Source organism: Quercus lobata, chromosome 5 (assembly GCF_001633185.2).
Source record: "Quercus lobata isolate SW786 chromosome 5, ValleyOak3.0 Primary Assembly, whole genome shotgun sequence".
Taxonomy (NCBI): Eukaryota; Viridiplantae; Streptophyta; class Magnoliopsida; order Fagales; family Fagaceae; genus Quercus; species Quercus lobata.
This window is the reverse complement of record NC_044908.1, coordinates 46,869,515-46,941,603: the sequence shown is the minus strand read 5'-3', so window position 1 is coordinate 46,941,603 and position 72,089 is coordinate 46,869,515. Positions and strand designations below refer to the sequence as shown.

The following is a 72,089-nucleotide window of genomic DNA, read 5'->3' as shown; positions in this document are numbered from 1 at the left end:
CTTCCCAAGGATATGGAAGCTTATAGGCGCTTTTCGTAGAATGACCTCTTCCTGTCCCTCCAGAGTGATGTCTATGTCTTGGCTATCAATCGAAGATAGCAATTCAAAACCAAAAAGAGCCAGAATAGTGGCCCTGCTAGTCCTGGGCTTTTCGGCTGATAATAAGATCGGAACTATCCAACCCCATGACGATGCTTTGGTGGTCACACTCAGGATAGGGGGTACGATGTGAAAAGAGTGTTGGTAGATTAGGAAAGTGCTATCGAGATAATGTATCCCGACCTATGCAAGGGGCTGAATTTGAAACCCGAGGACCTAACAGCATATGATTCCCCACTAGTAAGTTTCGAGGAGAAGACAGTTACTTCAAAATGTCAGATTAGACTGCCAATATAGACCGGTTCGGATGTGGTGGAAGTGGACTTCATTGTGATGGATGCTTATTCACCTTATACGGCTATTGTGGCCAGGCCTTGGCTTCATGCTTTAGTAGCCATTTCTTCTACCCTCCACCAAAAGGTGAAGTACTCGTCCAACGACCAAGTTAAAGAGATTGTAGGGAATCAATCCATGGCTAGGCAGTGTATGGTGGTTGCCATCTTGCATAAGCCCAACGCAGAGTCCTCGGCCTCTGTTGAAAGGAACTTATAGCAATCAAGAACTCTAGTACTGCCTAACAATGAATCAACCCAGGAAGTGAAATGCGAAGATCTAGAAAATGTTGTTGTTGGCAATGATCCAAAGAAGTTCTTTCAGATCGGCTCCCAGCTGCCTCCTCAAGAGAGAGAGGAGCTAATTGAATTCCTGAGAAAAAACGTGGATGTATTCGCGTAGAATGCTTATAAAGCTCTGAGGGTGGACCTAAGTTTCATTTGCCACCATTTGAATGTCAGTCTATCTGTTACACCCAAAAAACAACCTCATCGGCACTCATCTAGAGAACATTTTGATGTTGTCAAAGATGAGGTGACGAAACTTAACCAGGCAAGGGCTATCAATAGGTTTTCTATCTTGAATGGCTGGCCAATACTGTGGTAATAAGGAAAAAGAACGAAAAATTGCGAGTATATGTGGATTTCACGGATTTAAACAGGGCTTGTCCAAAAGATCCATTTCCTATGCCTCGGATAGACTAGCTGGTAGATGCTACAGTAGGCCATCCTCAGATGAGCTTTTTAGATGCCTTTCAAGGATACCATCAAATACTGCTAGCATTAGATGACCAGGAAAAGACAGTTTTTGTTACTCCCATTGGAAACTACCATTAAAAGGTAATGTCTTTCGGCTTAAAAAATGCAGGATCCACCTATCAAAGGATAATGACTAAGATGTTTGAACCTCAATTGGGCAAGAATATTGAAGTTTATATAGATGACATGGTAGTGAAGAGCAAGGTGGTGTCCGAGCATGTGGGAGATCTTGAAAATATTTTTGAAATACTGAGAAAACACAAGTTGCGCCTTAACGCCTCCAAATTTTCTTTTGGTATGGGATCAGGAAACTTCCTGTGCTATATGGTGACCCACTAGGGAATTGAAGTTAATCCCGACCAGGTTAAGGCAATAAACAATTTGCAACCACCTCAGAACCCTAAAGAAGTTCAGAAGCTAACCGGAATGACTGCTGCTCTAAACCAAATTATTTCTCGGTCCACAGATAGATGTAGACCTTTCTTCCTATTGATGAATAAATGGAAGGAATTTGAGTGGACTGAGGAGTGTGCTTTGGCATTTCAGCAACTTAAAGAATACCTATCTCGGCCACCTATCATGTCCAGTTTTGGGACAGATGAAGTCTTGTTTTCTTATATTGCGGTGACCCCTCACGCTGTGAATTTGGTATTGATACGGGTTGACAAATGGAGTACAACGACTAGTCTATTATATGAGCAAATCACTACATGAGACCGAAATTCGCTATCTACTGCTAGAGAAGGCCATCCTGGCAATGGTGCATGGTATACGAAAGCTTCTCCATTACTTCCAAGCACATACAGTCGTCATCCTAACTCAACTTCGACTCAAGGCCATACTTTGAAGTGTTGATTACACGGGGAGGATTGCAAAGTGGGGCACAGTTCTAGGGGCTTTTAACATCAAATACATGCCTCGTACCTCTGTCAAGGGTCAGGTACTAGCAGACCTCGTGGCTAAGCTCACTGAACCCCCATTAGAAGAAACATCAACGACACAGAACATGGATGAAAAATCAGTTGGCACAATCTCCCTGCAAGAACCTTTATTCTGGAAGGTATACGCTGATGATGCGTCAAATCAAAGGGGTTCTGGAGTGGGGCTAGTTCTGATCTCACCCGAGAAGCTCACCATAGAAAAGTCACTAAGATTGGGCTTCTCGGCCACGAATAATGAAGCTGAGTACGAAGCCTTGTTGGAGGGAATGTCCATGGTTCAAAGAATGGGAGGAAATGCAGTAAAGATGTTCTCGGACTCAAGGTTGGTCGTCGGCCAGGTGAAGGGCGAACTAGAAGCAAGAGATGAGAGGATGAAAGGGTATTTAAGTCAAGTTAGACATCTGCAATTAGGATTTGAATCCTTCACTCTTTTGCACGTCCCTAGGAGTGGAAACGCACACGTCGATTCCTTAGCCACATTGGTGACCTCCTCGGCACAGAGTCTACCTCGGGTTATCCTTATAGAAGACTTGTGCAAACCCATGGAAGTAAAGGGACAAGCAGTTTATGTTCACCAAATCAGGGTAGGGTCCAGTTGGATGGATTCCATAGTACTATATCTGAGAGAAGACATCTTGCCGGAAGACAAATTAGAGGCTGGAATTCTTTGAAGCACTTGAAGATTTTTAAAGAAAAGAGGAAAATGGGTTCCCTCAAGGCTTTATATAGAGGGAGAAGATAAGTGGGAATACTCCTGCTCAAAATACTAGGAAAAATATCAGCCATTGGATTGGCGTTTTACCGTTGGATGCAGGGGACATAAAGCTGCCTAGAGTAATTAATAACGCCTCGTGGGCTACAAAGCGTCAGTGACAATTATGAGGCATGTAAGACCGCATTCTCGCACGTGTGAATCAAAAAATCAATTGATCTTATCTCTTAAAAATCAAAACTCCACTTTTTCTCCTCGGATGGGAGGGATTAACCGGAATTTTGAAGGGCTATTGTAGGGGCGAGGGCCCCAGTTAGATGGATTTCATAGTACTATATCTGAGAGAAGACATCTTGTTGGAAGACAAATCAGAGGCTGGAATTCTCTGAAGCACTTGAAGGATTTTGAAGAAAAGAGGAAAATGGGTTCCCTCAAGACTTTATATAGAGGGAGAAGATAAGTGGGAATACTCCCGCTCAAAATACTAGGAAAAATGTCAGCCATTGGATTGGCATTTCACTGTTGGATGCTGGTGACATAAAGTTGCCTGGAGTAATTAATAATGCCTCGTGGGCTATGAAGCGTCAGTGACAATTATGAGGCATGTAACACCGCATTCTCGCATGTGTGAATCAAAAAATCAATTGATCTTATCTCTTAAAAATTAAAACCCCACTTTTTTTTCTCGGATGGGAGGGAAAAACCGGAATTTTGAGGGGCTATTGTAGGGGCGAGGGCCCAAGATATTATATTGGGCCTTGGGCTTTGTCCAAGGATATTGATAGGTTCGAGGAGAAGCAAATAGTTGTTAGATGTTCCTAGTTAAAGTCTTAAAAGTGGGAAACAAATGAAAGGTCGTCCGAAGAGGAACTCCTCCTCAGATATGATGAATATAGTTCACAATATGTATTCCATCAATTAGCTTAACCCTCCAAGAAACTCTAATGATGAGGACATGCCTCATAAACATACGAGAAGGAAGGAAACCTAAAAATATCTAAGGAAAAGCTATCACCACCGTATTAAATGCATTGCAGTTACTTTTCTGGCCGCATTTATGTGGAGAAGACATCTGAACAGTGCTACCTTGGCTACCACAACTCACAGAAAACCAGAGAGGATGTCTGATAGGACAGGTACTTAAGTAAGGGCTCGAATGATCAACATGTGTAGGATAAAGATGGTCCAAAGGAGGATATATAATGTGAAAGACTCTTCATGAAGAGGGGATCGGAAAAAAAGAGAAAAGAAAATACTGTAGCAATCTAAATTATCTTTGTATCCAATAGTGATTAATTTATAGAAGGAAGACCTCCTCGAACTGAAAATATATTAAGATCAAGTCTCTTGTTTGTGCTTTACAGTCGTTCAAATTAAATCTATCCATTGTTGAATTCATTAGAGCCTAGTTCTTCAACCTACTCTCTACAAATTTATTGTATTTGGCTCATTAGGCCAACATCTCATATGTTTTGGGCTTGGATTGTAAATCGTGACCCTACAGAACTGTTTTCACCTCATTTAATAGATATCTTTAAGGTTTATCATTAAATTGGAAGTTAACTTCACCATGACATTTATTATAACCTTTTATTTTTATTTATTTCTTATTTTTTAAATTCAATAGTTACAATTTACGATTCTCAAAACAAAAAATAGTTACAATTTACAACAAAGAAGAGAGAATTTAAACCTTAATTTTCTCATAAAGAAGAGTGCCCAAGACAAAATAAAAAAATTTACTTATAAAAGACAAGTTTAAAACGAAGTTAAAAAGCTAGCCTATGCAACATGGTCAAAACAAAAGGAAAGATGTTTGCTGCATGGCTACAACATGGCAATCTATCAATACATTCATTAAAAAAAAAACATTAAATTAATCTTGGAAAAACTACATTATTGGTTCCTAAAATTTTCCTACCAAGCACTGTTAGTCCTCTAAGTTTGAAGTGGGTGCTATTGGTCCCTCAAATTTAAAAAATGAGTGCAATTGGTCATTTTGTTAATACAGTTAGTCCTAATGCCTATGTGACTAACAGAACTATGACATGGCAAATTTTAAGTGATGTGGCCCCAAATTTAACAATAAAAAAAATCAAGGCACAAAATCTGACTCATTAAAAAACTCATCCACCCAACTCATTTTAGGTGACCCATTCAAAAATGGGTCTTCCCAATTTGACATCACATTGCAATGATTTAGAGACAAAGCGAGAGAGAAAAAAAAAAAAAAAAAAAGCATTAACGGTGACGTCATCATCTGCCGCTGGCACTACTGTCTTTTTTTCCCTTTCGACCCATTCCTCTCACATGCACTACCATTGGTGCCTCTCACATCCACAACCATTGGTGTGATGGACAACTCAAGAGTGCATTTCAGTCACTGAGATAATAACTAACTATTTGGTCATGATTTCAAAAAGTTCTTCTAAATGGTGCAGTTGTATGGCCATATAGATTATTTAAGCATTGTAAATGAGACATTATGTGCTACGATTTGTATGGCTATTTGCTTTGGATCTTACGTTCCGTTTGTTTCGATGTAAAATATTTACAGAAAAATATTTTCTTATTTTATGGTCTATGTTTTGCAGTAAAATATTTAGTTAAAAGTAAAATATTTTTAGTTAACCAAATCAACCTATAAGCAAATTTGTGTAAAATATTTTACATTTGAAATTTTGGTAAAACATTTTTCATTTGCTCACTGACTCTCATCTCAATAACTCTCACGCTATCTCTTCCTCTCAATTTTCTTTTACAAGTCACAACCCAAACCTGTTCCTTCTCTTAACCACCAACCCATCTCTCCCAAAACCCAACGACGCCACCCACTGAACAGTAACATCCACAGATCGGTGCCACCCACAGGCCGACTCCACACCTCCTCCTTCCTCTCGTCTGTCTCACAAAATCCATTTGGATCTTACTGTTGAGTGGTAAATTGGGTTTTTGGTGGCTGCTCTGATCTTGCTGGTGGTTGTTCTGATCTTGTTGGTGGCTGTTTCGATCTTCCCGCCATTAGATTTGCTGGGTTGTTGGATTTTCAGATTAGATTCTTTGTTCGTGGGTTTTCTTTTCAGGTTTTTGATTTGGTTTTCTGGGTGTTTTTGCCTTTTTGATATGGACTTTTGGGTGGTTAGTGGTTGTTTTTTGATAGTTGGTAGTGGTTTTTTGAATCTTTGGTGGCTAGTGGTGGTTTTGATGGTTATTTTTTGAATGGTTGGTGGTGATTCCGGTGGCTCTTGGATGTTTGGGTAAGTGGATGATGGTGGCCGATGGGATGGGATTATAGTGGGTGTGTTTTTGCAATGGTTGGTGGTAGTTAATCTATATTTGCAATGTTTAGAGCATTCTCATCGGGTGTTTGGCATTTGGCACACCAAACACCAAAAACAGAGCATCATGAGGTGTGTTAAATGTGTCAAAATTTTGAGCCATGCTACAGTACACTCTCAAATATGAGAGCATACAGACAGAAATGCTATAAAGGTTTAATATTTTTTTATTCTCTTTTCTCTCTCCTTTCTCATCACTTTATTCTTTTCTCCTCTCTCATTTCTTCTCTCTCCGTCACTCTTTATCCCTTCCCTCCCAGTCCTTCCTGCTCAAGATCTCTCTCATCTTTGCTCAAGATCTCTTGTTGCCTCACCTAGCCGCCAACCTCCACAGCCCTCGCCGCCGACCTTCAAATCTCTTAATCGGGTCGTGAGTGTGAGATTTGGGATGGGTTTTGATGTGTGGGTTTTGGGTCATTGATTGATCAGTTGGGTTGGGATTTTGGGCTGGTGGTGGTGTCGTGGTTGTGGCGGTGGTTGGTTGAGTTTGGGGCCAGCGATGTTTGTGGCTATAGTGGGCTGATGGTGTTTGTTAAAGATTTTGAGTTTTTTCTTCTTTTTCTTTTTCTCTTTTGTTGAGGTTTTTGGATTTGGAATTTGTTAGAGATCCAGTGATTGTGATTGTAGTTTGTGGTGGTTGATTTGCCGTTGGTGGTGATTTGCCGTTGCCGTTACTGTTGGTGGTTAGTTTATGGCAGTTTTGAGTTAATATATTATTTAATGTGTTGGATATATTATTTTAATGTATAGAATTGAAGAATAAAAGATGTGATAAATGGTGAATTGTAAAATTGTGTTAAAATAATAAAGTAAGCTTTTGGTGTATTAATATGACATTTTTTATAAGAGAGCTGATGAGAATGCTCTTAGTTCACAACATCTACCAAACACTTGCAAATGTTTTACAGTAAAATATTTTACATTTGAAAATATTTTAGGTCGAAACAAACAGAGTGTTAAACACATTCGCAAAACATTTGATGTGATTCTAAACATTATAAAGCAAGTATGTGACTTTGGAGCATGATATTTAGCCACTAATAGGATTTTGAAAGTCTAATATCTGTGTCTCACCAATTGCGCATTTGAGAGGAAGCGATTGCAAGGGTAGAGGACGATGGTGCCAATAATTGAAGACAGCACTACTAGGATTTCAAATTTCTCTCTTCAAATCATGAGGCTTCAAATTGGGATTATTTGTTTCTTAATGGGTGGGTCCACTTGAAATGGGTTAGTAATGGGTGAATGGGTTTTTTTAATGAGTTGGATTTTGTGTTTTGATTTTTAATATTAAATTTTATGCCATGTCATTTAAAATTTGTCATGTCATAGTTCCGTTAGACACGTAGACATCAAGACTAATGGTTAGTAACAAAAGAACTAATTGTGCTCATTTTTTAAACTTGAAAGACTAATAGCAATCACTTTAAACTTGAGAGACTAATAGTGCTCGGTAAGCAGATTTGAGGGGCCAATAGTGTAGTTTCACCATTAATTTTCCCACCTACCCCAATTTATAGCCACACTTTTCGTTAGTCAGCACATTTTCAAAAATATTTAGCAAACTAACATCTCAAGTGCAAGGAGCTCGATTTTGTTATGCTAAATTGAGTGTGAAGAACTCGACTTTCATGGAACTCAAGTCTTTAAGACTTGATTTCCCTGAGAGCAACAGTGAAACACCATCAAACCAAAGACCCAAACAAGAAAAACAAAGACCTAGACAAGAAAAACAATGAAACATCATCAAACCCAAAGAAGAAAATGAAGGAATTAAAGGAAAACCTTTGCCTGGAGTCGTCGCTGCTACTTCGCCTCCTGGAACCTTCGCCGTCACTGTCTGAGTTTAGTCTGAGTCAAATAGTTTGGGTTAGGGAGATTTGGGTTCATGGGGTTTACCTTCTTCGCGGTTTCTGTTTGGGTTTGATCTCTCCGATTTGTTCCTTCTTCGTGATTTGTTCCTTCTTCGTGGTTTGTTGTTTCTTCGTGTTTCTTGTTTGGGTTCCTTCTTCGTTTAATCTAGGTTTCTTCCTTCTGGTTTTGTTTTTCTTCTTCGTGTAGTTTGGGTTTCTCCATTGTGGCTTCGTTTGATCTCTATATGGAACTCAAGGCTAAAATGCTCGATTTCCACACATAGAACTCGAGTTCGTTATACTCGATTTAGCACAACAAAATCGAGTTCCTTGCACTCGAGATGTTAGTTTGCTAAATAGTTTTGAAAACGTGCTAACTAACAAAATTGTTTTGAGTTTTAGTGTTATTTTGAAAAAAATCCCACAAATTAGTTTCTCTCTATCTCAAGACAAAAAAAAGGAAAGAAAAAAAAAGGATCTCTCTCTCTCTCTCTCTCACGTAAATTTATGGAGATCTGCCGCTTACAGCTAGCATGGTCACCATAACCACAAGCCACCGTGACAGAGGGTCATCATCATCATCTTTTTTTTTTTGGCACAAGTTTTGTCCATCATTTTTCAAAAAACAAACAAACAAACGACCAGGACACTTGAGCAGCCGTGTCAAATGCGTACTGTGTCAGACATGGGCACAGCAGCCCAACTGCTGTGTCCGTGCTTTCCAGATCCCCACATGCTTCTGTTGATAACTCCCAATAATATAGGTGCTATGCGTTTGTAGGGTTTTATGTGATTTGAATCAAATATTATGTCAACAACGTTTTGCAGATCAAACACTGATGAAGCTTCATTTCCAATGCTGACATAAGTTTCATTTCCAGAAACATAGGGCCAACAGTTGACTGCAACATACACCAATTCATGTAAACAATTACAGCATACAACACAAATAATACACTGAGAAGATGAGAAGTGTAAGATTTGAACCCACTCATCAATGCCACGATCGACTCATCTGTGGTTTGCATTCTCCACTTTAAAAGGCCTAAATATTTTCATTGGAAAATAATTCTTTGTTCATGTTAGGATGCCTGGATTCCCACCAGTTTCAATCTGTACAATAAAGCAATAAAAAACATAAATGCAATGAAGAAAAAGTGTAATGTCGACCACTGCTTGTTCACATAATGCTCCAGAAACAGATTGTTAAAACAAACAATAGCAAACACAACATTCCAAATTAAAATCCGAAAAGAATATGCAACTATAGAAGTTTCTCATGATAAGGACCAAATAGTGTCTAAGATACAAACCAAAAGTATACTTAAATTCCTATTACTGGTGATTGTTTTTACTTTTAGTCATCTGAGGAAGTTTCATGCTTAAGTAATGTCACTATAAACAATAAGGAACAATTTGGCTCAAAACAAGTTTGGAGCTATTTCATTCCAACCCATCATGTGGCGATTGAAGAGACCATCCATTTGTTAATAAATCATGTGACTTGTTTAAAACATAAACGTAAATAGTCTTCTAAATCGCCATGTAATGGTTTGGTAAAGATAGCTCCAAACATGTTTGGGGGCAACTTTGTTCAAACAATAATATTATAGTAACAAAATTACTTATCAAAAAAAAAAAGTAGTAACGGAATACTAAGAAAATGAACACAAGCATGCACACACACACACACACACGGAGTACCTGAACTTGAAAATGCCCATCTTCTTGGTTAAGAATTTGAAGTGCCAGTGTTCCCTGTACATCAAAGTTACTGACTCCACCATCTCGTTTCAACATCACATTGAGTTTTTCCTCAACAGTAAAGTGATGGGATCGGTCAGTGGCGGAGCAGCTGATCTGGACTGACCAGCTTTCATCAGCTGCACATCCTCGAGAATGAATTTGCCTTCTGCCTTCAAAGATTCCAAGAACTGGTTTGTTTTTTGAGATTTACCAAGCTGCATGCCAAGTCCTTTTGGAGGAGCAGTTGCTGGTGAAGATGGATGGCCTAAGGATTGGGGAAGACATTGTCAGAAGTGTTCTAATTAAACTCATAAATATGCACTCAAACTAAAAAACTAAGAATAAAAAAGATTCCAGAAAAGTTAGACCTAAGATCACAAAGAGCAGCAAATGAAAACCTTAAAATAACAGTAAAAAAAAAAAAAGTATTTGGATTATAATCCTTGCTTCTAGAGGTTAATGCATAACTAACATTTTATGAACAAAGTATGAACTAATTGTTTACAACATATACTGATAGATGACTCACACAAACTTAAGCCTATACCACAGATTAACATCCCCAATTGATAAAAAATGGGGCATTTTTGTAAAATTCATGCAGACGAATAAGCACAAACCTTTAGACTTGGTGGAAAAGGATTCAATGTCAATGCTCAATCCAAACCCAGAACTACTTCCAAAACCACCACCAGCAGATATGCTCATATCACTAAAGCTACTCTCAATCCTTCCACAGCCCATTGACCGTAAAGACATAAACCCTCCCTTTCACCTCTTCCCTTTTCAATCTGCAGAATACGTACAAGAATCTTATAAGGGACAGATCAAATCAATACAGGAAAATAATAGAAGTAAGATAATTAGGACAATAACCTACCTTGCTTTCATCTATCTCACAGGCTTTGTGCTTCATAAAATCCTTGGTTTCATTAATCTTGCTCTGCAATACCAGCTTGGCAACTTCTCTTCATGACTTTCCATCTCACAGTACTGCTTAAACTGTGCAACTATTACATTTTCCTTGTGCCCAAGAGAGATGACTTCATCAAAATAAAAAATCAGCTCAAAAGCTGTCTTGCGTATACCCCCTTCATCTACAGAATAGGAATATTCAGGTACCTAAATATTTTTAAGGAATAAACTCAATTCCTCTGTTTGACATTTTTTACATCAATCTATTTTATTAGCATCTCTAATATAAATTTCTTAAAAAGCAATCAGCATGCTACAGAAACTTCACTCCTGAAATTGTAAAAATTGGAAGTGATGAAAGTACATCGGGCTCAAGGAAAAGATAATGCAGATAGAAAATAAGTCTAGAAAAATGGTCTAAATTCATTAAAGGCCCACTTAGGATCTTCAATGGTCTAGTGTAATTGATAGTCTCAGAATTGATATCGTTATTTTCTCTCAAATAGTTTTCCCCTGATACAGATTTGTTTATGATTTATAATATTGTAAATTCATGACGGGTAATCTCGAAAGTTCAGGTTTCTATGGGTGGCCTATCAATGCAACCATGGGATAAGAGTCAAATTATATTGATGAAACTAACTAATATTTCCTAAAATGAAGGGAAAAAAAGGTATACTTCACATACTTGTGAAGGAATGAGATAAGGTATAAACATGCCAGGCATAAGAAAGGATCAAGAGAAGCAAATCCCTACATCCATACAAGTAATCTTACCATTATAAAAACAAGTGAAACTTTTTTTGGATAAGTAATAAATCAAGACACTTATTTTAGGAAGTTGAAAGATAATAATAAACTGTCAAGAAAAGGATACAAGCTTAGAGAGCATCCTCAACAAAGTCTCCAAATCTTCTAGGATGTTGCTCTGTTTGTTTGTTACAAGCAGCAACTACAAAGCCTCAATGGGCTGGTACACAGCACACATTTTCCGTCTAAACATATGTATGTTGTTTTCCTGTGCCTACCAACTTGGGAGAAGCCACAAGAAGGCCCTCAATTCTAATACGAGACATATCCACAAACTGCCTAGAAACCAGCACTGCCAAAAAACAAAATTATATAAGAATAAATATTAAAAAAATAAAAGTAGAAAGATAAAAGCTCAACAGGCTAATCAGGATCAGTCACTTTCTACCATTCTATTTGTCCAAAGTTCAACTCTTGGTTACCTCCTTAACTGACCATGTCATTTTTTACTACTACTAATTTTTCTTGAGATGCATCAAAGAAATATTCTAAATCAATGTGAATGATTGGGGAGATGTAATTCAAATCTTCAAAAAAAATGTTAAAACGAAATTAAAAAAACCAAAATATAATTTATACAGCAAATTTGTAGACAACTGTAATCTAACACATTTTAGGCAATCTATTAAACAAAAAACAACATCAAGATGTAATATATACATATATATTACAAACTAATCACTAACCTGTGTAAATCACTGGATTGTTAAATTTAAAATCACATATATTTATAGTAATAGAGATAAAAAAAAAAAAAAAAAAAAAAAGTGTGACTGAATTAAATATAAATGAATCTAAATGCTTAGCAAGGTTAAATAATAATGGTGGCTCCTTAGGATCAAGCATGCTATCTACTATAGTCAGACCCAAAACAGTATTATGCCATCATAAAAAATAAATGATTTTCAAAATTTAACCTAAACATCATTTTAGAATCCCATCTATTCTTTTTAAATATACATCTCTAAATTCTAATAAACATGGAATATGAGTTTAAAGGAAATCAAATTTCAATAAGAACCAAATTAGCCTAGCAAGAATAAACAAAAAGAAAAAAGAGAGTAGAACGTAAAAATAAAGACAGTAATTTTTTTTTTTTAAAGAAATTCAAAGCAATGGGAAAACATTATGCAAAATCTACATTCAGTTTTGCACCAACAAATCTATACAACTTCTTATTACATATAAATTAACCTCATTTTTTTTATTATAAATTAACCTCATTGCACGAATATATTCTTCACCCAAGCATCCTCCTTCTACAGTCCCATCTCTTTTCTTTAAACTTGCATATGAACAATTTTAAGTGAAGCTGCAAATAATTTTGAGTAAATAAAAATCACATTTGCCCAAAATCTAAGCACCCTTTTTCCTTTTTGGAGAAGAAAAAACTAAGCACCCAAACTCACCCTACATTTGATGGTTAAGGTAGTCCTTTTGGAGTGTATGTGTGGGTTCTGCCTTTTGTAGTTGCATGCTCCTACTATGCAAAACCAAAAACAAAAGATCCTAGAATTTCTTATGTTTCAACATCTTATAGCATTGCAAATTATCATACACCATCCAGCATGAGATGTTAATTCAATGAAGCAATGTGAAAAACAATTGGAATTGGAAGACATTATCTGGCAAACTGACTAAATCCATCTTGTTCATACAATCATTGCATGCAAGTGTACAAAATAGAATTACAATTCAACCGAGCATCAAAAATTGCATGCAAAAAACAAAATAAAAGATTCAAAAGCGGAAATCAAGGCTTTTTGTCATAAAAGAAAAATCACAAATTCTCTTTTTAAATAGCTTTCAAGGCAAACTGACTAAAGCCATCTTGTTCATACAGTCATTGCATGCAAGTGTACAAAATAAAAAATAAGTATTGTTTTCTTTGCTCTAAATAGAATTACAATTCAACCGAGCATCAAAAATTGCACGCAAAAAACAAAATAAAAATTCAAAAGCGGAACTCAAGGCTTTTTGTCATAAAAGAAAAATCACAAATTCTCTTTTTAAATAGCTTTCATTCCCTACATCTTTACACTTATTGAAAGAATAAAAAGAAAGAAGGTTCTAATTTATTTAGATTTAGCTGCATGTTAGGAGGATATCCTTTGTAGTAATATCATGCTTTACAATTTTATCAACATCATTCACATATTTTATATATATATATAGATATATAAATATATATCTGATATCACTTACAAACCAATAGCTTCTAGGTGTGACTTCCTCCAAGAAAAGGGGGTGATATACAGGGAGCAAACTTTAAAACCCAAATGGCATTGATTTGAAATACAAAAATGTTCCCAAAGTCAAAGCTAGTCCACAAAAATTTGTAAGACCCAATCAAACACATTAGATTACTATAAACTTTTGGAAGACATTTAGCATTGAAAAAAAAATTATGGTAAGTAGGACTTTAACTTGCCTAGCCTGGTGTGCTTTAGTTTAAAGTTCTCATTGGCAAACTTCACACCAAATATTGAAACTCCACCTCTGCCATCACCAATAGTAAAATCACCTACTTGGATCATAAAGTTGGGAATAATTCTATTGTATGTGCTCCCTTTGTACTGAAGAGGCTTCCCATTCTTCCCAATTCCTTTCTCTAGTGTTATGAGAGGGCTAATCAAATTTGTAACAAAAAACATAAAAGGCTCTTGGCCATGGTAATAAACTCAAATCATAAAATGGCATAGCGAAGGGAGAAATAATCCAAAATTGAGAAGTAGATTTCATCTAATTAAAGATATAAGATGGGAACAAAAGTTACTTGGCTACCCATGCAAAGAGCTTAAGAATTTCTTTCAAGGAAAAAATGTAGAAGTTAGTAACTTCTAGTTTACTTGGAAATCATACCTATAGTTTTAGGAATTGTATTACCATAGAGTTCTTTAAACTGAGTTTTTAAAATCTTTTAATAGTCTTTAATTTGAGTTCTTATGCAACTAAAGTCTTTCTCTCTCTACTGTATCTACACCTAGAGTGCTTATGTCAGTGATTTTATAGGGAGGGTAAATCGTAAACACCTAAGCCATCACCTACACCTAGTGTCCAAACCATATTTGATCCCAAATGCACAAACCTTTTGCTCACGTTCTTTAAAATCCCTAAAGTCTCTCTCTCTTTTTTTTTTTTTTTTTTTTTTTTTTTTTGAGAAACCTAAATCCACTCATTAAACAGTAAAAGTTCCAACTTACTTATTTTCTAATTTGTTATGCTTCTATAGGATACCTTTTTTTTGCTTCAGATTTATTTCTACTGTGGTGACCACTATTTGGTCACTTAAGGTAAAGAGCCCTAAGCACATACTCGTGTGGACTACATATTCCACTTCAAAAGTTCTTATATAATCATTTTACATAAAAAAGTCTACCAAATAACTTAATCAAAACCAAATCTAACCCAACTACCAAAATCAAAACCAATCCAACCAAAATACCCAAAATTAAATCATATATGATAACCCCAAAAGAACAAAAACCTTTACTGGTAGTGGCAACTTTTTTGGCTGTGGGTTCTCATTTAAAACTCTTATTTTTTTTCCTAAGAAACTCTTCCTTATCCATATATATCTAATTGTGATTTCTAGATAAGCAATAAGTAGTTGGAAACTACATAGTTGGCATGCTTTTCATAAGAAAAATTCAAAGGAAGAAAGCATAATTAACAATAGTAAAGGCGCAAGTTAGAATGGCACAAACCATAACATTTAGCAGCTCTATAAAATTCTTTATGATTTCTCAGGTTTCTTTCTTGACTGTTCAAACTACAAATCCATAGTAAAATATTTACCGTTTAAGCAGCCAATAAAAAAATGTAGCAAATGCAAACAATAGCTCAATTGAGCCCCCAATATTTAAGAAAATAAAGATCCAAAGTTTCAAATCAGCAAAATATGATGTGTGAAAGGGTGGAAGTCTTACCCATAAAATATAATGTGATCACTCCATTTAGTGCCACTGAGCTCCTATTCTCTCACAGTACATTCATCAAAAAACTGATATGCATTTCGACTAACATTGTTCTTTTCAAAGAAAGGAATAATAACCTCCAAAGACTTTAAATGCTTTTTCCCCAAAGCATCTCTAATAATGCCAACACAAAGTGTGTAGAAAATTATGAAAGCATTAAATGATTATAAACCAACTGAAGAAGAATGATCCATATAAGCTAAGAACTAAAATAATATAGAGGGAAAAAAAATGTCCATATTTAGTGGGGATATTGCAAGCAAAAGAACAGAGACAAGGGCAAACACAAAACTCAAACGATATGATCCACACAGGCTAAGAACTACAATAATTCTTTACATCAAAGTGGTAAAGTTCGAGCACGAGAAAATCAATTCCTAGCTATAAATAATTATATATATAAACATGTTCAGAACTCTATTTTAAAAAAGAACTCAGCCACAAGAAATTACAAAAGGCTACACATATAATTCCTATGCCAGTTTTTGTTGTTGAAAAAGTAACTCGATCTAAAATATAACTGGTCAAATATGATTATGCAGGATCAGCCACAAGAAATTACAAAAGGCTACACATATAATTCCTATGCCAGTTTTTGTTGTTGAAAAAGTAACTCGATCTAAAATATAACTGGTCAAATATGATTATGCAGGATGAGCATGGTATTAGATATTATCTTAAAATAAGTAAGATTGCTGAATTAAGTAATTTCTACTCGGCTCAAGACATACCGGCAATATTTCAAGATCAAAGAAGGTGTTCCCGATCATCTCCTTGAAGGGTTATAAGATGCAAAGATAAAGTGTGTATATAGTGAGGCTAAACAATCTACGATACAAAAATAAATATGAACATAGTGAGGCTACACCATCTATGCTGCCTTAAAACAAAGATTTACCAAGCAACTAACAAAAATTGAATGCTTGAAACAAGTGAAACTAAAACTCTTTTCGATTCTCAACGCATCTGTTTGGCAGCATTGAACTAAAATAGAATAACAGACTCAAAATTCAATAGAATTCACCCCCTCACATCATAATCAATAATTGTTTAACAGCTATAGTTTTACATGCAACTAAAAGCAATTTTTTATTATTTTTTAACTCTATTTCATTAATTATTTATTTAGATTTCTGACAACTATTTCTTTTGTAAAATAACTCCAAAATTAATCATAAATTAATCTCAAAAACCAAATCTTGTTGGACTTTGAACATATAGCACAAATTAATCAACCACTAATTAACAAAAGAATAAATTAAGAACCAGAAAAATTAAGGGGAAAATTCATAAAAACTTACCTTTCAAAATTTTTGGTATTCGTTCTAATGCAATGCCTCAATAACTATGATCTATGAACGCTATAGGCTACATATCGCAACTGCAGGAAAAACTTACTTTTTATTTTTAGGTAAAAAGCACTCAAATAACTTGACAAAAACAAAGAAAGAGAACATAGGAAACAAAAATATAGGGAAGAGGGAATGAAATAAATACCAATTATAAAAATAAAAACAACCTAAAAAAAATGAAACGCATTGATTGTAAATAGATACCCAAAATGAATGCAACCCAAATAGGGAAAAACAAAACCAATTCTAATTGAAATACTTTCAAGAATCTATTTCCTCCCTCTCTTAGTCTCTTCTCTTTCTTCACAAATTTGTATCATCAAGTATAACAAAAATTATACCAATTCATCCAAGATTTACAATATAAAACCGAACACTCTTAATACCAATATATTTGTAAAACTCTTATGTAAATACATACATGCTTGAAATCTTACATTTTGCCAAAGAACTATAGAATAGGTTAATTCAAAGCAACCCAAAAAGATGATTCAAGAAAAAACACTTACCATTTCATCTCACCTAGCAATTAAGTTCCCAACAGATAGACCCATGAGTACAGAATATTGGCCAACAACTTTGATGACCCTGAAACTAAAATTCTGCATTTAGATTGAACAATGAGAAAAACAGTATGAGACCCAAGATTCATAAAAATAAAAAATAAACCAAATTTTATCAAATAGTAGAGAGAGAAACCATCCCTTTAGAACCAAACACAATCTTGAACAATAAAAATAAAAATAATGAGACCTAAGATCTTTTTTATTTTATTTTTTATTATTATTATTATTATTTTCATTCAGTTTCTCACCAAACAAAAAACCTGCATTAGATAATTGCAAAAAACAATTAATTTTAGGGCTTACAGTGGACCTTTGGACTTGCTTGGCACTTTGCCGTATAGCGAAATATTGCTTCTGAGTATTTCTGCAAATGGGACAAAATTATAACTACTCACGGAAGTAGAACATTGCTTTTTTGTAGTTTAGATAATCAATTGATTGCTAAGAAGCGGGCTAACTTTTAAAGAAACCCAGCCTCAGAAGATACTCCCACACAGATTATAAGAAGAAGAACATTTTATTAACAATAACAAAAACAAAGCTCTAAAATAATATTTTATTAACTTCTTCCAAAACAGTTACTGAGATAGAGCTGCAGCATTTTTACAGTAACCAAACATTTCCTTTATATTCCAACATTTTTGCAGTAACCAAATAGAACAACAGTAAAAATAATTAAACCCATCCCAAAGCCTATGAATATAATTGCCAAAGTTGCAAGTGAGTCCATACATTCTTTTATTTCCATCAACTGCTTAACCCAATAAGCACATTGGTACGAATAAAAGAAATGAATGAAGTTAGTGTCTACATTTTATTTTGTTGGAATGTGTCTATTTTATCAACCAAACATCAGTTATAGCTATTAAGGTGACTCATGACTAATTTTACTGTAACTACTCAAAAATCATAACAACCCAAGAAGATTCAATAGAAAGTAGGAACACATCAGACTCTGCATTTAGAAACGAACAAAATGGTCTTCACATCTATGGGTGTCCACGGGTCGGGTCAAGTCAGTTTGGACTCAAGCCACATTATGTCAGTTGTCGGGTGGTGAAGGATGGGACCCATCACTATACAATATGCTAAGACATCAGAAAATATGACTTCGCACTATACAGTAGTGGAAGAAACTGAAAAATCTTATGAAAACGTCTTCAGAAAATCTTTTTGATTGAAGCAATCTAATAAGTTCGGAAGTACCTGCTGAAAGCTCTTGAAAAGAAACTTTTTTGGAGGGACAGTAATATTACTGAAATGAAAGGCTCTGCACTTAGAAAGGAACAGAATGGTCTTCATATCTAGGGGTGTCCACTAGTCGGGTCAAGTCAGTTTGGACTACACATTATGTTGGTTGTCAGGTGGTGAAGGATGAGACCCATCACTGACTAAGCAGAAACAACAGCTTGAACGTGCAAGTGTCCATGGGTGGTAGTCAGATTCAGTTGAAACCAGCTAAAAAAGGTGATGGAGAGCAGAAATGTCCGAGATTGCAAGATCTCCGTCGTATCTGATAGGAGATCTGTGAGATCTGCAACCAGATATCAGAGATCATCTCCGCCAATCTGGGAAAATATTTTACCAGAATCGCATCTCATTGGATTCCCAAGTGGGAAAGCTGACACTTGACCCGATTGAGGCAGATTTTGGACTGTTGAACCTGTCGCCACCATCAAAAAAATATAGATATTCAATTTCTTAGAAAGTTCTTTTCAACTAACAACATAAAACAACTGGCTTGAAAAGTTGAAGGCCATCTTCCCTCTCCAGTAAAACTGAATATAGTTAAGATTTAAAACTCAAAAGAAAAAACAGGAAAAGAGGAAGAAACACCTGATGTGGAAGTGAAAGTGGAGTGAAAGGCACCAAGCTCTACAGAACACCAATTCTTGAGGGACACTACAGGTCAGCAAGCCCCACAAATTAAAATGTACATCACTGAACATTGACTTATTCTATAAACTTTGGATTGCTATGGTGATTGGTATAAAAATTAGGTGCCAGAATTTAAGAATACGAAGGATTGTTGTGAGGTGTCTTGTGCTTTGGACCTGGCTCTATCAAGTAATGCAAAAAGGTTTCTTCCAGAAGCCAGAGGCCTAGAGTCACCATGGGCCATGATGCTTGTATCAGATAGAGAGAGAAGGGCGAGGTCTTCTCCCTCACATGTGGACATAGGAAATCATGGTGAACCATGTTAGATTTCTGTCCCTTTCTATTTTGGGCTTGTTATTTATTTCCTAGTTGTGATCAAATAACAAATATCAACTAAGATAAGCATACATCTTTAAAGAAGCTCCAAACATCCCAGGGCAAGCAACATCAACGTGTTCCAGTCCTCAAACCCGGACATTGGTATCCCCAATCTCCCAAAAGGAAATGATTTCTTTTCTCAAGTTTCAAATCACAAGTTACATACCTAAAAGACCCAATTATCTAGCAATTTCAAATTCTTCAGCGTCTTTGCCACAAAGTTTTACAGTTTATGAAAATTTTCTAAAATTTTTCAATTGCATTCTATCAATATCTAATTAAAACAGCTATAAAACATAAAGTTGGATGCAAACATAGAGTCTCAATAAACATTTACAAACATCAGTAAAAAATAGTAATTTGTAGCATTTTTACCAATGGGATTTAAATATCATACACACAAAATTACCTGACACGCAGAACCAGACAATAGTGGAGGAGCCAAACAGAGTCTGAAACACGTAATTCAAGCTTGTCATTAAGGTGAAGATTCACAGACTTGAAATTTCGGTGAACAGAGGGTGGTTGACAGATCTCATGCAAATACATATACCAAGAAAAGAGAAAAAAAAATCAGTTTCTAATTCACTAAACATGGATGACAAAAGACTTCCTCACAAAAGTGCGAAATCTACAAGTTGTGATTTCCTAGGTTAGCAATAAAAGAGATAACAAAGAAATCTGTTTCTATGCTCCTAGCCTAACATCAGCATTCTATATAAGCAACTAACAAAATCCATGTCTCAAGTTAGGTAAAACAATACACCATTGCAGACTAGTTTAATATCCAAAAAGAAATGGAAAAATTCAAAAATAAAGAAAGAAAGAAGTATCAAGTTCTGTATTAATTAAAAAGAGACCGCGAGAGAAGTACTAACATATAACTAGTTCCAGGATTTGGCATACACGATAGAACCAAATCCATGTTAAAAGACAATCCATCTCTATATATATACATGAAAGTCAGAACAAAAAAATCCACAGCACCAAAAATTTGGAACACAGCAATTTTGCAGGTATAGGTCCAAAGAATAGATTGTTCTCCACATTCCTACATAGCAAGCAAGAATTTTTGAGTTGCTGTAGGCAGCACATAGTTCCTCCTTGCAACTTCTGAATCAAGATCAAATTTTGGAACACAAATATTGCTAAGAAACAATATTATCAAATATTTAAAAACAAAAATGAAAAATCAAAGTGGATGAAAGAATGGTACAGATCCTGCAGGCTGCAAGAGAAGATCCTGTACAACATATTGGTTTGGGGATATATCCAGACAGATCCTACAAAACCATGTTTTCATATCTTCAATAAAAACTACGAAGCAAACAAATTAATGAGCATCAAAACAAGCCCCTTCCCAACCCCCCCCCCCCTCCCTAAATATAATAATAATAATAATAGGAAAAATGATATGTCCACAATATTTTCACAACAAATCCTAAATAGCAGGTTGTTACTGATTGTTATTATTGGGGCAAAAAAGTAATCTTAGTGTTAGGTTCAAATTTGAACCAATAACAACTAATCATCTGTGATTTGTTATGAAAATGTTGTGGATATAGCACCTCTCTAATAATAGATCACCACCAACAAAAAGAGGTAAGTTGATTTTTTGCTAGAGACATGGTAAAACAGGGAGGCATGGTAAAACGGGATAGTAGGACGACTCTGAGCTACATCTAGAATTTCAGAATCCTATAATGCAGTTGATTTTTTGCTGGAGACATGGTAAAACAGGGAGGCCACTATCAGTATGATAGCTATATGCCTACAGGACAAGATTGTATATCTCTACATTCACGAATCATCTTTCCTAATATAATAGGAAATTGATTAAACCTTTGTTTACTGTATATTATGGCATACAACAGTGAGAATCTTTAAAAGGTTCACCCCTTAAATATCAATACATTGAGAAAGAGTCTAAATCTAGTAATATGAGACTCACAAGTGATGTATATCCAGGTAAAATTTGGGTGTGAGAGAGCACAAACTTTCCTACTAAAATAGGACGAGTTATCTCCTCATAAAGATCATGCTTTTCTGTATGGGCAAGCACCCCAAATTAAGAAACCTCTATGACAGCCTTCCCACTAGAGATGGCTTTACCTGCAAGAAAGACAAAGGGTAAGGTCACCTCGCTACAAATGTATCAGAAAATTAATATCCATAAATGAGGTATCAGAAAATTTGGTCACACATATATCCAATGAAACATGTGAGTTAAGGAAAGAAATCAAACTTAACAAAATAATCACCTTATGAATGAACGGAAAGAAAGCCACAATCCACAAATATGCTTCACCTGCAAGATTTCCCATTTAAAAATTGAAAATATTATGGTGTAAAAATTACAAATATATATGTATATATACACACACACATAAGCCTAAAATAAATCATAAGAGAAAACATTAATCATCCTCACAAAGTCAGAGAATCATGAATTTAGAATTAATCTGAGAGAATGACAAAAGCTTCTTTGTAGAAAGAAGAAAGATGAGAGCAAAATTAGTTTTGATTTTGAAATGGAAAGAGAGAGCATACCCATCATGTGTAAGTCAAAATCCCCTTTTACGACGTGTTTCTCCCTCCCTCTCTAAGTCTCTACTCAACATAGAAATGTCATACAGAGCTGGTATAAATCGACTTTTCTCCAACCATTCTCGTCCCCTCCCTCTTTGTTTCTCTCACTCAAATGCATCCAATCCAAGATTGAAAAATCATTGAAAAGTATTAAAGAATGAACAATAGTGGGGAAAAAGCATAGGAACTATATATCACAAAGTTGCACAACAAAATTAAACAGGCACAAACAATTAACATAAGTAATACTATAGCTTTTTTATGACATAGCTCTCATTTTGCAATTAAGGGTGAACAGATAGATTTTTACAAAACCATGATATTTGTACATTATTGCCCATCTACAAAAAATAACAAAACACTTATTTTCGAGAGAAGCACACAATGAAGAAAGGGGTTTTTTGTTTGATTGCACTGTTAGTGGAAGCTAGCTAACCACTACAAAGGAAATCAATAAATTTATTGATACAGAGCAAAGCAAATAAATGCACCCTCCTTTTGTAGGACTAAATACCTTTAAAAATAATAATAAAATAAAGGTATGAATGAAGCTGGCCATCAAAATTTTTCAATCACGTAGTGAAGCTAAAGTAACTAAAGTCCAAAATAACAACCAAATACACAAACAGACCTTATATGAATAATATATTTATGTTTGAGAAAGATTAGATCAAATTAATTGCAATTTCAAAATTTGTAAATTTCAGTAAAATTTCCATTATTCATGCCATTTTTTGCTTACAAAATGTGAAACAACAAAATCTATATCTTCAAAAAATAGGAAACCAAGGAAAAGAAGTCAAAGAACAAAGTATTAGAAAGAACTAAAGCAACAAAAAAAATATATATCTTCAAAAAATTCTGATGATTCTAGGAGAGAAAAACAAACATGGTGAAATCCTAAATTTGAAACATCAGAAACAGGCAGAGAAATCAGTAACGAAATAAAAAAAAATAAAAAATAAAAACCTAAATTATGAGATTCCAATCTACAAGCATCAACTTTGGAACCAAATCCTAATTCCTAAAAGATTGGCTCTGCAGAGTACAAGGGATAGAAAAAGTGTTTTAACAGTTGTCAGCAATCCCTCCAAAATAGCAGGTACTTTCGCCATACTGTTATGGCATTTTCTAACTGATATAAAAAACTACGAGGCCCATTATAATTTTACTGATACCAGGAGAAATGTTAAATCATGGTTTTTAAACTCAAGCTATAATGTAAAAGAAATTTCACTTGTAAAAAGAGTTAAAATAGCATACAGACATAAGCCACCAACCAAAATACACTTATTCTTATAATCATTCTCGTATACAATCACACCTTTTCTATTAAGCAATAGTCATAATTTTGCCATTATTAAAAGAGGCAAAGGGAAAAGAGAAAAAAATAATGACAGTTCAATGAGGAGTCAAAAAGAAAGAATGATGGAGCACAGATGAGAAGCCACATGTGGCTCAGTTTGCACTTCATAATGTTATCTGAAGCAGAATCAACATCATGAGTACATCAAAAGATATTTAGAAATTAAAATGTGATTTACCACTTCAAGAGATAAGGACTGACACTCTTATCTCAAATGGCATCACCTCTCCTCAAGTATGGTTATGAATTCAAAACCTACTATGTGCTTTTGTTGAGGGGATGAGGGGCAACAGAGACTAATGCTTGTGTTGTGATGACATATCAAACAATATTTATAAACACTAGTAGTCTTCCATGATATACAAAAATAATTTTCAATGACATGTTATTAGTACATCTTTGCTAATACATGATATGACAGGACGCTACATAAAACATAATCCAAGCATTGGATTAAATTAAACTTGACTTCATAGTTCATTCTTGCCCAAATGATAAGCATGAAAGAGTTTTCTTAGATATAAGCAATGACCACACGTGATGGCTACTATACTTCAGCAATTTCAAATTATATTAGCCCATACTATATTGTGATATCGAGCACGGACACCTACAAATACAGTCAAAAAACTTGATTGTTGGAACTAAGCTCAAGATAAATCCCTTTAATTTTTAAATGCTAGATTGATGAAAATGAGATGTTCTAACAAAAATTTCAACCGCAAACCAATTTTTTATGCAAGTCTACGCAATAATCATGTCTCTCCATAGACCATATTTTCTTTTAAGCATGCCTATTAGGATCACAGTTAACAAACAGAATTTACCTCCAAATCAACCCTACTAGAGCTAGGAAAAAAAAAAAAGGAAGTTCCAGCACAACAAAGGCCGGTAAATCAAAACAAAGTTATATCATCATAACCCAACAAAGTTTACAACGAACAATGCTAGTATTCCATTTCTATAAGTCCTACAATGTTCTTAGAGATTTTTTTTTTATTTTTAAATTGGTAAGTTCCACTCACACGACCTTTCCCTTCACACCCCATCATACTAATTAATTATGAAAACGATCCACCAGAAGTATTTAGTTTATTAAAATATACTCGACCAACAATTTCTGCCCATGTTGTATGTAACGTGAGAGAGACAAAGAAAGAGGGATTACTTGATAAGTTGCGTAATTAACACCTTGTGAGAAAAGAACCTTGATGAGCAATCTGTACGAGACCAAAAATAGCCACCATAAGATGCTATGAAAATTTCGCACATAAAAATTTCGCACAAATCATCACCTGAACATTTGGACTTGGCATGAACACAGGAGGCAGCACCAAAATGAGCCCGAAGTAAAGAATACAAAATTCAAAGACTACGCAGAGGGATGATGTACACACAAAAAGAGAGACATTCTACAAAGCCAATTGAAACTAGTGCAGCAAACAGAATTTTGAAGATTTTATGCATTACCAAGTAGTAGTCAAATTAAGTATTACTACAGTCATGTGCTCTATTTTTGTATAATTTTTAGAATTATCACACCAAAAAAAAAAAAAGAGAGAGAAAGTATGCTAAGGATATTGCAAACAAGATTTTTTTTTTAAAACATGATATTTGTATATTATTGCCCATCTACAAACAATAACAGAACACTTATTTTCGAGATAAGTCCACATATGCCGCAAAAAGATTCAAGGGATTTTTAAATTTCATCATTTATCATAGTCATATATTCAAAGGAAAGGCACCTATAATAGAAGGCAACATAGTGATATTGTGTATCACAAGACAACATTATAATATATTTCAAAGTATTCTTAAGTATTTTCGAAAGAGGCATAAATAGCACAATGCACCCACAAATCATGTCAAGAATAATTGATACTAATTATAAGGTCAAGTAAATTAGATGGCCACAAAATAACTGAAAGCCTATGTTTATTTATCGATATAGAAGAAAGCACAGAACTGCAACCTCCTTTTGTAGGAGTAAATACCTGGAAAAAAGGAAAAAAAAAAAAAAAAAAAAAAAAGAAAAGGTATTAATGAAGCTGGCCTTCAAAATTTTTCAATCACGTAGTGAAGCTAAAATAACATGTGCAAAAATCCAATAACAGTTGTATCAATCTACAAATTACTAAATCACCTTAACATGCAAGACCATATTCAATGCCATTCAAATTGATGAAATTAAGCCACAGTACCTCATTTATTAACCAAATCCACGTGCATAAGCTTCAATTGGAAACAAATCCATGATGGGAAACATTCACATTAATTCCCTTGCCTATTCAAATCATTACCCATTTGATTCTAAAAGAAACTTAAGGAGGAAATAGTCAAAGCACCAAAATATGCAATATCTCACATGCAACAAATTCTATTCCATTGTACATCAACGAATTCAAATTCAAGTAACATGCTGGAGAAAAGTTAATCAAAATCTGTATGCAATATCTCACATGCAACAAATTCTATTCTATTGTACATCAACGAATTCAAATTCAAGTAACATGCTGGAGAAAAGTTAATCAAAATCTGTGACTGATCCTAAACAAATTAAAAAGAAATTCTAAGCCACTTATTTGAAATGAAATTAACATTTTTGTATTTATTAAATAAAAAGAAAAGGAACCAAATAAGGAGATATATACATACAAAAAGCAAAATAAGCTACACGGAAAAAGAAATAAAAACTATAACATCAGTAAAATAAAACAAGTAAATGACAAAAAACTAAAATAAAAATGGAATCTAGGTTCTGCCCAGAAATGCGTACGCACCATTATGCCGATGTACGTATCTAGGGTTTTAACCCGATTCCTAGATTTGTGTCATGCATAGAAACAACAAAGAAGCACAGATAAACATGTTATCACACATGAAAAAAAATATCACAGGTTATATAATATAAAAAGAACAACAAATAAAAAGAACACAAGACAATAATAAAATAAATAAAGAGAAGTACATTTTCCATGGGTTGATTTTGCCCTTGTATTGTATTGTGTATATGTTTCTTCTCTACAGGATATATTTTTTCCCTACTTTGGACAGGTTCAGCAAATTACTTTATTTCATGAATTGGGCTTCATAGCTCATTTTTGATCTTTATACAGATTAATCTTTTTAATCTCCACAGTCAACCATTATTTACACAAAATGGGCCGATACATAGACAAGTACTCAAAGGCCATGACATTTACAAGTTAAACAAGATATTCAGCTTTTTAGTTTTCATTTTAAACAAAAAAGTTCAAATGTTGGTCTCAAAAGTACTAAAATTATATTTACTAAATGCATATTTCTTATGACTTAGAGTTACATTAGTCATATAATTATCAAGTAAATTATATGAGCAATTGTATAATTATGAAGTCAGCTTCACACCTTCACTTCTTTAGCCAAGCAGAGATTAAAGGTAGAGTTTCTTAAAGACTACTTTGTTTCTAACCTTTGGAAGAGGCATTTTCTTGTTCTCGAGTGGTGTTATATGTGCAAAAGGTGTAGGGAATCTATTGATCATCTCCTCCTTAATTGTCCTTTTGCTTTTGAGATGTGGAGTATGGTATTTTGCTTGTTTGGTATTAGTTGGGTGATGCCGCAAAGGGTAGTGGATTTGTTAGATTGTTGGTCTTGCAACTTTAGGTGTCATCGTAATATAGTTATTTGGAGGATGGTGCCACACTGTTTGATGTGGTGTATCTGGCGGGAACGGAATGCTAGAAGTTTTGAGGGTCGTGAACGGTCCATTCTTGAGTTTAAGTCTTTTTTCTTTTTTACTCTTCTCGAATGCTGTCTAGTCTTACCATCTTTTTCTTGTTTCTCTCTTCCTGTTTTGTTTGATCATTGTAATTTGGTTTCTTGATGTTTTTGCCTGTCTAGTACATTTCCTATGTACGGGGCTGTGTTCTTCTTTAATATATATTTTCCATTACTTATCAAAAAAAAAAACTTCATAAGTTGGCCTTGTACTTAGATTTTTATTAGAGAAGCCCAATGAAGCAAGTTCAGAGAATGGAAAAACTTACCTGCATTGTTTTTTGGCAGAACTATAATTGTTTTGCTGCAAGTAAGCCCAAGCCAAGTTCCCAAGTATTCTGCATTGATAAGAATATCAAATTAATGTAATCGCCTTGGAATATATAACAAGTATGAAAGTAGAAAAAGAAAAGATGCAACATCCACTTTGAAATTTCCTGTTCAACAGTTATTTGAACCTTCTTCCCTTGAGATCTAGCTGTCTTTGCTCTCCTTCCACTGAAAGCTATACCTTCTTCAATATGCTTCAGCTTGAGCTGACGCATTTCAATCTCTTCTTCCACCCTTCTAGATAAGAAATGCTTACACGCATATACATGCATGTAATATCCATAAATATTCGGTAGAAAACAATACACAACTTAACAACTTCATAGCAACTAGTTGATAGATACTAAGATATGTAACCAAAATACTTCAAAATAAACAGGAGTTTAGAAGCAAATACATTATTATGCATTGCATGCTTTTTAGTCCCATAAAACTTCTAGCATCTTGCTCTGCGTATACAAAACTAATTTGATGCATACTAAATTAAATTCTTACCATTATCCCAAATATCAAAGGCAATGAAAAGCTTACAAATCAAATAAAATTCTTCCAAATGCTACATGGAACATAATGATATGCACACACCAATATAGGCTGGCCTTGCCCTCTGTCACTTCTAACATTTTACTAGATATAAAAGCTTGCACATATTACTAGTAGTAAAACATTTTTCAGGACTATATATTTCAGCAAGGTCTTATTAGGGGTAAACTAAATGAAATAAGACCTTTATATCAAAGAGTGTTAGAATGAGACCAAATACCCACCACCTTTTAGGGAGTTGCAAAGCAAAATAACTCTTCTTTTGAGGCATAAACCACCTGCCCAACCAGCTTTTATGACATAAAAACCTTATAAGGTATTAAGACCATCAACCCAATTTGCATTCAAAAAGAGAATATTATTTCACCATAGTGACAATCTAGACACTTACAAAGTTTAAGGGCTTCTCAACGAGCAAAATCAGGGTCTAAAAATCTGATACTAGTTCATGTTATCAAATAATTGCAGTAATAAGTTCATAAATGAAAACAACAGAATCAGTTCCAAAAACTTTTCTCTTTTGTGGAGGAACAAAAGTAAATCATGAAAGGCTCAGACTTAGAATTTATACAAACCATGGTTTCTAGGAATAACAAAACACTGAGGTCCATTATATTGCTTCAGTTCAAACACCCCACATGGTACCTCAGGCTTGTTTATAGCCACGTGCTCTGGCTTATAACACAGAGGGGGTTGGAGAGTGTACTCAAGAGGATAGAAGAAGTGCCTTTCATATGTGAATAGAGATTTAGATTAATGGGAATTTAAATCCCTTCAATTTGGAAATTATAAGTATTTCTCAAATTCTTCATCCAATCACAACCTTAAAGGTCAATTCAGCCCCCAAAAATAGACATTAAGGTATCCAATTCTGAAATAAAAAATAAAAATAAAATAAAGTTCAACAATCACAATCATTTGGAATTTTCATTTTTGGTATTCTTTTTTTATTAATAATGACTACAAGATTCAAATTTTCAATTACTCATTACTTATCTTAATAAATCATCAAGATCAAAAAGGTTACTTCAATAGTAAGCATTATATAAATGGGCGTCAACTTTTTTTTAATTAGCATAACTAGGTGTCAACTTATAATTTCCAGTAAGCTTAATTACATGCAATCACATCATGTAATAAATCTTAGTTAAGAATTTTCAACATATGAATCATATGTTTCCCATCTCTACAGCAACAAGATCTCATTTCTTTTTTAGTTATACATGAAAGATAATATTAATCAATAAACTTCACGCCACAAATTTCAGAGGAGAAACATAGAAAATAGATGAAAAATCTTTAAAACATTAGGAACATGAAAATTAATTCAAGTCCATATACATTTGAAAGGATATTCCACACGAATTAGAATAAAAAACCAACCCACAGCTAGCTAAGACTACCTAGAAAGGCATTCAAAAATATACAAAATTTAAAAGTCTAGTTAATAAAAATCAGTAACATTCAAGAACCAAGAAATTCCAAAAAGCAAGAGACCAAAGAAAATCCAAAAAGAAGTTTTTCACTACAAACAAGAACCAAATCAACAGGAACTTGCAATTCAATTCAAACAAATCAGAATCCAAGAAAAATATAAAAAAATAAATTAAAAAAAAAAACCAAGAAAGATATTGCATTTATCTATTATCACTTCCAGTATGTCCTAACTAATTTCATAATTAGATTTTCAGTTCTCATTCACGATCAAAATGTAGGACTAAATTTTCAACTTATTTAAATGCACAGCCTTCCTACAATAATACTTGTCCGTTTTCTTTTTCCAATTATTGCATGCAATAGCTATTATTGTTGATGCTATCAAGGTATACAATGGTGAGCTAATGAACTTTTTGTTAAATGCAGAATCATGAAACTCCTGAAAGAGACTAAATCTCTTTAACAATTCCTTGATGAAGCATGCAATTTGGGATTTCTAAGTGTGTTATAAATCTCATGCAAGTATAGTCTCACCTGTTGAAATGTTTAATTGGAGATTTTCTTTCTCTTTTGCTTTAGGAGTCGCCTTCATGTACTGTGTTTGATTTTACTACTGTAATTTGTGTTTATGTGCTTGTACTAATAATAATGCAATTTCTGAAAGCCACTATGTGAAGGGAATATACGGTTTCAAATAAAAGTAGACATCCCAACATTCTGTATTGCCCAACCCACATAAGGAGGCCTACACCTTGGAGCTGTCCTCACAGATTGCAAGGGGTCAAAGTGATATGCATCCAAGAATCCCAACACATACTTGGTAGCCCGATTGAAGATGATTTCAGGAGTTTTCTTGAGCTCTTTCCGCCTATAAATAGATATTACAGCTCCTCAACAACCCTAAATTTATACAAAATTCATGTAAGGAAAACTGATCTGAGCAATGTATTATTCTAATTTATACCATCTTACAACAAAATAATGACTTACAATTTGCTCATGTTTGTCACGCCATGCAAGGTCGGAAATTTTGAACCTTCTCCAAATAAATCACTAATTCTTTTGAATAGAGTTGCATCATCAATTTCTATTAGGCTCTTCAGAAATAAATTCTATAAATTTAAAATCACATGAATGTATCTTAGAGGTTAAGAAACTCAAGAACTGTTAACTTAGAAGGCAGAACTCACAACTCAATTAAATAACTCAAGGCAGAACTGCTAGGAGGAATGGGCCCCTAACGATCACTAGCTTGGATCTCTCTGTTAACACCACAACTCAAAAGGATTGAGATCAGACCTGAATCCTTCACTTAAAAAAGAGATTTGGAAAACAATTCTATTGCACATGGCCCAAAATGTATCTTAGAGATTTGGATCTCTCTGTTTCCAAGTTTGAAAAAAGTCAAGCATCTTGCTAGTGAAGTTGTTACTATTAATTCTACTGCAAATGGCCCAAAATGGAAAGAAAATTGAACAATATACAAACCCCAAATATTACCTTTCAATGAAAATACTAAAATTACTGTTAGAACACCTATGGCAACAATACCACCAACTTACAATACTTTTAATTTGGTTAGATTAGTGAGAGTGCCAGGCAACTCTCCTGTGAGATTGTTACATGATCACATTCTAGAAGCCTAGATCTACATATCAAAAAAAGTTCTCAAACTTGATCAAACTTTAAGTGCGAAACATTACTTCCAGACTTACAAAATGTTGTTTTGTAATAATGAAGCATCTGATTGTCAAAGAAAGATGCCAGAAAATTATTATTGGTTCATTTCATTGGATGAGAATGTTACCTGAGGGTTCAGCAAGTTGAAAACTATCAAATTGAGATCTGCAGTGCCAACAAACCATCAGGGGATGCCACACTGTAAAAGAATAACAGCGGTCAGGGAGCTGTTGAGTATGCACAGGATTTGACTGCCTTGTATCCCAGTACCTAATAATTGGAAGGAAACCGACAGAACAATTAGCATTCAAGGGCAAAAAAGCATAAAGTTGCAAACATAATAGATCAAGAGCATGCAAAACGATATATAGTGCAAAAGAAACCATATATTGGATAATTATGTCACAACTAGTGAGTACCAAAATATGCTCAAGTATATAGAATGATAAAAAATTCACAATTAGCAACAAAATCAGTAAAAACCACACCTATGAAAGCACAAAAAAAAACCCATTAGTCTAAATCATCAGCCTCGGCTTCCGTGCCAGCGGTGGCATGGAAAACCCCCTCACCGGGAAAAATCTTCTTCTTGTTCAAATCTGGCAGTCACTTTCCCAAGAAAATCTTCAAACCCAATTAGAATAAAAAACCAAGAAAGGCATTCAAAATTATACAAAATTGAAAAGTCTAGTTAATAAAAATCAATAACATTCAACCTCACCAAATGTATGCTCATAATTTATCACCTACAACATTCGATAGAACCAAGAAGGAGGATATCTGAAACAAGAGTGAAAAACCCACTGAAATTTTAGACAATTAGGTTTTGGAAAAATTCCGAGCCTTGAGTCAAAGCTTACATCAAACTTGTAAAAGGCTCAGTATCAGTATTTTAAAGAGAGAGAGAGAGAGAGAGAGATCAATCAAGCCATACAGAAAATTAGAGTGAGAAAATACTTGCCGTCTGAGTAGAGAGAGAACACTGAAGCCACAAACCAGCCCACTGCCTTTCAATTTCCTTCTCTCAACCTTCACGAAAACCATCATCATTAACTCCCTTTCTAACTGGAGAAAGAAAAATTGCCTCACCTAGTGAAGCTAAAATAACGTGTGCAAAAATCGGATAAACTTAAATTGAACAAACCTATAAAATTAAATCCAAGCAAGAAAAAGAAATAAAATCTGTACCTTGGACGGCAGGGTGCATACAGATTTGGAGGAAAAAATGTGAAGTTGTGCATATTTGTGTTTGCGAAAATCATAACTGAGAGATAACTAAAGTCCAAAATAACTTCCAAATACACAAACAGACCTTATATGAATAATTTATTTATGTTTGAGAAAGATTGGATCAAATTAATTGCGATTTCAAAATTTGTAAATTTCAGTAAAATTTCCCTTTTTCATGACATTTTCTGCTTACAAAAATGTGAAACAACAAAATCTAAACCCATGCACAAGATATTCATAATTGACATAAAAAAAAAAAAATCAATTAAAAAACTTGAAACTAACCAAATATATAATGCTCTACATTGAATACTAATCATGAGGCATGGTATGAAAGTTCTTCAAAACAATGGCCAATCAAGACCAAAACAAATCGTTGTGTAATCAAAGATGAATTGGAGCTCACTCTTTCTTCAGCCACTATCCAATAAAATAAAATAAAAAAAGAACATGTGATCGAGCTATTAGAATTAAGAAGCTTTCCATGCATTAAAAATTTATGCCTCAATTGAGACCAAACCCCAAAGCCGTAATTGATGTTACAGTCTTAATTGAGCTCATTACTGTCTTTCATATCATGTTCATTGACTAATTCTCTGTGCTTTAAATAAAATCCAACAAGAGAATTCATATACGTACATACGTACATATGTATGTATAAAGGGAAAAAATAAAAAACAAAAAGGAAACGAACTCACAGTGAAGAAAGATGTAGAACTTCCTTCTCTCTTGCTAAATCCCTAAAAATTAGTCTTTACCTATTTTATAAGTAGCATACACAAGGAACTTATTTAAGTCATTTCATGATCTCCATATGAAAAATTTCCACCAAAAAGGGGAGAAAATCAAACCAATGCAGTGGTCTGCTTTCCAATAAAAGTAAGATTATGCATCAAAAGTTCATATTTTTCCAATAAAAAAAGTTCCTTTCAATTACCCCTACCAATTCACACCTATGCCACTATATATCATTATTGAACTCCCTCACTTTGCACTGTACTTGATCACATGGAGTACACATTGAAAGGCAAACGCTTATAAGCATATTTGTGATTACAGCTTTTTGTTTCATATTAACAAGCACTTAGATTTGAAAGTTGCAGCACAAAAACAATAGTATTCCATACCTCAAAAAAAAGACCAATGAATACTCAGTAAAGATACAGTTGCAAATATACTAATTAAACAAAAAATTTTGTTCCTTTACAAAAAGTTGTCAACACTTCTTTTCCAATTATACAAAAATCTACTTCTTGAAGTGGAAAACTAAAAACATCCAGTCCCATTTTTTTTTTATGGGACACTGTACTGTTAGTGCCTAAAAACTAAAAACCCACCAAAATTATATTAAAAAAAGTGCTCCGAAAAATTCAACCTATAATATGAATATGGAGGAAAAAACATCAGTTCCAAAGAATCTTGAACTCCATATCCTCCAATGATACAAGCATGTGCAGAAAAAAGTAATCGCATTTGAAAATTAAAGCACAAAGGTTGCTGTTAAGGAAGTTGAAAACCATAATATTTGACAGAAATCAAAACCATGATGGCTCAGAGCAAATAAACATATCAAATGGGTTGTGAATCTTGTGTTTAAGGTTAAAAATTGAGCATTCTAAATTTTTATTTCATATTATTGATCTTGGTTACCATGCTAATTTGACTATTAGATAAAGGAGGGAGAGAGAGAGAGAGAGAGCTTATCACTAAATTAAACTCTGCCACTTGCCCTACCAAGCATCCAAAAGAATATTCATCTGCTGCCAACATGTCATGATTGAGATTTTTAAAATGCATCCAGAATTGCAAAAGTTTCAAAACAATGAACAAACAAAATAATTCTCTAAAAGTAAATCCAATACTTCACTAGCATTTAGAACAATGATGTTTAAAGCATACAACTTGTTTCTTACATGGCTACTAAATGACAAAATTGATGATCTCATATTCTGAACATATGTGAAAAGTACAAGTAGATGGCAGTGGAAAAAAAAATCAGGACAAACAAGCTAGGTAGTGCAGGATTTAGTTAAAACCGAACAATTAGAGCCACAAAATACACACATTCCAAGCACCAATAAGTATTTACATAGTAAATTTAAAATTTTTAGACCCATAATTTTTTTTTTTTTTATAAGTGACAATCAAAAAAGTTAAGAGCCATAATTACCAACCTTATTGAAGAGAACCGAATCAATCTAGAAAAGCCAACTTCATTGCAACACATGCTTTAAGAGGGCAGCCAAGGACCAAAATCTATAACCATATTCAGGTCACACACCGTTAAATAAAATCCCTACGCCAATAGGAGGCATTGCCAACAAAAAAAAAAAAAGGTTCAAGAATTACAATAAAGGTCTCAAAACCTCACTCAGTGAGACAGAAACTCTTGGAAAATGAAACCTGGAAAAAGCAGTCAAAAGCCCAAAAATTAGAAGGAATTAAAACAGGAAAAATATTATCCACAAGATTGTAGGAGAGAAAGAAATCAAGAGGCAAAGAAAGGTTACTGCCCAATCAGACTCCACCAGTTAACCTGCCAAGCACCCAGAACAAAAACAAAAACAAAAAATTGCCTGACTGAAACAATAAGTGGGCTTTCCAAGATTAAAATTCAAACTGGATATGGAGCTGAAAAAATAGGATGACCAAGCTTGAGTGAAACAAATAAACATCAGTAGAAACAAGACAAGAAGGCAAATGTACAGGAGGAAAGTGCAAACCCACAGCAGTGCCAGCTTTGAATCTACTACATGTAGCAGACTGAAAATACACAGGCACCCAGCTACTCAGTTCAAGAAATTCAACTGACAAGTATATTTTTAAATAAATAATAGAAAAAGAAACCAACACAACTTAGAAGAATATACGAATGAGAATGACAAATCAAACAAACCTTACACAAAAGGATGCAAACACATCATCCCTGGAATTAAATAGATCATACTTAAAAAGAATCATTTAACAATAAATACATTAATAAAATATGAAAAAATAAACAATCCCAAACAACCATTGTCAAAGCGTAAATTAGAAACAAGTAGTTAAGGTAGAAGCAAAATCAAAACTGAGTTTGCATAGAAAGCCAAATTCTTCTCAGCTGCCCAGTATTTGGAAACAAGAAAATTAATTAGCAGCAATCCAAGTTAACAAATAATGACACAAATCCAAAACAAAAGTTAAATCCATGCAATTCTCAAAAAGCCCAACTCATGCCAGAAGAAGAGAAAGCAAAACCTTTATTGATTTCCCTCTACAACCATATTCTGTTATATTACTACTCCACACTTATAAATCGTCATTGTCAGATTAGCCTATGAAATCAATATTAAGGTCGCCAAAACAAAATGGCCAAAAATTATACAAGACAACAACACAAAAGCATAAGAATTAAAGCAACAAAAAAATATATATATCTTCAAAAAATTCTGATGATTCTAGGAGAGAAAAACAAACATGGTGAAACCCTAAATTTAAAACATTAATCAGAAACAGGCAGAGAAATCAGTAACGAATTGAAAAATGAAACCCTATATTATGAGATTCCAATTTACATGCACCTACTTTGGCAGGAAATCCTAATTCCAAAAAGACAGGCTCTGCAGAGAACAAGGGATAGAAAAAGTGTTTTTAACACTTGTCAGCAATCTCTCCAAAATAGCAGGTACCTTCGCCATACTGTTATGGCATTTTCTAACTGATATAAAAAATTACCAGGCCTATTATACTTTTACCACTTCAAGAGATAAGGACCAACACTCTATCTCTAATGGTATCACCTCTCCTCAAGTATGGTTATGGATTCAAACCCTACTGTGTGCTTTTGTTGAGGGGACAAGGGGCAACAGAGACTAATGCTTGTGTTGTGATGACATATCAAACAATATTTAAAAGACTAGTAGTCTTCCATGATATACAAAAATAATTTTCAATGACACATTATTAGTACATCTTTGCTAATACATGATATGACAGGACACTACATAAAGCATAATCCAAGCACTGGATTAAAATAAACTTGACTTCATAGTTAATAGCTTGAAAAAATAAAAATCGCAATTAAACTACCCAAACCCAAGCATGGCTTTTAGTATTGTCCAATATGTAGATTTTAGCCTGCAATAGAGTCATTCATTACATGGAGTCATTCAGACCTAAAAACATAAATGATTACTGACTCATTCTTGCCCAAATGATAAGCATGAAAGAGTTTTCTTAGATATAAGCAATGACCACATGTAATGGTTGCTATACTTTAGCAATATCAAATTATATTGGCCCATACCATATTGTGATATCTAGCATGGACACCTACCAATACAGTCAAAAAACTTGATTGTTGGAACTAAGCTCAAGGATAAATCCCTTTAATTTTTAAATGCTAGATTGATGAAAATGAGATGTTCTTACAAAAATTTCAACTGCAAACCAATTTTGTTTGCAAGTCTACACAATAATCATGTCTTTCCATAGACCATATTTTCTTTTAAGCATGCCAAGTGGGATCAAAGTTAACTAACAGAACTAACCACCAAATCAACCCTTTTCAGTTCTAGGTGTAGAGAGACATCTTAAATGAAAGGGAAAGAACAAAGATAACTAGGAAACAGCAAGAAATACAAATGCATGTAATAAATTATGAACAAGTGCTGGAAATATGAGTGATGTACAAAACATGCTTTACCAACCCAAAATAAAGGAAAAAAAAAATTCAAAAGGAAAAACCATTAATCAATATACTAGAGATCAAATGTCAATATGTTACTTCTCAGGAAAGGGTGGAGGCAGTTATGCCAAGCACAACAGGTAGAATACGAGTGAGATCACCCCAAAAATAGAAAAATAGAGAGTACAGCGAACAAAATTGGAAACATCTTAAAAGTCTGAGAAAGATATCAAAGAATCAAAATCAAAAGGGAATCAAAACCCATCTGAACGAAACTTCAAGAAAATTCAACTTGATTTCATTTGTTCTATGGACTTCTCTAAACCTTTAAAAGCCCCCTTGTTTCTCTCCAACCAAATGCACAACATGAGACATTGAGAGGAGGCTCTCCATGCCAGCCCATCACCAAATGCATAGTGCTGCTTGCATGTAAACTATCTTGTTCCAAAATTATGATAGTATTACTTTATCCTCTCCTTGAAGTAGGGTATGTATCAGCTCCCAGTTTTTGTGGAGAAGAAGATTTAGACCCAATTAGTAAAAACTTATGCCCCCCCACTCCCGCAATAGTATTCTCATGTACTTCACATTTCAAGGAGATTAACTTCACATTCAAAAAGGCAATCACTTTCCCAACCTAACCCCAAACATTTGAAGGATACATCATTAAATAAGGGTGCATTAGGAAAATCACATAGTACATCCCAAAAGAGAAAGGACAAGTAACAAGGGATGGAGTACAAAAAGTCTGCAAAGATTATAGATAGATTCTAAGAAAATCTCTTTAATAAGAAATAGCCCTCTTGCAGAATATACCAGGATCCATAGGAATGTAGGTGCACCATATTGGACCAGGCAAAAATATAGCAGGACAAACATTTATACTTCACATTTAAAGAATATCAACCTACAGTCCTCTGGACTGAATGAAACACAGTCAAATCTGATAATTCTGCTAAACAGAAACATCACTTCAAAATCAAATATAAATTACTCAATGAAATCCTGAATGTGCTAAAGCATCTGAAAAGCAAAATACAGTTAGAGCTTTACACTATCTAGTAACAGAACAGAAACCAACACAAGATGATACAGATGCAACCACCATGAAAGAAACACACAATTCACAAAATGTTTTTTGTCTGTACAGAAGCTGAATATAGTTAAAGCAGAAAATAAAAAATGCAAGCAACTTAAGATTAATCAGCAGCAGGAGAGGGGTGGGGGGGATGAAACAACATCCGCAAATAATATTTAAGGAATCATGGTCATAAGATTAAAATTCCGCATCCAACTTCTGGTGGTTATGAAAAAAAAAGGCTCTAACCTTTTAGGGTGTTGATACAAAAAGGTCTCTATACTGCATAGAAACCATTTCTCTTGCTCTAACACTTGCGAGCATCTCTCTTAGTAGCTACAGACCACTTGGGTTTTTCCCGTGTTTTCAACCCAAAATTTGCTTTCACAGCAGTTTTAAGAATGAAGTGAAAGCTAAAGAAATTACTGAATGATGACTATCATCACTGCCTTAAATTTATTCGGAAAAAATAAATAAATAAAGTAGTCAATCTCAAAAAAAGGTTTTGCTAACAATAGCAAAAAGTTAATGTCACATGCAGTGAATTGATTAGCAGCTGATAAATTTATAATAATAAGAAGTTGGAAATACAAATTTGAAGCCAGGACCCTCCACCCAATCATGTTTTCTATCAAGTCCAGACACATGCACACAGAATCACTTATTCATTGGGGGAACAGGGTGTGGAGAAGAATCAATGATTCATTGGAACACTTAAAGGCAATATCAAATTGAATTTTAAGGGTCAGAAAAGACCAAAAATAAGATTATCCAACACGCTAAAGCTGGGATCACATTCTAGAAGCCTAGATCCACATATCAAAAGTAGACAAAAAATGTTCTCAGACTTGATCAAACTTTAAGTGCAAAACATTACTGCCAGACTTACAAAATGTTGTTTTGTAATAATGAAGCATCTGATTGTCAAAGAAAGATGCAAGAAAATCATTATTGGTACACTTCATTAGATGGGAATGTTACCTGAGGGTTCTGCAAGTTGAAAACTATCAGACTGCGATCTGCAGTGCCAACAACCATCAGGGGATGCCGCACTGTAAAAGAATAACAGCGGTCCGAGAGTTGTTGAATATGCACAGGATTTGACTGCCTTATATCCCCAGTACCTAATAATTGGAAGGAAACCAACATAACAATTAGCAGTCAAGGGCATAAAAGGATCAAGTTGCAAACATAATAGATCAAGAGCATGCAAAACGATATATAATGCAAAAATACACACATTCCAAGCACCAATTTGTATTTACATAGCAAATTAAAAATTTTTAGACCCATAATTTTTTTTTGATAAGTGACAATCAAAAAAATTTAAGAGCCATAATTACCAACCTTATTGAAGAGAACAAAAAGTCTGCAAAGATTACAGATAGATTCTAAGAAAATCTCTTCAATAAGAAATAGCCCTCTTGCAGAATATAGCAGGATCCATAGGAATGTAAGTGCACCATATTGGCCCAAGAAAAAATATAGCTGGATAAACATTTATACTTCACATTTAAAGAATATCAACCTATAATACTCTGGACTGAATGAGACACGGTCAAATCTGATAATAGTTCTGCTAAACCAGAAACATCACTTCTAAATCAAATATAAATTATTCAATGAACTCCTGAATGTGCTAAAGCATCTGAAAAGCAAAATACAGTTAGAGCTTCTCACTATCTAGTAACAGAACAGAAACCAACACAAGATTTATTAATGCAGATGCAACCATCATGTAAGAAACACACAATTCACAATATGTTCTTTGTCTGTACAGAAGCTGGATATAGTTATAGCAGAAAATAAAAAATGCAAGCAACTTAAGACTAATCAGCAGCAGAATAGGGGGTTTTTTTTTTTTTTTTTTGGGGGGGGGGGGTGGTGGGTGTTGAAACAGCCTCAGGCCCTCAGTTAGTTATATTCATCCAAAGAATCACTATGCTGCCTACTGGAGTTCCTGATTATTGCAATTAACTCATATTAAAGAGCATGAAAAGGAAAAAAAAAAATAGAAAGAGAATGTCGCCGGAGCTGCATTAAATAATGCACTACTAGCAGTGCTAGAAAACTGGCTTAAATGGCAATTCATCTGATTTCCCTGGTTGAGTTGACTTTGACCAAAGCCATGCTAAGCATGTCCTGAGGGCAACACTATTGACCCTGAAATTGCTGGTGCCCCCCACCAACTGAGAAAATTGCATCTGATATTGATCATGTAACCGGGGAGAAAACTGGCTTATATAGTGACCATGTAAATTGACAATATAGAAAAATAAGTTATAAAGGTTTTCTAAGTCATTGTTGAAACTTTAATAAACAGTTTTAAGTATATAAAGACAACTATAGAAAGCTTACTTATCTAAAATTTTAAAAAAGAACTATAGAAAACTCATCAAACCTGGTATCCTCTCCCTTTTAATTTAAACTCCCCCAATTTTAGGAATTGGAAAGCATGAGCTTTAAGGGGAAGAGTACTCCTTCAAATCCCCTCAAATTCTCTTGTTTAAACTAACACTAAGTTTGGTTGCACCTAGGCAAAGCGAAGAGAAAAAAAAAAAAAAAAGAGAAAATAACTAGGGAAGGGAAAGTGAAAGGAAAGGAAAGGAAAAAAGAAAATATCTTTCTCTATGTGTGTTTGGGAGTAGGAAGGAAAATAAAGGAAACAAATTATTTCCCTTGTTTGGATTTTGAAGAGAATGGAAAGGAAAATAAATGTTTTTACTTTTAAAACCTTAAATTTATGACTTGTAAGAAGAATATAAGCGCATATTGGTAATTTTCAAATAAAAAAAGTTAAAATCACCTCAAAGTCCCTCTCCCTTCCCCTCTCTCAGTCCAAATTGGGATGATAGCAAAAGTGTGGGCCCCATGGAAAATGTTTCCTTCCACATCATCCTAATTTCCTTTCTCTCATGTCAACCAAATCAAGGATGTGTTATCCTTTCCCTCCTCATCTTTCCTTTCCCTCTTTTTTCTTCCCATCCAAACAATGTGTAATAGAGTACATCCAAACAAAGAAAAGAGGAACCCCTCACCACTTACCATCTTCTTTCCTCCATCCAAATGGACCCCAAATTTCTTGGAAGACTTTGGTAACAAAGACACCATTGATAACAAAAAGCTTAGATATATGAAGGCATACATGTTTTAAATGTCAATGTACGTGGGGGTAAGTGCGCGCATGTGCATGTGTGTGTGTGTGCATGTACCTATAAGTTTTCAAACTACTAAGGAAAAATGTAGCTTGCTGTAAATTTACTGACTGAAACTTCTGCTGGCCCTGCAAATCATGCAGCTGGGGCAGCTGGTTCTGCATGAGAAATATGACAGTCAAATGGTGGTTAGTGATGAAAATCATCTAGCAACAAACAATTATCAATTTCAACACAGAGTTATATAAGTCCTACTCAAATGCTAGAGCAGAACTTCCTAAGAAGGAAAGCATTCGGAGAGATTAACATAAGACAAAATTAAAGGTTCTGGAACAGATTGTGTGATATAAGAGGGAGGCAGATACCAAGGGAGATGATTTTTCCATTTTGTTCTCAAAATAGTTTACATCATGTGTTTCAATACAAGTATTTTCTTGCCTCCACTAAGTCCTGAAAACCCATCAGATTTCCAAAATTTAAATTTGATCCTAAATAGAATCAAAGCTGGTGTGAAAGTTCATTTACAAACATACATATAATTAAGCATGTTCTAGTGCAAGAAATTATATGTCCAAACTTCCATAAGCATCCTCAACTTTGGATGGAACACTGGAAGCATAAACATAACTAGTAATTCAGTATTGTTTATTGAATCAACTAAAAGATGCAACCACTTCAAATTCATATATTGTAGTATTTTTCCTCACCGTCCCAGTCCTTACATCGCAGATTGCCTGAACTGTTGCTGTGCAAGGAGTTGTTGCTGCTGATGCTGAGGTAGTTGCATCAGCTTCTGCCTTTGCCGCTGCTGCTGTTTTTGATGCTGCAGCTGCTGAGGGGTATGTTGCTGAGGAGATGGTTTGTTCATCATGTTTGTACCTGACCTAGGAGAATTGGCATATTGTAGTGGAGATGTGTTATCAAAGGAAGTAGCAGTTGTGGCACTAGGAGATGCAGCTGATCTTCCAATAAGTTGGTGCAGAAGCCTGCTTAAAAAGTTTTTGGCAATTGGACAAAACACAAACCTTCAGAAAAGAAGACCCTAATACTCATCCTACAGATGCAGAATATCAAGCCACAACTGGCTGACACAAACCCCAAACCTTTATCTACAACTTGTTAACACAAACATAGCAAGATAAGGATAAAAGCATAGCATGCACCACTTATGCGCACTAGTGTGTGTAGGATATCAGTAATCGTACTTAAATAATCAACAAAAATAATCAAAATTAGTGGATGACCACATGAATGATGTTTAGGCTTTAACGTAAGCAGGCCAGCCACTTTAATTCACAATTCAAGGCAAAAATTAATGAATCATGTACAACTTCACGATGTGAAACTTAAAAATAAAGTCAAAGATCATACCTGCAACAAAGTGCCCTGTCCACTGATGTTATTTGATGACAGAGGGGTATTCTTTGAATACATGCCTGGAACAAATTTTTGCAAAAGCCTCCAAAATAGAAATGATATTCAATCCAATATATAAATTCCGAAAATAAAAAGATCGTTACTTCAACAAGTGACTGATTATTACCAGATGCATCAGCAAAACTTTGCACTCCATCACCTACAGTGATCACATCCACCAAATGCAATGGAAGTGCAGGTGTGATCTGCCTCTGGTCTCCTGGTATTCATAATCCTACATGCATAAACCAACCATTTATAATAATGGTAAATCTAATACTACAAAAGAGATCATAAAGAGAAATTTAATGAAGAGAGAGACAATTGAAAGAGCCAAAAATCATCTATAACAGGCTTATGCAAGACAAACTGAAATGCATCAAACATACGATAGCAGCATCAGCAATTCCTAAATCATGTTTCAAAAGAAAATTAATAGAGCACCAAATGATCTCTCACCTGACATTGTTCCCATCAGTCTGAAAGGAATCTGGCTTTGTAAGCAAAAGGATCAACTACTTGCTTCAGCCCCTCTTACACCTTAGAGTCACCACCACACATCCTAATAAGTGAACATAAATAAAAACAACCCCAAATCAAGAAAAAGTCCCAGAAATAGAAAGGAATACTCCTAGGGTGTGGGGACCAGATTGTGAATGCAACCCAACCCAAGTAAGTTTCCTGGCCTCCAAAGAAGGATCTCAAAGAGGGGTGAGGATGCTTGTGGTGGTAAGAGTATGACTATGAGATTGAAGAATCTTTGACAACAACCGAGGCAAAAGAAAGAAGTGAGTCTGAGTAAGAGAGAGAGAGAGAGAGAGAGAGAGAGAGAGATAAAGGGAAACACAAGATGGGGTTTGTACAATTTTTTAACAAAAAGGTTCTCTTCAATGCCAAGAGAGCCAAATAAAAGGCGGTTTCCTTGGTCAGCGGCAAAGCCCACGGAGCCCAGGCACACCCAGTTAGCCAAGGAGACATAACCAACAGGCTATTAACACTAAAATATTTCTCAAATCATTAACACCCAAGACAAATCTGATCACTTTGTAACATTTGTTTTCCATTTTTTTAAGGATTCATACCACAAGACCCTTTTGTGACCTTTAAAGCTTCAAGTTCCAAACACAACAATATACAAATCAACTTTTGTGTATGAATTATTCAACCGCTGAAGTTTAAAAAACAAAAAACCTGCAACAGAAAACAGCATCTTGGTATCAGTTGAAGAAACAACCAAAACAGTAGACAACAAGTATCTCTCTTTATTTTTGCACAGAATGGGAATAAATATGTAAGAGAGTGAGAGATCAGAGAAAAAATTAAAAATATAAAGAAAGTTGATTATTGTAATGAACAACTAAACATTAACTACCAACAACAAAATCACCTACAAAATTTAACTGAAAAAGCTGAGGAATCCATCAGAAAATATCACAGAAAATCTAGTAAAATATTGAAGCTGAAGATCATAATGTTTATGTTGTCAATAATGGTAAAGATTCTAAAATCCCACAATGAAGAAATATGCCTAAATATCAAGATGGAAACACAAAGATAAAGCCCCAAAAGCCACTCTCCGTGTAAACCCCAACAAAACCCAAGAGCCATATATCAAATCCATTAAGCTGTATGTATAGAGTACTAATAACCAATTACAAGCAATAATGCCTAATTAAGCTTCAGCTTTCCATGAGGTCATGCAGACTGGTCCTTCAAACAAGCTATCAAGCTTTACCCAAGGATCAACTCTACAGTGTAGTACCAGTGACAGTATCTGGTCCACTGAGCGACCCAACTACACAGGGTTGTGTATTCCTGGAAGTCATTGACCTTCTCAGTAACAAACTCCGCCGGAGTCACCCTTAAATCCTTTTTGGCCTAAGCTGGGACGTTATTTTGTCCCAAACCACAAACCTAAGATAAGGGTTCAGTGGGAGGCCACCACCCAACCAGAGCTCCAAGGAACCCCGGCCGGAAGATAGAGGCAAGACAAGCCAATCTGCTATTCTGCCTTTGCGCAGACGGATCACTCGCGGAACACATTCTATATTCATATCATTATATTTTCTACATCTCTTGCAAGTTGATTAAAAAGGTGAAAAAGGGAATTCCAACTCATGCCAAGTTTGAGTCTTTTCCTTTTTCTTTTTTTTTTCTTTTTCTTTTTCTTATTCTGTTTCTTTTTTATTAGTTGGTATCAGCAAAAACCAATCAAAAAAAAAAAAAATGAAGCAAGGCCGAGAGAGAGAGAGAGTTGTAAAGAAAGGTTACCCAAATCTTACACTAGCTAGAGTTACTATCTTTTTGTGTCAAGAATCAGAAAGAGTTCAGTGGAACAGAGACAAAACATTTGAGGATGCATGAGAAGAGAACTACTTTAAAGTCTGGACTTTGAGGAGTAACCCCACACCACACAAGTAAAACCAAAAGAAAAAGAAACCAAATAAACCCAAAAGAACCTGTCAGAAAATGAGCTGCTTTCACAGTTTCTGCATACAAACCCCAAGTAGAAACCAGAGACTCGGATTAAAGCAAAAGCCAAGCTGCTACGAAATGTTTCATCAGTACTCTTTTCTTTCTTTTTGTTAGGGCCAACACTATCCTACCACTTTCTTTAAGCACAATTTTTTTTTTCCTTTTTACACTCACCCTACTTTCTTTGCTCAATAATTTCCCCTAGAAAGTGGGATGGTACTCAGTTCAATTTTAAGAGCATTAAGACTCACCATTTACACTTGCTCAGTCATGCACACCAACCTGAAACTCCAGCTTTCTTGTAGCTGTTGCCCCAATATATGTATAACTAGCTAAAAGGGAAATGACAAAGAATGGCAAGTAAGAAACTATTTATGGATAAAACTGGTTTTAGTTTTACCTTGTGGAGTTCAACTAACACATTGCCAAGAAATTCCTGAGAATCGTAAGGGCAGAGATGACGAAAAGACATGCCTCAATTGCCTCACCAGATCAATCCAATTGTTTCATCACAATTGCCATGTCTTTCAAGGCTCTATCAAGCCGGTCCACAGCATTTATGGCAGACCAGAACAGGAAAATTGCCTTTCTTGGATCCTTGTCTATCAACTGTAGTTGAAGAAACAAACATTTAATAATATATATAATCAATACAGAGTGGAAAATAACAAAAATTCCAGTCTTCAAACATGAAACTATCAAATTTTGATGGGAGAAAGGTTTTGATCTGTAAAATCTATATGATCAGCACAGTTCAAATACATTTTCTTTGGCTATTCTTAAAAAAAATTTATAAATGTTTCCTTGATTACTACTCTTTTCTCACAATATTTTAAGATAAGCTTCCGTAACAGGAACCAAATCAATAACATTCAAGAACCAGGAAATTCGCAACAGGAACTTGCAATTCAATTCAAACAAATCAGAATCCAGAAAAAAAAAAAAAAAAAAAAAAAAAAAAAAAAAAAAAAGTCTAAACCATTAGTCTAAGCGATATGAAAGGACAAAAAAATCTCAGGGGCAGCATCATTGGCCTCGACTTCTGTGCCAGCAGCGGCATTGAAAACCCCATCTTCTTGTTGTTCCATTTCTCTTGCTCCAGCACTTGACCAACTTGGGTTTTTCCTGTGTTTTCAACCCAAAATCTGCTTTCACAGCAGTTTAAAGAATGCAGTAAAAGCTAAAGAAAGTACTGAATAATGGCTATCATCACTGCCTTAAATTTATTAGGAAAAAATAAACAAATGAAGTAGTCAATTGCAAAAAATGGTTTTGCTGACAATAGCAAAAAGTTGATGTCACATACAGTGAATCGATTCACAGATGATAAATTTATAACAATAACATGTTGGAAATACAAATTTGAAGCCAGGACCCTCCACCCTATCTTGTTTTCTATCAAGTCCAAACACATGCACAAAGAATCAATTACTCATTGGGGGAATGGGGTGTGGAGAAGAATCAATGATTCATTGGAACACTTAAAAGCAATAGCAAATTGAATTTCAAGGGTTAGAAAAGACCAAAGATAAGATTATCCAATAAGCTAAAGCTAGAAGTTGATATCCCCTAATACTGTGCGGATTACCTTACATGATCACATTCTAGAAGCCTAGATCTACATATCAAAAGTAGACAAAAAAAGTTCTCAAACTTGATCAAACTTTAAGCGCGGAACATTACTGCCAGACTTACAAAATGTTGTTTCGTAATAATGAAGCATCTAATTGTCAAAGAAAGATGCAAGAAAATCATTATTGGTTCATTTCATTAGATGAGAATGTTACCAAAGGGTTCTGCAAGTTGAAAACTATCAGATTGCGATCTGCAGTGCCAACAACCATCAGGGATGCTGCACTGTAAAAGAATTACAGCAGTCAGGGAGTTGTTGAATATGCACACAGGATTTGACAGCCTTATATCCCAGTACCTAATAATTGGAACGAAACCAACAGAACAATTAGCAGTCAAGGGCACAAAAGCATCAAGTTGCAAACATAATAGAGCATGCAAAACGATATATAATGCAAAAGAAACCCTATCTTGGATAATTATGTCATAACTAGTGAGTGCGAAAATATGTTCAAGTATATAGAATAATTAAAAAAAAAAAAACTCACAATTAGCTACAAAATCAGTAAAAACCACACCTATGAAAGCACAAAAAAAAAACTCATTAGTCTAAACCATACGAAAGCACAAAAAAAACCCATTAGTCTAAATCATCAGCCTTGGCTTCCATGCCAGCGGCGGCATGGAAAACCCCCACTCTGGGAAAAATCTTCTTGTTGTTCAAATCTGGCAGTAACTTTCCCGAGAAAATCTTCAAACCCTTTTCTTGAATTTTGAAGGAAAGTATTTTTTTTTTTTTTTTTTTTTCAGTTGTTGAAGAACCACTTTCTATTTAAGGGTAAATTAGAGCATTCAGGAAAAGAGGAGAGAGAGAGGATCAGATTTTAGAACGATCATATTAAGCAATAAACTTCATGCCACAAATTTCAGAAGAGAAACATAGAAACTAAAAGAAAAATCATTTAAAAACATTAGGAATATGAAAATTAATTCAAGTCCGTATACATTTTAAAGGATATTCCACACCAATTAGAATAAAAAACCAAGAAAGGCATTCAAAATTAATCAAAATTTAAAATTCTAGTTAATAAAAATCAATAACATTCAAGAACCAGGAAATTCCAAAAAGCAAGGCCAAAGAAAATCCAAAAAGAAGTTTTCATTACAATCAAGAACCAAATCAACAGAAACTTGCAATTCATTTCAAATAAATCAGAATAAAAAAATAAAATAAAATAAAATAAAAAAAAAAAAAAACCCCATTAGTCTAAACCACATGAAAGCACAAAAAAAAAAACCATCAGTCTTCCTCTCTGACAGGCATCATCAGCCAGCGGTGGCATGGAAAACCCCCTCACCAGATTTTCTGGGGAAAATCTTTTGAATAAATCCCATGTAAAAGGGCCCTGCTCTTTTGTGCATTTTTAATGTATTTATTACTTATCCAGGAAAAAAAAAAAAAAAAAAAAAACTTAAAAGATATAGCTGAGACTCAAAACAGCAGGAGAATTTCCAAGATTAACAATAGAAAAACAGCTACAAGGACCATGGATATGGGAAAAAAAAGTAACAGGAAAAAATAATAATAATAATATAAAGCCAAAAACATCTAACAATAAAAATTTGTTGGACAAGATAAAGGTAGCCATACAGCTACAAAAAGATGATTTTATTATTCCTCATCTCAGAAAATCATGTGATTTTCTCAATTCCTGTTGCCGCAATAAAATCTGGAAGCTGAAATGGCTGTTTCTCAACACCACGCTTGCCCTGCAAAAAAGAATACCCAATAATGAGACACAAGTAATTGCACTAGCAAAAAAGAATGACAATTCTGTAAGAGTAAAAAACTTTCAAATTTAAGAGGAATTCATTTCAGCCCGAGCATTAAGCACAATGGAAAGTCATCTGTAAATTCAAAGCAGATTAATTAGCAACTCAAATGTAAACAAATCATCGCCAACATATATCATGCAAAGGTACTCTGTTTTAAACCAAAAAAAAAAAAAAAAATTAAATTTCCCCATATATGGCATCATACAAATATCTACGGCCCCCACCCACACTAGCAAATACATAAACAAATAAATCATTTAAGGGTGCCCATTGCCAAACACCCACAAGTCAAGTCTCCATGATTGTCACAGCAGCCCCCCCTGCAAGAACCACATATATACATATAAGAGAAACCTTATCAACTTGATCTTTCTACACCCTATTCTCTAAATCCCACAAGTCATGCATGCGCATTTTAATTTTTAACCAACAACTTCGGGTCTGCAGAGGTTGCATCCCACACCTGGAAATGAATAAAATACATGTAAGCACAGAACAAAAACGAGAAGAATAATAAGAAGAAACAACAAAGCACAAGCAAACATCCCTACCTCAACAACATCACAAAGAAAAACTCCATTCTCAACACACATAAACCCTAACTTCAACTATCAAAAACCAAAATCCACTAAACATTAAGCAAACTTTGTTATCACAGATTCCAATATCCCATACAAACGAAATCACACCAAAAAAAGAAAAGAAAACCTGTTGAGGAATCATCGTCATCAGCGTCACTGGAGGGGGCTTGGGAGGCCTTGGAGTTCTTCTTCTGCTTACGGCGGCGGCGGCGACGACGTCTCGCGAGACTTCTTGGTGGGGTTAGGGTTAGGGTTAGGGTTAGGGTTAGAGGACAGATCTCCATTGGCAACAGCGCCATTGGAGAGTAGTAGAGTTTCCGCAGCCATTATTGTAACTTCCTTCCTCTCCTCGCTTCACTTCAGATCAGAGAAACGTAGAAGATGAAGATGAATTTGAACCCGTTTGAAGAGAGAGAGGGGATCAGATTTTCATTTTCGTTTTCTTGAATTGAATCTGTCTGTTTTTCTGGTAAGGAAAAGGAAAACTACTTTCTTGAGGGAAAATTTCCTGCGTTTGAAGATGAAGATGGGGTTGAGGATCAAGAAGGGTGGGTTGGGTAATCTGGGAAAGCGTGAGAGCATTTTTTCAGAGAGAAAAGTGAAGAAAGGAAAGAGAGAGAGACAGAGAGAGAGAGAGAGAGAAATTGAATTGAAATGAAATGAAATGACTAGCCGTTTTATAAAGTTAGAATTACTAGCCGTTGCACAGGTGCGACTAATTTCTTTTGATATAAACCCAAAATGATTTTCAAAAAATAATACCGATTTTTCTTCTTCTTCTTAAAAAAAAATTCTGATTTTCAATTATTTTTGTAAATAAAAAACCAGTGTTCTTTTTTTCACCCCATCTTCTTCTTTGGGTGTGTTTGTTTTAGGTGAAAATCATTTTCGAAAATGCTTTTCCGGAAATGGGGGTGTTTGGTTGGTCCGGAAAATTCTATTTTCCGGAAATTGATTTCTGTTGACTGAAAAAAAATAGCTTTGACTACGAAAATCATTCTACACTTTCATTTTCACTTCAAAGTATTTCCAGAAAAAGAGAGAGAGAGAGAGAGCAAGCGCGCGAGAGAGGAAGAACCGACGACCGCGACCGAGATCGCGATCCAGTCCGACGACCGCGCGCGGGAGAGGAAGAACCGACGACCGTACGCGAGAGAGGAAGAACCGACGACCGTACGCGAGAGAGGAAGATCCGAGATCGCGATCGACGCTTCGCGAGATCGCGTCGTCGATCGCGATCTCGCGAAGAAGGCGAGATCGCGATCACGTCGTCGATCGCAATGCGCGATCTTGGATCGCGATTGACGGCGCGGTCGTCAGACTGGATTTGTCGTCGTTGATGATTTTTTTCTGGGTTGTGGCTTGTGTTTTTTTAGATTTGTGTTTTCCTTCTTCTTTTCCAAACACCAAAAAATATTTTCCGGAAATTTTTTTGAAATGCAATCAAACACATGGAAACATTTTCCTTTCCGGAAAATAGTATTTCCGGAAAATGAAATATTTTCCGGAAATGCTTTTACATGAACCAAACATAGCCTTTGTGCTTTCAAAATAGCAATGGATGAAAGACCCATTTAAAATTTCTTTTGGAAAGTAATGAAAATAATTCATTAAAGATTCTCCGTTCTTATGTTTTAAAAAATTAAAATTAAAAGAGTTGTTTTATTTGTTTGGGTAAACTACATAAATGGTCCCTATTCTTTACACCATATTTCAATTTAGTCCCTAACTTTTCAATTGTGTCAATTTGGTCCCTAACCTTTTAGTGTCGTGTCAACTTAATCCTTGCCATTATCTCATGGATGGAAAGTCTGACGTGTCAAACAGCCTAAATAAAAAATTAATTTATTGCCACATCAACGGACACATGTCCTGCCACATTATTTTTTTTTTTAACCCAAATCAAATCTTTTTTTTTTGGGGGGGGGGGGGGGGAGGGTTTGATAAGAAAATTTTCAGATTTTATTAAAGAGGGCAGACCCAAACTAAATCTAAAACACATATCTCCCTAAAATCTAAAATCCCTAACAGTGAGGACGGCGACGTCTTCTCCTTCTAGCGGCGCCTTCTCTCTTCCAGCAATGCCTTCTTTACTCCAGTAGCACCAAGTTTATCTCTTCTGTGTGAATCTGGTACCTTTAGAATCATGGGACTTATCATGCAAAAGTTCATTTGAATGTGTTTGTCTGTATGTGTTTATTACTACAAGTGGGTCCAAGCATTTAGAATAGAGATGGTCTCAAATAGATTCACAGTGGACTATAACGAAGTTCTTTTTTTTTTTTTTTTTTTCCTGAGCTGTGACTATAACGTAGTTAAAGGGTTAAAAAAATGGAGTTTCTTTATTGTAGCAACCATAGGGCCAATCTCCACTGATGCGAGATTGAGCATAAAAATCAAGTAAAAAAAGATTATATATAAGCAAAACGCCAAAACATGAAGTAGAAAAGTATGAAAAATACACAAAATTGAGCCAAATGAAAATACAAAATTAAGAGAGACACAACTAGTGCTACTGGAGTAGAGAAGGTGTTGCTGGAAGAAAGAAGCTGTCGGAAGGAGAAGGCATCGTCGTCCTCACGATTATGGATTTTGGATTTTAGGGAGATATGTGTTTTTATTTGGGTCTGCCCAGTTTAATAAAACCAGAAAACTTTCTTAAAAAAAAAAAAGAAAAAGAAATTTGATTTGGGTTAATAAAAAAAAAGAACTAATGTGGCAAGACATGTGTCCAATAAATTAATTTTTTATTTAAGCCATTTGACATGTCAGACTTTTCCATCCATGAGATAACGACAGAGATTAAGTTGACACGGCACTAAAAGGTTAGGGACTAAATTGATACAATTGAAAGATTAGGGACCAAATTAAAATATGATGTAAAAGATAGGGACCATTTATGTAGTTTACCCTATTTGTTTGTATAGTTTTCCTCTCAATGATATTATCATTCAGCCCAAAAAAAGAAGAATTTTTTTTTTTTTTTTTTTGTGTCTCAATATCTCATATTTTGTATTGGTATTTTAAAATATAATACTATCTTTTCTTTTTAAATTGAATAAATATTTAAATTTATAATATCCAATCTGAGTCATGAAATTAACTCATTTCAAATAAAGAATATTCATGATGAACAAACTCACTTAATGCTATATTTAAGCTTTGATTTATTTATTACTTATATTTCATGTACTTGATAGTCTATCGCTATAGTGAACTACACATATTAACTTAATATTTATTCCACTTTCCCTTAAAAGTTACTATAGAGTTTGTGGTGTAATTTTGTGTTAAAATTTCTTTCTCTCTCCCATGTGTGTGCGGATGCTTCTAAGTACACTTTTTTTTGGGTAAAAAAGAACCTCTTTCTCTCTCTTGTGTGTGTGCTTGCTTTTGAGTATACTTTTTTTTTTTTAATAAATTTAAACTTATCAATATCATCAAATGGTTGATCATTATCTATTGAATTGCAATGCTAATCACCATCTTGTAGCGTATTCGATAACTGATAGTAGAGGATATCTCAATAATGAATGTGAATGGTTTTTATTTAAGTGAGAGTAACGAATGATACAATATAAACAAATAATTAATGGTTGTGCTTGTCTTTTAGTGGTTTTTTATTTTTATTTTTATTTTTATTTTTAAGTTGAGTTGGTTTGAAATTTTAATAGTTAGTTGTTGATATTTAATAAAGTTGGTTGATTGTAGTGTTGTGCTAGATGCGTAGTCTCGTTTTGTATATATGTGTGTATTTTTGGATGTTAAAATGGAAGATGAGTTTTTGACAAACAATTTTATGTTATTCATTGAAAAGAACATCATTACAATATTTTATACAAATTCAATTATAAATAATTTCTAAAATTTATAAGATTTAAAAGACCGTTGAGTCTTTTTTTCATAGATGATTACATTGTTAATACTTAATACTAAATGGATGTTATTTGGAGTTTTATAATGATTTTTTTTTTAATACTTCGCCTCCCCTAACTTGAACTCCTGGCTTCGTTCCTAGTGCGAGACTCAGTATCTATCACCACCACTCCACCAAAATCAAAATCAAAACCCACTACCACGGAGGGAGAGAAAACGAGAGCGGTTTTGTTTGTTTTTTTTTTTTTGAGATTGAAGAGAAGAGAAGAGAATTAATTTGGAAGTGTGGAGAGAGAGGTGCTTTTGGGAGTGTGGAGAGAGAGGGGTTCTTGGGAAAGAGAGCTGGGAGTATCTGTTTATCTATACTATTAATAACAAGATTCCTTATTTGGATTTCGATAGTTTGCGTACTAAAATACCCTTACACAAATTCTTAAACTCTCTAAAATGCACATATCTTTTAGTTAAATAATTTAAATTAAAAAGCACAAATTAGTTAAAAGAGTAATTTATTGTTTCTAAGTTTTAGGCTTTTTCTTTTATCTTTTCCATTCAGCCGAAAACGTAGGACATTATTTCTATCTCATTTTTAAACATTATTCCACGTTACCTTACCTCTTTTTTTTTTTTTTTAAAAAAATACACACAATTATTTATATATCACTTTTAGACATTATAATACTAATCCAAAAAACAAATAAATAAAAAGAGCATTATTACACGTGCAAAGCAAGTGTGATGAGTCTAGTAATAATATAATGTCATTTCCTTCTCTTTTTTTTCTTTTTTTGCTAAATGTTTATCATTTTAATTTTGAATAATTGTAATCATAAGACAAATTATAATTCCAAAACTATTGGTTGTGACTTCCGAGTTGTGAACTTACTAGCAGGTTTAGGCCTTGAACAACCCAAGTGGCAATGACAATATTGGGCAATGGCCCAATCCATGAAATTAAGTAATGCGGCCTAAAACCTTATAATCTTATCAGAATACAAATAAATGGGCTAGTGCTTATTTCACCTCAATTATTACCTATTATTTCATAGCCCATGGTCAACGACCAGAAAAATAACTCTCAAAAGATGTACAAGTCAGATTTGATCTAAAATAAGTTGGGTTTAATTTAAGACATTTAAAAAATATATATATATATATATGTAATTGGCTTATATCAATACTATTGAGTTTTGCTTATATAAAAAAAATACTATTTAGTTTTCAATACACATAGTTGTTCTTAAAAAGATTGTGTTAGAATTAAAAATTTTTAATTTAATAAATTTAATTTAGTGATAAGTTATTTGGAATTCTTTTTTATGGTAAAAATGACACTATCTTTACCACACATTTTGGCTTTGTAACACAAAATGACCTCATGAGGCTTAGAAAGGAAAATCAAAGACAAAAGTATAATGATTGTGGCAATACTAAAAAGGTTTTTCCTCCAAAAATATAAGGATCAATATTGATGAAGAAAGAAAATGATTGGAATTGTAGCATTTTCACAACAAATTTTAAGTGACAAGTTGTTATTAGTTTTAATTTGAATTCATTATTGAAATTATTTTTTTACCCATCAATAATAACATCCCACATAGATGTTGTGAGCAGAGTATTCCTCTAAAACAAAAGGTTTCGAAGGACTAACTTGTAAGAAGTACCAAATACGTAAATATGCCTAAAGTGCTCACATGTAACAGCGTGAATACTCCTACGTGTTTTCAATGTGTTGATATGTTGGGAGAAAAATAAATATCTTTTTATTAAAATATATTATTCATTTACTTTAAAATATCATTTATCGTTTATTACTTTAAATATACTTTAAATATATCATTATTAAAGTAAAACTTCCTCCTTGCTTTACAAGAATAAAGTAATAATTGACACAAAATCTAAAATGGAGTTGAAATCTCCTTGAACACTAAATACAAAAAAATTTAAAATATATTGTAACACTTGAAATCTAATGGGACAGTTAAAAAAAAAAAAAAAAATCTGTAATAATTTTGAAATTTGTTTAAACAATTGGTACAAAAATTAAAGTGGAACTTCATGCTAGAGATCCTGCTCTTCCTTAGATAATAAATGGAGGTTTTCCAATTTCTCTCTGCTTATCTCCTCTTTCTTGAGTTTCCACAGCCATTCTCTTGTATTTGCACCTCATCTGTATTGATGGCATTAACAAAATACTACAGAATTACATGCAAGCATAATATAGTAACAGCCAAAACAAATTCATCCCAAAACAAACAAACAAATTGAAATGATTCTATAAGGGAAACGTTGAAATCTATGTACAAATATTTGGCACTCCAATTATGGATCTATAGGAAGATGTCAACAACATTGAATAAAATCCAAAATTTTAATTTAGAGCAAAAAAAGACAGTAATTACTAAATCAAAAGAAACAAAAATTCCAGGTTTTATTCAGTTAGGTAAGAATAAGATTTGAGGTAATCTGCCACTTTCTTAAGCAATTTTTTCTTGAAACCTCTTATGGGATTGCTTTCTTCTTCATTTTTCCTTGTGAGAAAGTTTGAGAATACGTTGCTACATTTTTTAGGGGGAAGTTTGAGGTGGTTGAAACACATACTCTATTTGTTTTCTCCTAATATTTAATTATTTATAGGAATATATGGGAAGTTTTGAGCATGTCTTTACGAATAAGGATGTATTGTTTTTTTTTTTTTTTTAAACCACATGAGATGTAATTAAAAAAGTAATTTGATTTCAAATAGAATATTAGGATTATTTGAACTTTGAACAAAACGAAAGGAAACGTGTGGATTAAAAAAAGAAAAAAAGAAAAAGAAAACGTGGGATTGTGGGTTAGTAGGAGAGTGGTTAAAAAAGTTAAGAGATTTTATTATTATTTTTTTTTAAAGAAAAGATAATGATATCTACATTTTGGATGAGTTTTAAAAAGAGAATCCGAAAATTTTGCAAAGAGAAAAAATTAGTTTTGCATGTTAAGTGTTTTTTTTTTTTTTTAAATTTATTTTTTTAAAGGAAAAGATAATGATTTCTACATTTTGGGTGGGTTTTAAAAATGATGTATAGTTTTTTGTTTTTGGTTAAACCACATAAGATGCAATTAAAAAAATTAATTTGAGTTCAATTAAAATAATCATAGTAATAATAATTTGAGTTCAAATAGAACATTAGGATTATTTAAATTTTGAACAAACCGAAGGGAAACATGAGGATTTTAAAAAAAAAAAAAAAAAAAAAAGAGCAAGAAAGAAAACGTGGGATTGTGGAAGAGTAGTAGAAAGAGTTAAGAGATTTTTTATTTTTTTATTTTTAAAGAAAAGATAATAGAAGCCGAAAATTTTGAAAAGAGAAAAGAATTTAGTTCCGGACGTTAAGAGTGTTTTTTTTTTTTTTTTTTTAATGTCTACATTATGGGTTTTAAAAATAAAACCCTAAAAATTTGCTAAAAGGTTGTGTAAATGCTTGGTAGTGGGGTTGTACATGGGATTTTTATTTTTTTAAAAAATTAATTTCGAATTTAGCTATTGAATTTTCTTACATGCTCCATTTTTTATTTTTTAAGTGTAATGATAATATGAGGTATTGGGGGTATTTTAGTTCGTAGAAGTAGAATTAACTAACTTTTTGAATTCTCTTAATACATAGAGATATATGGGATTAGCTTATATCAATACTATTGAGTTTTGCTTATTAAACAAAATATTGAGTTTTCAATGCACATAGTTGTTCTTAAAAAGATTGTGTTAGAATTAAAAATTTTAATTTAATAAGTTTAATTTAGTGATGAGTTATTTGGAATTCTTCTTTATGGTGAAAATAACATTATTTTTACCACATATTTTGGCTTTGTAACACGCAATGACTTCATGAGGCTTAACAAGGAAAATCAAAGACAAAAGCATAATGTGGCAATGCTAAAAAGGTTTTTCCTCCAAAAATACATGGTTTGATATTGATGAAGAAAGAAAATGATTGGAATTGTAAGAGCGAAATGAGTTAAGACTTAAGAGGCTTGATTTGCAAGGATTTTAGAATGTGATGAGAGTATTTAATTATACATCTTTGGTGAAGTTATTATGAATGATTAGGGGAAATTGTTGCACTATTTCTAGGAAGAGGACTTGTCTTTTGATGAGATGTTCACACCCCATAACGTATTTTTGTAGTTGACATTATTGTTATTTTCTTTTCCTCTCAAATCACAGTCATGACGTATCTATATAAGGGCAAAAGCCCACTAGCTTAAAGAGGGTGACAAAAACATTAAGTTTTTCCATGCACAGGCATCGAAAAGGAGAAAATAGAATACTATTGTGGGCATTTGGGATGAGCAGGGTCGATGGTGTGATGATGAAGAAAGCATTGCTCAAGCTGCTATATCTTACTTTGATAACATATACAGCTCCTCCCACCCAAGCCAGATTGAGGAAGTAACTGATGCTATTCCTTCTAAGGTGACAGCTGAAATAAATGAAAGCCTAATAAGGGAATTCACTAGAGATGAAGTGGTAGTTGCTCTAAAACAAATCCATCCTAATAAGGCCCCTGGACCAGATGGTATGTCTGCTGTGTTTTTTCAAAAACATTGGAGTATTGTTGGCAACAACATTACTGATATGATCCTAAATGTCCTCAACCATAACATACCCATACCGGAGCTTAACAAAACTAATATCTCCCTAATTCCGAAAATAAGTAAACCCAAAAGAATGATGGATTTTCGTCCCATCCGCCTCTAGAATGTAGTCTATAAGCTCATTTCTAAAATACTTGCCAACCGTCTAAAACCTCTCCTACCCCATATTATATCTGAAAATCAAAGCGCCTTCACCTCTGACAGGCTCATCACAGATAATGTGCTAGGGGCTTTTGAGTTAATGCATTACTTAGACCACAAAACAACAGGGAAAGAGGGTTTTATGGCCGTCAAACTTGACATGAGCAAGGCGTTTGACAGGGTTGAGTGGGGTTTCATATCAAAAGTCAAGGAAAAAATGGGGTTCTGTAATAGATGGAGAGACTTGGTTATGCAATGCATTACATCAATATCATACTCAGTCCTTATTAACGGGGTTGCTCATGGAAACATCCATCCTTCGAGAGGCCTCCAACAACGTGACCCACTCTCCTCGAGCCTGTTTCTTTTGTGTGCTGAAGGTCTTTCAGCACTTATTCACCAGGCTGCCAGGAATAAGCTCATCACAGGCATCTCCATTACTAGGGGTTGCCCAAAGGTGACCCACCTTTTCTTTGCCGATGACAGTATACTTTTTTGTAAAGCATCATTGGAAGAATGCCACTTGCTAAGATCTATTTTGATGGAATATGAAGAAGTTTCGGGACAGAAAGTAAACACGGACAAATCCTCTATCTTCTTTAGTCCTAATACAACCCAAGCAACTAGAGATGAGATTTTTAATATCTTTGGCCCTATGCAAAATTTGAGACATATTAAATATCTTGGTCTCCCCTCTCTTACTGACAGGTCAAAAAAGCAAGTTTTTGTAATTTTAAAGGAGAGTGTTGGTCATAACTTGCGGGTTGGAAAGGTAAGCTTCTTTCTATGGGTGGGAAAGAAATTCTTATCAAAGTAGTGGCTCTAGCTATTCCAACATACACTATGAGTTACTTCCTACTTCTTCAAGGCCTATGTGATGACATGGAAAGAATGATGAAAAACTTCTGGTGGGGCCAAAGGCAGCAGGAAACAAAATTAGGTTGGGTTAGCTAGAAGAGGATATGCAATCCAAAGGCAAGAGGTGGGTTGGGGTTCAGGAATTTGAAAGCTTTTAATCTGGCCATGCTTGCCAAGCAGGCTTGGAGAATTCTCAATAATCCGAGCTTGTTGGTTGTAAGAGTGCTTAAAGCCAGGTACTTCCCCACAGGTAATCTATTAAATGCTAAGCTTGGTTCTTCCCCTTCTTATTCCTGGAGCATCCATAGTAGTTTAGAAGTTATAAGGCGGGGAACTCGGTGGAGAGTAGGTAATGGGAAGCAAATTCATATATGGGAGGATAGATGGCTCCCAACACCTTCCACCTATAAAGTTATCTCTCCCCAGATCCAAAATTTTGAATTTCCTATGATTTCATCTCTCATTGATCCGGTCTCTAGATGGTGGAAAGCAGAGGTTCTTCGTACCACTTTCCTTCCTTTTGAGGTGGAAACCATTCTGAAGATTCCGTTAAGTTATAACTTGCCGGAAGACAAACTTATATGGATTGTAAATAGGAAAGGTGAATTTTCGGTGAAAAGTGCTTATCATGTTGCCCACAGTATGCTTGATGCTTTTGAAAGGGACGAAAGCTCTTCTGGGGATCCTTATAGACAACTTTGGCGGAATTTATGGCATTTAAACCTCCTGGTGAAAATTAAAATTTTTGCTTGGAGGGCTTGTGTCAATAGTTTGGCTACCTATGATAATATAAGTAAAAGAGGGATCAATTGTAGCATTATTGGCCCCATTTGTGCTTTGGAACCCGAGGATATCAATCACGCTCTCCTCCATTGTGAGTCGGCCTCCCTTGTTTGGAGTTTATGGCCCCAAACCTCCCCGAGGTCACCATTGGTCTTTCTCAGACATGGCCTTGCATTTAAATCATTCAAATACCTCACAGGCCCTGGATTTATTTTTTGTATTATCTTGGGCCATTTGGTCTAACAGAAACAAATTAGTGCATAATGATTCTCTGCTTTCCCCATCTCAGGTTTGGACCTTGGCAATCAACACTTTAGAGGACTTCAAAAAGGTAGTTGCCTCCTTAGACATCCTTCCCCCAAGGCATTCTCAAAATAGGTGGGAGGCTCTTCCTCAGGGTGTTTTCAAAGTTAATGTTGATGGGGCTACATCTAACCAAGGAAGGAATTCCAGCATTGGAGTGATTATTAGGGATTGCCTTGGCCATGTTGTAGCAGCTTTTAGTAAATATCTGCTAGGCCGATTTGCTGTTGACCAGGTGGAAGCTTTAGCAATGGAGCAGGGAATTTTACTTGCTCAAGAGATGCATTTGCCACGAGTCATTTTGGAGAGTGATGCCCTCGCTGTGGTCCAAACCTTGAATGATAACTCCATAGGAAATGAGTTAGGCCATATATTACAAGGAATTCAACTGGTGTGTGACTCCTTTGAGTTCTGCATTTTTAAGCACATAAGTAGAGATTTCAATGTTGTTGCTCATGAGTTGGCTCAGCTGGCTCGGAGAGAGGAATCTCCATGCTTGTGGAATGGGGTTTCTCCCCTTGCTGTTTCTTTGTTAGTCCATAGTGACTCTTTGTATCTGGCCTAGGGGCCTATTGTTGTAGCCTCTCTGTTTCTATCTTCCTGGTTTTTATGATATAAATCTTCCTTCTCAAAAAAAAAAAAAAATGATGTATCTATATAAGTCCAATCAAATCAAAGTATAACTTTCTATAAAGAAAAGCCAACAAAGAAAGCTCCCACTTGGTTTGGGTGTATCTATATGACATTATTTATTAATTGCATGTCAATGTCAAAAGCAAAAGAACAATAAAACAAAGAGAAATGTTATGTGCATAATATTTTTGTAACACTTTCACAACAACTTTTAGGTGACAAGTTGTTGCTAGTCTTAATTTGAATTCATAATTTAAATTATTTTTTTAACCATAAATAATAATATGCCACATAGTATTTGTTGTGAAAATATTTTGAAAATATAGCGGATAGAGTATTTCCCAAAGACTTCGAAGGACTGACTTGTAAGAAGGACCCAGTAAGTCAATGTGCCTAAGGCCCTCACGTGTGACAGCATGAATACTCCTACATGTTCTCAATGTATTGATATGTTGGGAGAAAAATGAATATTTTTCTTATAAAAATATATAATTTATTTTAAAAATACTTAAAAAAATTTTACACTAATTTTTTGAAAACTTTAAATAATTATAAAATATGCAATAACTAAATAAAAACATACCTAAAACATATTTTAATTAATCGAGATACCCACACTTGGTGGTGGTCTAAATTTTTTAGAATTGTAATATATAATTGCATGTTTGTATCAATATCCGCGTCAATACTTCTTAAACCAAACTTAATTACCTAAATACAATATAGGGTATTTATGCCATAAAGGGAATTTTTTTTAAACAAAGGATTCATGTTGATTTTGTGCAATTTCCATTGTTATAATCTACATCTCTCTCTCGATGGGAGCATACAAATTTGACATTGTAAACTCTCGGTGGTATGCGAATTACATAGGATTTTCAACGAAACTATGATGAAGGTTTTGCATTTATGAAATAGGCAAGAGAAGAAATTAATTATATCAGCCAAAGCCCCACTACCGACTCAATAAGATATATGTCTAATGCCCCTACACAAGTCAAAATGGCTCTAAGGCTAGGACAAAAAAACAAGACAGGTGATAAACAATCCTAGGCAACATGAATATAAGCCTACGGCCCCTAAATAATATAACAATAGGCTCAAAACCTAGATAGAATAAAGATAGACCTAAAACTTAGATGGAGAGAACATGGACCTAAGAGCATTAGCATTGTGGGTGTAAAAACCCATCCAGTTGCTATTTTACCAACCAAAACACTAAAAGAGGGCTTTACCAGGGTATGGATACCTAAATTTTTTTGCCAACTATAAACGGTAAGGTTGTATATATACAACCCTACTGTTCATGGGTTGTAAAAATAAAAAACACATGTTTTAATCACTCTCTCTTGTTATTGTGACCAATCAGACTCTCTCTCCTCTTATACTCTACGAGAAAGTAATTACTCTCAACAATTTAATCACCAATTATAGCATATTTCCACTCAAGTAGTATTTATTGAGGAATGGACATACCAAGCTTTCATAAACTATCGCAAACAAAAAGAAGAAAAAAAGAAGTTATTTTCATGAACTATATGCAACTAACAACAAAACAAAAGCTCAAACCTCTCTCACTTACATAATAACTAGAATTTTCCACTATGCTGTAAAGCCATAAGAGTGGCTTGTTTCATAGATAGCACTCATCTAGTCGGCTTTTGTGAAGTTGAAATGCAGGATTAACCCAAGCTCCACAGCTGCATTGCATACCTGCCCAGTTGAAGTAACCCAAGCGGGCATTGCAGCCCATGCACAGAAGTCTCTCTTGCACATTACCTTCTTGTACTGGCCAATTCCAAAACCGTGTTATGCTATTATTTTATGAACATGTATATGTACAGAAATAAATTAGGATAAGAACTTAAAAATCACCTGTTTCCATCCATTTCATTGGCTCTACAAAAATGGAGGTGCACTCAACAGGTTCCTTTTCCTTTTTCAAGGCATCACTGCTTCTCTTTTGCCATTTAAAGCATGATTCTCCCTTACCACGCTCATGAGGAACTAAGTTCTCCTGTACAGCAACTATTCTCCGACATTTCTTACAGCGGTATATGACTTGAGGCTTTTGGACGGGTTCCAAATTAGAGTTACCAGCAGCATCCATTGGCATATGATTATCATCAAATGTTTCTTGAGGTTTTTGGATAGATTCCAAATTGCAGTTACTAAAAGTAGCCATTTGCTAATGCTTATCAGATGTTCCTTGCCCTATGCACTGTCAATACCCAAAGAGAGAGAGAAACATATTTAGAAAACCATTCCTAAGACTTCTTAATTAGTTAAGACTGTATACTAAGAGCAAAATAGATAGGATCATATACTAAATTCATGCTCGGAGATTTTGACCTGACGCTCATTTTTAAGTTTAAAACAATAGATAATTCACCAATTTAACCATAAGATGGGGCCCCAAGGAAAGGCAAGAGACCAATTATGAAATTCATACAGTAAGAAATATCTCAAATCATGGAACTTGAGACATTAATTCAACTGTTAAGAACTTATGCTAGTGAAGTGAGTCATGTATGTTCATAGATCACTTTATTTAGTACCTTTTTTACTTATCAAAAAAAAAAAAAAAAAGATCACTACTTCTTAAGTAGACACCAGTTCATGGAGATAACAGTTGTAGTCCCGTGCATAAAACTATTACAGAGGCAAAAAGCAAGTTTATTTTGAAGGGTAACCATAACAAAATACACAGCTGATTCAATACAAAAATACAGCAAGGAAATAGACTCAAGCTCAGAAGCATGTCCACATGAAACACGGAAAATCATTCATGCACAAGACGTTGCATCTCCCCTTACCTAGCCACCCAAAACAAAGTGAAAAAACAAATAAACCTCTGCACCTGTTATTTGCTACACCTTATTTTCTGATAGGTAATAGATATTTTCATTAATAAAAAAGTACATCATGTTCACGATGATGAACAGACTGTACTTGAAACAAATACAAATAAAAAATCACAGAGAAACAGAAACGAAATACAGGAAATCAAATACGGAAATACCTCACACCCAAGATTATATCTTTAAGAAAGCTTAATTTTCAAAGGAAACTTCAAAATGCTTAAAAAAGCTTTCATTCTAACCACTTAGGATTGGCTAACCCTATCTAAGGCCATGACCTTGATCTGATCCTTGGCAATCATGTTTGGTCATGGCCTAACCCACATTCATTTTGAGCTTCCTTTTTACCTTTAGACAACTTCAACTCATATTCATTTTGTTTCAGCTTTACACCGAGCAGCTACTATCAATTCACTTCAACAAATTCACGCATTCCTTTTGAGTGTTGCATTTTTTGCATATTGCCAACTATCTTAAGATTATTTCCCCTCATAATACATCAATTGGTGCTGCCTACTACTCATGGATGTTACAATGTATTAACTCCTTTATCAAAACTCAAAATTTGGGTGAAAGTAGACAGAAAATTTAATTGCCTTTGTTGGACAAATGCAACCTTTCCCCAGGCAACCTTCTAATCCCAATGAACCTGGTAAATTAGGAGCAATGATGCATCCAATTCATAAAAGACATTAAACTCTCATCCTTCAGTAGATACCATCCCATGAAAAGGTAGCCGCTAAATGGATTATCTAAATAGGCTTGATCTTTCAATGATAAATCCTTTGTCCTCATCTTCCAATGAAATCAGTCCTCATACAGTAACAACAAAGCCTTAAAAAATCCTTTGACTGGTCTAGGGCTTGGGGACTCACCTCTAGTGATTCTCTCCCTATGTTCCTTAGCTCTTTCCTGTGTATTTTTTTTTTTATGATAAGTAATAAGGATATATATTCAGGAACACTGCCTTATGCAGAAAAACATAAGGCAGTGAGAAAAATACAGATAGGAAAGAAAGAGAAGAGAGAAAAAAGAAAGGAATACTAAATACAAAGAAGAGAGCTAAGGAACATAGAGAGAGAGTCACTAGAGGTGATTCCCCAAGCCCTAGACCAGTCAAAAAGGGAGCCACTGAAAGAAGCCATTAATTAGTCATTCGAGCTTTCCAAGTCCCCAAACGTCCTCCAATTTTGCTCCTTCCATAGACACCACATTAAGCACAAAGGAGCTAAATTCCAAATGCTAGATGAATGTTTTCCAAGCCAATTCCACCAACCAAAGAGAGTATTTGCAACCGTTCTAGGCAAGACCCAAGAAATCCCAAAAGATCTAAACACCAAACTTCATAACCTATGAGCCTTACCACAATGAAGAAGCAGATGATCCACCGTTTCCCCATTACAACGGCACATAATGCACCAATCAACATAAACCAACCCTCTACCCCTCAAATTATCACCTGTAAGGATCTTATCCCATATAGCAGTCCACACAAAGAAGGAAACACGCCGAGGAGCCTTAACCTTCCATACACCTTTCCAAGGAAAAGTAATGGGCAAAGGTCTTCTTAACTTATAATAGAACGATCGAACATCAAAGTCCCCGTTCTTTGTCAACTTCCATCGCATACGATCTCCATTCTCAATGGGAGGTAGATTTGAACCCAAGGTGCGGAGAAAATCAGCCACACCACCCATTTCCCAATCATTTGGTCTCCGAATAAAATGAACATCTCAGCTTCTCCGTTCCTCTATCCCCAACCTTTCAAGAGAAGAGGCCACCGATGCCTCTTTATTGGAAGCCATCCCATACACATTCGGAAAAGACAATTGAAGTGGAGACTCCCCACACCAATGATCTGTCCAAAGCTTAACTCTATCGCCCAACCCAACCTCAAACCGAATATTTTTGCTAAACTCCTCCCATCCCATTTGTATACTTCTCCATAAGCCACACCCGTGTACCCCTCTACCTAACTTGGAAGTCCATTCCCCCCAATCTTCCCCAAACTTTAGAACTACAACCTTTCTCCAAAGCCTTGTCTCCTTCATCCCAAACTGCCATAACCACTTCCCTAGTAAGACTTTATTAAAAGTAGTTAATTTCCTTACTCCTAAACCACCACATTCCAAAGGTGCACACACCTTGTTCCATCCCACCAAATGTGTCTTGGAATCCCCCCACAAGAAATCCCTTTGCACCCTCTCAATCTTATTGGCCACATGCGTAGGGATTGTAAAGAGAGATAAGTAATAAGTAGGAAGACTAGATAGAGTGCTCTTCAGCAAAGTTAGTCTTCCACCTTTAGACAAATACATCTTCCATCCGGCCAACTTACGCTCAATTTTCTCTAGGATAGGATTCCGAATAGTAGAGGACTTGAAGGACACCCCCAATGGCATACCAAGATAAGTCATAGGCAAAGACCCAATCTAGTAGCCCAAGATCTCTGCCAAAACATGGACATTAGGCACCTCCCCATTGGGAACCAATGCACTCTTCAGCGTATTAACCTTTAAACCTGTCACTGCCTGGAAACAAAGAAGAAGCATCCGAACATATAGAATCTGCTCCTCATCTGCATCGCAAAACAGAATCGTATCATCCGCAAACAAAAGATGCGAGACACAAACCCCTTCACCCCGATTACCACCAGCTCTAAAACCTCGAAGTAAACCAGCCCCTTTAGCTCTTTTCATCATCTTACTAAAGACCTCCATCATAACCAGAAACAACAAGGGAGATAGCGGGTCCCCTTGTCTTAGTCCCCTCAAACTCCCAAAAAAATTAGCTAAAGACCCATTAAACAAGACAGAAAATTGGACTGTAGATATGCAAGTGCGTATCCACCTACACCATCTCAACCCAAATCCCATTCTCTTCAACAAATCTAGAAGAGCCTCCCAGTTCACATGATCATAGGCTTTCTCAATATCTAATTTGCAAATAACCCCCGGAGTCTTACTCTTCACCTTGCTATCAACGCACTCATTAGCAATAAGAACTGAGTCAAATATCTGTCTACCACCCACAAAACTGTTCTGTGTATTTAGTATCTTTTCCTTTCTTTTCCCTTTGTATTTTTCTCTCTGCCTTATGTTTTTCTGCATAAGGTAGTTTTCTTCAATATATATCTTTATTATTTATCAAAAAAAAAAATCCATTCATAATAATAGTGACTAAATTTCATGCTGGTCATCAACCTATCACATCCCTCCTTCTTTTCTAAGATTGGGACCGACTGTGAACAAAATATATGGTGATAAATTGATTCTACCATGCCTATTAAAAATTATAAATGAAGGACATCTAATCTTAGATATTAACTACACCATAACGCTAGAGATGTCTGATGAACTTTCATAAGCAAAGATTTCTATTTGGTGAGAACCAAAGACCTAACATACAATGAAGGAAATTGGATGAAAGATTTCCTACTTGCCATGGCTAATTTAGATATGCTAACATCTCCTCCTTCTTTGCATTAGAAACACCTATTCATATAAGGCCCATGATTGGGAATTGTTTAATTGTCTTTCTACGAGGAAGAGGCAAAACCAAATCAACTTCTTTTTTCTTTATATAATTGGTAAGTAACACATTCACCCTAGAAATTTTTATTTTTAAACCTAGAACCTCACCCTCCACCCATTCTTATGTACTGAAGTTCCACAATTCATTGGCACCCGTTCATAGAACTTACCTCCAATCAATCAATTGGATAGTGGGAAACATCTTCTGCAAAGGCTTATTTCAATGTGGCACAAGTATTTGAAACTTTTTACCCTCATTTTCTTATCCTTCCTTACAGGGACGGAACTAGGACTGGAGTTAGGGGGCAAAACTATAAACAAAAAAAAAAATTATGAAATTCCAATCATCAACAGAGACAAATACACACAAGTACTGTGCACACAACACAAGTACTCAACAACTAACCAATAAATTTCAAAATTACAAATAGTGTGTTTGGCAAAATTTAAAAAACTAACTTATTTTACTATTTAATTTATTTTTACTATTATTTATGAATTTTACTGTATTTTTTGGTATTATTTATGAGTTTTACTATACTATTTCAGTTAACTTTTACATTTATTTAAAGTATTTTCAGTAAAAAGTTTTCAATTTCAATAAAATAATTGGATTAAAAACAAACCCATAATCTCTTTAATTATTTTAAAAATAAAATATCTATAATTTTTTAATAAAAAATAGTCACATGGACAAAAACAACCTCACATAAGCTATGGCAAAAGTTTTGTCACAATATTATACATATTTTTATACAGTCTTTTTACAACTAGAACAACGATAACAAACACACCACTGTTCTATTTTCGGAGAGTGTGGAACTCTCAATCTCATCTCTACCTCATTGCCTCTCTTTTTATTTTCACAACTCATATCATCAAATCAACCAAGCACTAGTCTCTAGAGATTCATATATGAGAGGAATAAAATATTATCATCCAAAAAAAGAGAGATTAGATATAAATACCAAATTTGGGTGGTGCTGCGGTTTACTGGCGGCGGCGGCGTGGTGCTGATCTGGTCTGCGACTTTGCTTCTGCTCTGCTCTGGTTTGCTTCCGCTGCCGTCTGCCCCACCCCGCCCACTCCCAGGTCCTAGTATTTGGTAAGTTAGGTTTTCTTTTTTCCTTTTCCTAGCCTCCTAGGCTACTTAAAATCGGCTAAGGATTCCAGGAATCCCATCCGAAAAAAAAGAAAAAGAAAAAAAGAATCGGCTAAGGATTTTTTATTTTTTTGTGTGTCTTGCGTGTGTTTGTTTTGGGGGTGTTATTTGGGTTTGGGGTAATTTTTTTTTTTTGGATAGTTTTTAAAAATATTAAAAATATTATTGAGAGGTTTATTGAAACAAATGGTTAAAAATAGTATATTATATTTATAGTTTTATAAATTGGACCGGATTGGACGGTTTGATTGGTTCGATCGAAAACCGGCCATTAATCCGGTTTATTTATAGTTTTATAAATTGGACCGGATTGGACGGTTTGATTGGTTCGATCGAAAACCGGCCATTAATCCGATTTAGTTATAATTAAAAACCGAAAAAAAAAATCAGGATTAATAGAGAATCGACCGATTAACCGTGGAAATCGGGAAGTCAGTATGGTTGAACCGATTCTAGAGAATACGTCGAAATTCATGCATTTTTTGTAGCATAAAGACAAAAAAAAAAGCATTTTTTTCCTCAAATACATCATGAAAAACTATAAGAATGATGATCCAAGACCGTGAAAATGCAAAGACTTCAAAAAGAGAGAGAGAGAAAGATAGAATGAGGTAAAGAACTAGAAATTGAAATGTGATACTCGATTATTGAGAGGTTTATTGAAACAAATGGTTAAAAATAGTATATTATATTTATAGTTTTATAAATTGGACCGGATCGGACGGTTTGATTGGTTCGATCGAAAACCGGCCATTAATCCGGTTTAGTTATAATTAAAAACCGAAAAAAAAAATCAGGATTAATAGAGAATCGACCGGTTAACCGTGGAAATCGGGAAGCCGGTATGGTTGAACCGATTCTAGAGAATACGTCGAAACTCATGCAAAAACTATAAGAATGATGATCCAAGACCGTGAAAATGCAAAAACTTCAAAAAGAGAGAGAGAGAAAGATAGAATGAGGTAAAGAACTAGAAATTGAAATGTGATACTCGATTATTGAGAGGTTTATTGAAACAAATGGTTAAAAATAGTATATTATATTTATAGTTTTATAAATTGGACCGGATCGGACGGTTTGATTGGTTCGATCGAAAACCGGCCATTAATCCGGTTTAGTTATAATTAAAAACCGAAAAAAAAAAAATCAGGATTAATAGAGAATCGACCGGTTAACCGTGGAAATCGGGAAGCCGGTATGGGTGAACCGATTCTAGAGAATACGTCGAAACTCATGCAAAAACTATAAGAATGATGATCCAAGACCGTGAAAATGCAAAAACTTCAAAAAGAGAGAGAGAGAAAGATAGAATGAGGTAAAGAACTAGAAATTGAAATGTGATACTCGATTATTTTTTAGCTGGGTTGTGGATTACCTTAGCAGCTTCAACTTATTGAAATTTTTTTATTTTGAAATTTGCAGCAGACTTGAGAAACATGAGAGACTCTGAGAGTTTGAGAGACTTCAAGAGCCACCGTCTAAAACAAAAAGAGATGTGGATTGTGGAAGGAGAAATGAGAGTTTGAAAAAAGTGGGGTAGGTTGAGTACTTATGAGAGTGTTTCTTTTTTCTTTTTCAATGTCTTGTCTCCACCTCCTAGAGCCATGTAGAGTTTATTTTAAAGAATTGGAATGTGTGTGTGGCTATGAGAATGTGAAAACCGTAAGTAAAAGTAATTGTTAAAAAATCTAGTGATGAGATAGTAAAAGAAGCAAAGTAACTTTTACAGGATAATTCATTAAATATAAGTGAAGGGTAAAAAAAACAAGAAAAAAGAAGAAGAAGGAGGCCATGTCAGTACTTAGTATATATATATATAAGTATTAAATATATAATAATATATATATATATATATATATTATATTGTTAATTTGATTTTTAATAGTTATAAACTTTTATATATGAGTCATGGATTTTGTTATTTTTATTTCCTAAATTTAATACATGAAAACTAAACTCACATTATTTTTTAAATTTTATATATATGTTTAACTTGAATATTTTTAGTTAAAAACTTAAAGTATATATATATTTTATTTTAAAATTAATAATTAAATTATTTATGACGTCACCAGTTCGACCATCGATTAGAACCCAGTTCAATCAAAAAACCAATAATGAATTCATTTTTCGGTTCTTTCACCGTATTGGTTTTAAAACCATCCTAGGCTAGTTAGAATCGGCTAAGGATTTTTTTTTTTTTTTAATTTTTTTTTTGTGTGTGTCTTGTGTGTGTTTGTTTTGGGGGTGTTATTTGGGCTTGGGCTAATTTTTTTTTTTTTTTTTTTTTTTTAGCTTTTAAAAATATCAATAATATTGTTGAGTGGGTAAAGTGCAATTTTATTGAAACAAATTGCTAAAAGTAGTATATTATATATATACTAACATTTTTTTTTAAAAAATCTGGGGGCCATTGCCCCCTACCTTCAACAATAGCTCCGTACCTGCTTCCTTGGCACCCAGACAACATGCTATATCTTACAAATACATGGAATTCACAACTGCCATGCTTGCCTTAATCTTCTTTATTGATAGAACCCCTTTAAACTGATGTGCCAGGCAAAGAATAAAAAAATATCACAGCTTGCACAAGGAATATATGAATTATGTGGACTACCTACCTTATGACAAAGAGACAATCTATTCAAAGAATTAAAAAATACGGGAAAAAAGAATGAAGCAGACAAACAACTCCGAAAATGAAGCAAGTAGGAAATCTATATCATGAAATAGGCTTATAGCTCGTGTGTCTCTTGTATCACACATTAGACTCAAACCCATATATTTTCTTCAATGAATCAAGTCTCATGGCCCACATCATTTCTCTCATTCCTCACATAATAGGCTTTCCCAATAACATCTCATATTTACACAAAATTGGAGGAAATGCCCAAATATAAGCCAATCGAATTATTTAGGCTTCTAAACTACAAGGTCATGTAGCCTACACATATTCTTTAAAGACCCAAGCTTTTTAAAATAAAAACATTAAATGGACAACAATTAGGCTCTTTATATATATATATTGTAAGGACGCGTTTTTAGCCCTAAACCCAAAGTATGATTGGATCCAAGCCCAATAAGTCCAGTACAATGAATTTGTAGAGAGTAGGTTGAACAACTAGGCTCTAATAAATGTGATAACAGTTAAAATGGATTTTAAAAGATAATCAAACAGAAATGGACTGGAGTTATCTGAGTAAATTTGTCATCGGCACAATCTGAGGAAGTCCGTTCTAGTATATATTGATTGAAAATGGTTACAGATATGGTTCAAGCTGCTACAGTGTTTTCTCTTACAAATTTCCGATCCTCTCTCTCATTGCTCCACTCTCTTTTTATAATCTTTTCCCTTTTCATCTCTACCCTCCAAGTGCAGACCAGATGGTGGGTGCTTGATACCTGTCCCATTAGCCCTCTCCTGAAATCTTTAGGTAGTAGCTGTAAGGCTCAAAACCATTGTTCAGATATCACCTCCACATTAATGCGACCAGAGAGTTAGCTGCAGAACATTTAATGTAGTGGTAGCAGCTTTCTCCTTAGATATTTTAGGACTCCCCTATGTCCTTTGTTTCTGCAATACTTATCAGTGCCAACAGAACTTCCTAGAACATTCACTCGGATGGCAGACCACCTCTACGAACCTTGACTTTGGTTAGCCGGGGAGACATTCATCCTCGGCACAACCCCCTGGGCCGTTATGATCAAAATTGACTTATTCATTTGCTAACATAGGCTCTCTTGACAATGTTTACCCTCCTTGGACACCTTCCAGTCCTCGGATTGGACCTTAGGCCCATTATATACATAAATAATGAGCTCTTGAACCCAATACCCCTATATATATATATTTATTTATTTATTTATTTATATTTATCTAAATTTTGGAAAAGTTAATGAATATCCTTAGGGTTATATTTAGAAACTTT

At 34.5% G+C, this 72,089-nt stretch overlaps 2 protein-coding genes and 1 pseudogene across 4 annotated transcripts; all 3 read right to left on the bottom strand.

The window, feature by feature from the left end:
• Positions 1–8,501: 8,501 nt before the first annotated feature.
• LOC115990575 lies at positions 8,502–10,551 on the bottom strand (annotated as a pseudogene).
• LOC115988418 lies at positions 10,480–27,950 on the bottom strand. Of its 2 annotated transcripts, XM_031111990.1 has the most exons (12): positions 27,800–27,950; positions 27,643–27,711; positions 24,780–24,831; positions 22,207–22,352; positions 21,918–21,964; positions 20,535–20,707; positions 20,066–20,108; positions 17,711–17,764; positions 17,357–17,436; positions 11,573–11,797; positions 10,661–10,902; positions 10,480–10,571 (listed from the first exon to the last, which is right to left on the bottom strand). In XM_031111990.1, the coding sequence occupies exons 4-10, from the start codon at positions 22,211–22,213 to the stop codon at positions 11,785–11,787; spliced, it is 417 nt and encodes a 138-aa protein (XP_030967850.1). In that variant the 5' UTR covers positions 22,214–22,352; positions 24,780–24,831; positions 27,643–27,711; positions 27,800–27,950; the 3' UTR covers positions 10,480–10,571; positions 10,661–10,902; positions 11,573–11,784. The 2 variants fall into 2 exon arrangements, with proteins under 2 accessions (XP_030967850.1, XP_030967851.1); XM_031111991.1 differs by lacking the exons at positions 10,480–10,571; positions 10,661–10,902; positions 11,573–11,797; ... (5 more) ...; positions 22,207–22,352; positions 24,780–24,831 and adding exons at positions 25,302–25,608; positions 26,395–26,434.
• Positions 27,951–62,020: 34,070 nt separating this feature from the next.
• On the bottom strand, positions 62,021–68,248 carry LOC115988827 (probable inactive dual specificity protein phosphatase-like At4g18593). Of its 2 annotated transcripts, none has more exons than XM_031112447.1 (3): positions 67,967–68,248; positions 62,480–62,825; positions 62,021–62,392 (listed from the first exon to the last, which is right to left on the bottom strand). In XM_031112447.1, the coding sequence occupies exons 2-3, from the start codon at positions 62,787–62,789 to the stop codon at positions 62,238–62,240; spliced, it is 465 nt and encodes a 154-aa protein (XP_030968307.1). In that variant the 5' UTR covers positions 62,790–62,825; positions 67,967–68,248; the 3' UTR covers positions 62,021–62,237. The 2 variants fall into 2 exon arrangements, with proteins under 2 accessions (XP_030968307.1, XP_030968308.1); XM_031112448.1 differs by lacking the exon at positions 67,967–68,248 and adding an exon at positions 67,169–67,289.
• Between the last annotated feature and the right edge of the window lie 3,841 nt (positions 68,249–72,089).

Excerpts from the sequence above, each read along its gene's own strand:
- LOC115988827 (XM_031112447.1), bottom strand. The coding sequence starts at position 62,789 with ATGGCTACTTTTAGTAACTGCAATTTGGAATCTATCCAAAAACCTCAA. Across the intron at positions 62,393-62,479 it reads AATGAAATGGATGGAAACAG|TACAAGAAGGTAATGTGCAA; the intron begins GTGATTTTTAAG and ends GGAATTGGCCAG.
- LOC115988418 (XM_031111990.1), bottom strand. Across the intron at positions 17,765-20,065 it reads TGTCTGGTTCTGCGTGTCAG|AAATACTCAGAAGCAATATT; the intron begins GTAATTTTGTGT and ends TCCCATTTGCAG. Across the intron at positions 17,437-17,710 it reads AGTGCCAAGCAAGTCCAAAG|AATTTTAGTTTCAGGGTCAT; the intron begins GTCCACTGTAAG and ends ATCTAAATGCAG.